This window comes from Haliotis cracherodii, unplaced genomic scaffold (assembly GCF_022045235.1).
Source record: "Haliotis cracherodii isolate W230 unplaced genomic scaffold, xgHalCrac1.p SCAF_6, whole genome shotgun sequence".
Taxonomy (NCBI): domain Eukaryota; kingdom Metazoa; phylum Mollusca; class Gastropoda; order Lepetellida; family Haliotidae; genus Haliotis; species Haliotis cracherodii.
The window spans coordinates 11,306,151-11,378,239 of record NW_027266319.1 but is presented as its reverse complement, the minus strand read 5'-3'; the positions used below and the strand labels follow the sequence as shown (position 1 = coordinate 11,378,239).

At 40.2% G+C, this 72,089-nt stretch overlaps 4 protein-coding genes across 4 annotated transcripts; 3 read left to right on the top strand and 1 right to left on the bottom strand.

Moving 5' to 3' along the window:
- The first annotated feature begins 17,755 nt into the window (after positions 1-17,755).
- LOC139446233 (uncharacterized) lies at positions 17,756-18,220 on the top strand. Its single transcript, XM_071227585.1, has one exon. It carries the CDS (start codon positions 17,756-17,758, stop codon positions 18,218-18,220), a length of 465 nt encoding a protein of 154 aa, XP_071083686.1.
- A 36-nt stretch (positions 18,221-18,256) lies between these two features.
- Positions 18,257-19,057, top strand: LOC139446232 (uncharacterized). The gene has a single exon (XM_071227584.1). The coding sequence runs from the start codon at positions 18,257-18,259 to the stop codon at positions 19,055-19,057; it is 801 nt and encodes a 266-aa protein (XP_071083685.1).
- A 342-nt stretch (positions 19,058-19,399) lies between these two features.
- LOC139446231 (merozoite surface protein CMZ-8-like) lies at positions 19,400-20,035 on the top strand. Its single transcript, XM_071227583.1, has one exon. It carries the CDS (start codon positions 19,400-19,402, stop codon positions 20,033-20,035), a length of 636 nt encoding a protein of 211 aa, XP_071083684.1.
- A 25,625-nt stretch (positions 20,036-45,660) lies between these two features.
- Positions 45,661-63,247, bottom strand: LOC139445574 (uncharacterized). Its single transcript, XM_071226731.1, has 16 exons — positions 63,209-63,247; positions 60,629-60,710; positions 58,130-58,885; positions 57,593-57,731; positions 57,084-57,220; positions 55,827-56,199; positions 54,591-54,659; positions 54,287-54,340; positions 53,820-54,004; positions 51,992-52,271; positions 51,380-51,480; positions 50,954-51,003; positions 49,483-49,576; positions 47,729-47,793; positions 47,202-47,282; positions 45,661-45,955 (listed from the first exon to the last, which is right to left on the bottom strand). Exons 2-16 carry the CDS (start codon positions 60,683-60,685, stop codon positions 45,784-45,786), a joined length of 2,613 nt encoding a protein of 870 aa, XP_071082832.1. The 5' UTR covers positions 60,686-60,710; positions 63,209-63,247; the 3' UTR covers positions 45,661-45,783.
- Positions 63,248-72,089: the final 8,842 nt, after the last annotated feature.

Below are 72,089 nucleotides of genomic sequence, written 5' to 3'. Positions count from 1 at the left end.
CACGGTCAAATTAGGGAATTGCATCGGACATCCACTGATGCGTCAACGTTTGAAACGTTCTCCACATGTCTTCCGTAAACCGTTTTGAAAGCTTTACTGAGACATTGTATATTTAAACTTGATCAAACAACTTTTCAGCAAGAGTCCTATGACGCTCTTTAAATCTTGTGAACAGATCCATATTATTAAATTAATGAAATGTATGCTAAATGCATGACATTGGTGGACACAGGGACGTTCATCGCGAGTCCGCAAAGCAGCACTAGGCAGTTCAATATTCACATTTATTTAGTAGACAGTCACGTCTCCTGCCAATGATGACGTGTTTGTCTTCAATTCCTCTGAGGACAGGTGTCAGACAGTCATCAACTGTATTGTCGCACAAGAGTAAGGTCACATGACTGGCAAGGGACGGCGCGGTAAGGTAAGGTCTCTACGCCAAGCGGTCTGGAGGGGAAGTGTGTTTGACAAAGACCGACGTACGTTCATTGGTCTGACTCGCTTGAGTAAACTCAAATTATTTAGAATACATATTTTATTTGGACCATTAAGAACGTTTTAAGTTCCACCTGAAGAGGACAAAGGATCGCTTTACAACTTTACTAGCCTTACAACCGAAGCTAATTGAAATACTAGTAAATCGATGTTGAGCGGTTCTTCTGGTTCTAGGTAGCGGTTGGGATTAATCCATTGGCCGCCTTCCGATCCTTTCAATTTGATTAAAAGCAACAAAACCATTTCTAAAATCATAAGAAATCTCTTTGTCCAATGCACTATTCCGACTATATTAATAGTATGTGGTTATGACTGACTCTTCAGATAGTGATATTGCCAGGTGTTCGCGAAAAGGTGAGTGTATCCTGTCCCACCGCTGGCATGATTCATAAACACATGCAAAGACAAGTCAAGTGTTCACTTTAACAAACACGGATTATATATACATATATGGCACAAGTTAAAATAGGAACTTGCATCGGACATCGTTTTGATCACTGATGCGTTAGATGTCCTCCACATGTCTAACATAAAACGCTTTGAAATCTTTTTTCGAACAACCTTCAAGCAAGAGCTGTATAACGCTCTGTTGAGCAAATACTTTATGTAGGATAAATGAAAATGTCAGTCAAAGAATTGATATGTATGACAACACGAATCAGAAAACATAGCATCATTGTGTGAGACACAGCGTTTAGATTTTAACACTGGATTATTTCAGTTTCGGTGAATCTAAAGCTCAGATCTCAGCTGTGGATTAGAGAGACTACGTGAGTTGGGATTAACGCCGCTATGAATAAAGTAATATTTCAGTTATACCATGTGAGAGGAAAGCCTCTCGATATCTAGGTCACGTTTATCCGTTGGCTGAATCCCACGAGCACAGTAATGGTGTTGTCAAACCAAGAATCATAATCAGCGCGAAATATGGGATTTGTACCCAGTATCATGGGATTCCGGCATGCCTAGTTGTAAAACACGAGGCAAAGTTGTTTTTCCAGATATTCCAAAGTCAATCCCTAGAATATAAAATGGACTGTCCCTACCTATATCAGTAAAAAGTGATAAAATCCTTTCCATAATCTTAAATATAATCGACAAAAGCCTTTTTATAATCTTAAATATAATCGACAAAACCCTTTCAATAATCTTAAATATAATCAACAAAACCCATTCAATAATCTTAAATATAATCGAAAAAACCCTTTCCATAATCTTAAATATAATCGACAAAGCCCTTTCCATAATCTTAAATATAATCGACAAAACCCTTTCCATAATCTTAAATATAATCTACAAAACCCTTTCCATAATCTTAAATATAATCGACAAAACCTTTCCATGATCTTAAATATAATCTACAAAACGCTTTCAATAATCTTAAATATAATATACAAAACCCTTTCAATAATCTTAAATATAATCAACAAAACCAATTCAATATCTTCAATATAATCGACAAAACCCTCTTTATAATCTTAACTATAATCGAAAAAACCCTTTTTATAAATAATATAATAAATCATAAATATAATCTACAAACCCCTTTCAATAATCTTAAATATAATCGACAAAACGCTTTCAATAATCTTAAATATAATCAACAAAACCCTTTCCATAATCTTAGCTATAATCGACAAAACCTATTCTATAATCTTAGATATATTCAACAAAACCCATTTTATAATCTTAAATATGATCTACAAAACCCATTCTATAATCTTAAATATAATCTACAAAACCCTTTCCAAAATCTTAAATATAATCTACAAAACCCTTTCCATAATCTTAAATATAATCGACAAAACCCATTCAATAATCTTAAATATAATCGACAAAATCCTTTCCATGATCTTAAATATAATCGACAATACCCATTCAATAATCTTAAATATAATCGACAAAACCCATACAATAATCTTTAATATAATCGACAAAACCCTTTCCATAATCTTAAATATAATCGACAAAACCCATTCAATAATCTTAAATATAATCGACAAAACCCTTTCAATAATCTTAGATATAATCGACAAAACCCATTCAATAATCCTAAATATAATCTACAAAACCCTTTCCATAATCTTAGATATAATCGACAAAACCCATTCAATAATCTTAAATATAATCGACAAAACCCTTTCAATAATCTTAAATATAATCGACAAAACCCATTCAATAATCTTAAATATAATCTACAAAACCCATTCAATAATCTTAAATATAATCGACAAAACCCTTTCCATAATCTTAAATATAATCGACAAAACCCATTCAATAATCTTAAATATAATCGACAAAACCCTTTCCATAATCTTAGATATAATCGACAAAACCCATTCAATAATCCTAAATATAATCTACAAAACCCTTTCCATAATCTTAGATATAATCGACAAAACCCATTCAATAATATTAAATATAATCGACAAAACCCTTTCAATAATCTTACATATAATCGACAAAACCCATTCAATAATCTTAAATATAATCTACAAAACCCATTCAATAATCTTAAATATAATCGACAAAACCCTTTCAATAATCTTAAATATAATCTACAAAACCCATTCAATAATCTTAAACATAATCTACAAAACCCTAACAAAATATCTGCCATAAACAGAGGCCATAGTACGATTCCGACTATATCACAAGCTTGTGCTGATGAATCACTATCCAACCGGAAAATGTACTTTGGCAGTACAGAAGATGTTAATGTGCAAGTAGAAATGTGAACATGATTGACAGTGCTTCTTTACTTCTTTACTACAATAAACGTTTTGATGTGGAATCTAACAGCGTTATCACAGCATTTTACCAGTCACGATTATCAATCACAGATGCATAATGTATTCAAATACAAACAGGGAGACTTGATTCTCCAAATGCCATTCACCAAAGCACGGGCACTACGTGTTCGTGTAAATACCAAACAGCGATGACAAAGAATGTCCCAGTGAAGTCAAAACCTTGGAGCCTTTGACATGAAGCGGCGCGTGACAGCACACAAAAGACGGATTTGAACAAGAATCAGTTCCACACATTGTTCATTCACAGGATCGTTATCGTTGGGTTTTTTCACCAATACAGGACAAACAAATCTGTGAAAATCACCCTGAAAAAAATTGTAAAAGAGTATTAATGTCTGTCAAGTAATTTATTTCGTCCATTTCAAATTTTCTTCTTTCCAAGTTTCCGAACGTCACGTTGTTGGCGTCTCCTGGTTGAACGATCTTCCTTTTCCGGTAATTGTTGATTTATTGGTTTGTTTGTCCAGTGTGGTTGGACATGTTATTGTTTTTCCAGGGTGTTTTTACTATTTGTTTGATGGTTTTCCTCTTTTCGGTTTTGTGAAGGAAATTAAAGAGAGCTCCTGTTATGTAGTCTTTATCCATCATGTCCAAATCACATGAAATCGAAGGCTGTTTTTTTTTAACTGTTTCTGCCCTGACACTTCACATTGCACGTGCACCTCCTCGAAATTAAGGGTCTTGGTTAACATTGTAAAGAACTTGTTTATCATGACATTAAAAGTGCACGGAACAAATTAAATATTTCCTTAACGAAAAGATCTTCCCACGGATAGCCATGAAGTGTTGGAATGTCATCTCAGACTGCATTAAACCGGTCAATAATCTGATGAACTGTTTCCAACTCTGACCCGTCCTGAGAATCATGCAATTCAACACAAAACAAAAAGTCGTATTTGACGACAAGAATTGTCAGTCCTGGCCAGAAAAGTAATTAGACCCAGCCGAGAATTCGGGCCCAGGCACAGAGTGATGGACAGCTGCCGACAGAGGGCGCATCCTTGCAGTGCCCCCAAGCAGTGACCTTTATTGTGTCCGCGGGGCAAGGACTTGCTGCATGTTGGCTAATAATTTCAAGCAAGTGTCCTCCAGAAGACGTGACATGTCGGAGGAAGGAAGAGCAAAGGGACTTGTGTCTCCGTTGTGAGGGTCTGAACCTGTCGATTTTTATCTTGGGGTTTGGGGCAAGATAGCAAGAAGTCGACAGTTGGAGAATGCTTTGAATAAAACAGCGATGACTAATGATAACCAAAAAAACTTGTGGATGTAAAGTGATCAATAATTCATTATGTTAACATGTTTTTGATTTTTAACAAGATACGGAAATAGAAGATGGAGACCGGAAGCTGTTCAAACGTCCTCAGCAAGTTATCATCAAAATCGGGGTTATGATCGGCGCCCCCCACCCCAAAAAACAAAAAAAATTTCTCTCTACGCAATAGATCTTAGATCTTTAGCGTCATCTTCACTACAGGGTCGTTTTCAATCATAAAACAATCTAAAATCAGTCGAATTTCTACTTTTTCGGCCTGCAATTGCAATTATGGAAAACGTTTTTATACTCACCGATTGGTTCAAGAATAATTGTTGACAGTTTCTCAGTGGCAAAATCCGATGTTAGGACAAGTTTAAGTCACACACACTTCTTAATATCTCCAAAGATAAATTAAAATAAAAACCTTGACAATTTATGAGACAATTATTTCAAAAAGGTAAAATCCTCAATACTTAACAGGTAGTGGGGTAGCTTAGTGGTTGAAGCGTTGGCTCGTCATGCAGAAGACCGTGGTTCAAACCCCAATATTGGATGAATGTGAGGTGACCTTATGGTATCTGGAACAATGCTATTCTCTCTACTCAATCGATCACTCCCTGATCTACCTGACTTACGACTGGATATGTATTTTCTAATCATGTTGTCGTGGCCATTCCTTCTAAATATTCTATCTTTAACTGCAATCCCTTACGGCACTGAATCCATTCCTTCCAACTTACTGCAGAGTGATTAAAACACTCCCTGTTTCACCATTGACTCCCTGTTCGAGTTTTGCGTTCTATACAAATTATTTAGGGCGTCAAGTCCAAACACTTGCATTTTCCTTTCACTGACCAGGACTGACAGAAAACTAATTTGCCATCCATTTTTTATGAAGAATCCCAGTGTACAACCGGGAATTATTTGTTTGATAAAAAAGCAACCATTTTCTTTTTTTTGAAGAATCGAGGATAGTGCGCAAGTACAATGCAGCGTGAGTGAGTGAGTGAGTGAGTATGGTTTTACGCCGCTTTTAGCAATATTCCAGCAATATCACGGCGGGTACAACGCAGAAATCGCGCTCTACAAACTTCGCTGACTCTAACTGTCTTTGGGTGTGATGACATGAATGCTTATGTTGTATCTACCCACTTGTAGATTCGAACCTGGGTTTTATTGTCAGTGTGCTTGGGCGGATACAGAGGCTGGGGGGGTGGGGTGGGGGGTTGGGGGGGGGGGGGGGGGGGGGGGTGGAATGCGCACCCCCCGCCCCTTTTTTTATTTCGAAAAAAATCTTTATTTCTGTATAAATTACCACCAAAGATAATAAATAGATCTTAATTGTGCACCCCACCTTTTCAAAAAAGCTGTATCCGCCCATGGTGTGGATGCGTTTGGTTTTACGCCGGTTTGAACAGTATTTTAATTTCATATCACTGCGTGTCAGTTTGGCGTGATGCATGTCTCAGAATTTTGCAACTTGGATAAACCCAAGTATATGGTTCCGTCAAACCTAGAAACATAATCCGAGCGAATCTCAAATTCACACCCACCGTTATAGCTTTGTGAAAGACGTAACCCTGCACGTCGAAAAGACAACTTGAACACCGGGTTAGACTATCCTTGTCGTAAGAGGCGACTAACGGGATCGGGTGGTCAGGAATATTGCTGAGTGCGGCGTTAAACAACAACAACATAATAAATAGACAACTGGGACACCCGTGACCCGTTTTTGGTGGGATCATCTACCATTAAACTGTCCAAACACTAGCCAAATGCGTTGACATATTGAGATTTATGCGTGTATCATCAAAAAATTATCGAACACTGTAAACCGAAACAACCGCAGAATGAGAAGACTTTGGTCAGGATTCGTAATAAGGGTCCAACGTCTAGTTAGCATCATCCAACATATTTCAAGTTGCATTAATATGTCGCCTTGTAATCAAGGGGGATGAATTAAATGCCCCACACGCCCGGGAATGTCCAATGAACCCATGTGACACATACGTTACCGTCCAAATTCCACTGTAGATGCTCTTTGGGTTGACAATGAGGAACATGAATCATTTCCAACCTTTATAATCAAAATCTAGATTGATTATCATCCTCGATAATCCTCTGGAAATATTTCATTGTCTTAAACAGCCTCGCGTGACGCTGATAATGGAAGACCAGTGTATGTGCGTGCCAGAGGGATGGATTCCTGGCAGTCAAAGACAATGGCGGCTATCGCGTATAATGGAACCAAACATTTATTACATCTCTCAGCCGACATAACCAGTACCAAGGGAAGGAAATTATTTTATTTTCTGGAAAATAAAAATACACACACCTCTCTCGTTTTGACAACTGTTGGTTATTGATTCAATTAATTTACAAGAACATTAAAAAATGTGTTGTAGTATTGACATCTTGGTTAGAAGCAGTTTAATGAAATGTGTGAAAACATGTAACATTTATACCGATGATAGAAAAGGTTCCTTAATGGTATTACCGTGAGACAGGTTGCTTGGCTAACCAACGTGAATGTAGCAAAGACAATGACCAGATATACAGGGGACGGCTTGGCGACTTAATTCGAAAAACGAATTGTTGATTGGTGTTTAAGGGAGATTAGGCTCTGTTTCCCATGTACTTCCAGTTTTTAGACAACTATGGACTAGATCCATGTGTGGAACGTGGACATTGTTTCATTGTGGACACAAGATCAATGCGTAGTTAACAAATTATATTCAAAAACAAAGGTTTAGGTTCATAATCACAAAGGCAATACAACGGGTCAAATAAGTGACAGCAGCAAGACGTAACAGGCCGATTAATGTACAGTAAACTACAGTTATAACGAACACGTTTATAACGAACTGACGGATATAGCGAACTTACGTTTTTGTCCCGACTATTTGCTGTAGTTATGCTGTATATATGCATATAACGAACCACGGCTACAACGAACTAAAATTAGTGGTCCCTTTGAGTTCGTTATAACCGTAGTTTACTGTAAGTGCTATCGTGAAGGTTTAGACTTTGCCACTGTCGAATATCTTGAAACAGACCTGTCTCTGGTCATGGCTCCAGAATAGTGTTGGAAGCTGGCGTCGCTTCGGTGTTTTCAGATACGTATATCATCCGCACTTGGCAAGTAGATAAGGCGCACGCTGGGTCGAAACTGCCTATCTCATCACGAAACTTCTCGAACGATCAAGGCTCTAATGTTTACGATAATCAGGGGAGGTAACTCTAATCAAACTTCCTGATAAAATCTGGCCTAACAGTACTCGACATTTTTCAAGCTCTTCAATCATTTGCTACCACTAACACCACAAATAAACTTCCGACTATCTCCACTGCCATAACACTGTAAATATAAAACGCCAAAGCCGCAAGAGAACAATAAGTCTCGATTATCTGATGAAACAGAACATTTGGACGCAAAGGGCAAAACGGCGGTGAAAATTATATGAATGGATCACATAAAATCTATGATGACACCAGGTGTTCGCGAAAGGGTAAGCATGTCCTGCCCTACCGGTAGCACTCGCCACCGTGAAAAGGCATAAACTGGCAGATTGCAATATACAGGAAACTACGGTTATAACGAACTCAAAGGGACCACTAATTTTAGTTCGTAATAACCGTAGTTCGTTATAAGCATATATACATCAAATGACCGGGACTAAAACATAAGTTCGTTATATCCATCAGTTCGTTATAAGCGTGTTCGTTATAAACGAAGGTTACTGTATATCATAAAATTGCACCGGCAGACAAACAATGTGTTATTCAAGGAATCAAATTTGCTGGGAATGCCATCACCCTTCCCCCCCCCCCCCCCCCCCCCCCCTTTTAAATATATTAATAGAGCATCGCATAACCGGTGTTGTTTCGTTTGCTACAGTAAATCGTACAGTATAAGACAAATTATTACAGCTATTAAGAAGAATGGTTGAGCTTTACACTGTGGTATAAATACATCTACTCGTCTAATAATAAGGAACAACTGAGGCAAACAGTAGGTTGATTAAAACCGCTAATGCCTCATCCACATTTTTTTAACAGGATTCTTTTCTGTAAAGTTACCCGCACCATCATCACATGCTTCTTAGAGGATGTGTAACAGCACTTAAACGTCACATTGAAGAGAAAACTGTAGTTGAAATCAATAACTCAAATCTTCATTGATACCACAGCTTCTAGTTCAACTTAAAGAGTGAGTGAGTTGGGTTTAACGCCGCTTTTAACAGTATTCCAGTTATATCACGGATATATGGGAGGAAAGCCCGAAGTGATGCAGGTCACAGACGTTTACCACTTCGAAGAAACATACAAACCTGACAAACCTAGAAACATAATTGGGGCGAACCGGGAATCGAACCCACAATCATAGGTTTCTGGCGTGCCCAAGGGACGCTACTCTGCACAGCGAATCGCGGCGCCTTACACGACTGGGCCACCCGTGCCCCCCTCATTTTAAGATGTAAACATATTACAAAGTAACTCTGACTGATAATTAGCACATAGCTATGTTCACTAATGGGCTCTACCTAAAGCGCTTTTACCGCTTTCCTCGGTACCATTAGAAGATTGTTTCGTCTAAAATCTCAAATCAAAATCACGCGGTTTTTTCAGCAGAAAATCAATTATGTGATCAGACACAACTGACAAATCTTTAGCACTCGAAACCCCACGATCAACGTGAAGATAAAGCCGTCTGCAATCTTTCATCTTCCAGTAATTTCGATTTGTACAAGATGTTAGTTGTAAGTCAGCTTCTCGCCAGACGCAAGTCATGCTGAATGACACACCCTGTACATCATCGTGGCTATGCAGTCTGATTCATAAGCCCTAAATGAGCATATCTATGTTCATGTCCTTGGTGGCTTGTGTCAGTGTAACCATTGGAATGGTAAGGCAAAGAAAACCCGGCATCTGTCGCATATAATTACCCATTTTGTGTACATTGTATGCGTGCAACCTGTTTGTCAGTGTTGGTTTTCCACATAAACATATCTTTCATAGGTTTTAATAAACAGTCTGGTCAAGACTCGATTGTTTACGTCGCATAACAGGAATACGCCTGTGCGGCGTCAGGCAACATACGCTTACTTTTTCATGGAATTTGTGTGACGGGTGCTACCTGTCGGGCAGGACATGTTGACCCTTTTCGCGAATATCTGGTGTCATTACTGTTTTCAGTGATCCATTCATATAATTTTCAACACTTATTTTGCCTTTTGTGCCCATTTGAATCGGTTTCGGCAGATAATCGAGACTGGTTATTGTCTGGCATTGACGTTTTATATTTTCATATACGTGTAACCTCTTAGGTTCTGTGACAGAGAACACCCCAGAGAAGCGTCGGCTAATTTGGGGATCGGATGGTCAATTTGTATACTGTTAATGACCAGGGCCCGCTTGCACAAAGCGGTCTTAGCGCTAAGATGATCGTAACTCCAATACATTTACATAGGCTTACAATAGTCTTAGCGCTAAGATCGCTTTGTGCAAGTGGGCCCAGGAGATGAAAGTATCAAAATGTAATGTTACACTAATTTGTCACTAAACAGTAATTATCTCAATCTTTTTATGACAAAATACGTACATAAACGGGCCAATAACTAAATGGAGGGTCGAGATACGATTAATCTTTCATTAAAAGACAAGCCTAATAATATTGGCTAATACGTTGATAAAATGTAGGGATCCGATAAAACACTTTGTGTGTTGAATTGAAACGTTCAAAACAAGTAACTTGCATCACAAAGAGTAGGACAGAGCGATGCATTTGGAAATGATGGCTGACCATCCTTTCAGTCGAGAGAACAGATACCACGACCGGCAGATGACAGGAAGGGGAAAGTGCTTGCTGGCGATAACGGAATTGTGGGAAAATTATAGGGGAATACCCTAATTTAATGAGACGTTTGATGGTTGTGTTACACTTAAAGTAGTATTAGTTAATGATAGTAAAATGAAAACTTTGCACAAACTACTTTAATGCCGTCATTAACTAATGAATCATTGAGAATGTAATTAACCACTAGGGTTAAATAAACTGATACAACCGGTCCAGAACTTTAATAATGAAACATTAAACATTTTTAATAAAATAATGGATCATGAACATAATTTTTTAATAAAAAGTTGTGAGATACTTGGGCGCACCCACTTGAGCAGGACAAACTTACCCCCATTCCCGAACAGCTGATGTCATCACCCATTTACAGTGATTCGTTCATTACTATTTTACATTTTACACCCAATGGTTCGTTTGTTTGTTTGTTGTTTAACACCGCACTCAGCAATATTCCAGCTAAATAACGGTGGTCTGTAAATGATCGAGTCCGGACCAGACAATCCAGTGATTGATATCATGAGCATCCATCCACGCAATTGGGATCGATGACATGCATCAACCAAGTCAGCGAGCCTGACCACCCGATCCCGTTAGTCGCCTTATACGACAAGCATAGTCGCCTTTTACGGCAAGCATGGGTTGCTGAAGACCCATTCTACCCCGGAATCTTCACGGGTCTTGCACTCAATGGAATCTGTGTCGGTATATATTCGAGACTGATTATTTTCTAACGATTATGTTTTAAATTCGGTTGGTAATCACCGACATTTTTAAGATGACCTGGTGAATTGTTTATATCGAAAACCTATGCTCATGCACTCGACCTCTAGTTGGTCGGGTCCAAGATCAATCTCCTTAAGTAGGGAGTGAGTGACTATGGTTTTACGCCGCTTTTAACAATATTCCAGCAAAATCACGGCGGGGAATACAAGAAATGAGCTTCACACATTGTACCTATGTCGGGAATCAAACCCGGGTCTTCGGCGTGACGAGCGAACGCTTGAAATACTAGGCACCCGACCACCCCATATCCTTAACTAAGTGTGATATAGCCGAATATCAGTCTAAACAACACAAACTCACTCATGATCAATATTTCCAGCGTCCGAATGAGAGCATTCCTATTGTTGTTTCCCAGTAGGGACAAATTAACGAAAGAATGGCAAAAAGCCACATTCAGTGCAGAAACCACGACATGTGTAAATATCTAAGTGGTCTCAGTTATCGAAGCGACCGCACACAGACGAACCTTATTACAACAGCGAAGAATATTGCCAATGGTTGACTTGAATTCCTTCTAAACTGCACTGAACAGATGTTTCTGTGAAACTAAATGTTTAACAAATAGAACATTGTAAGGTCATTCCTTCATTTACGTCTCGACACGTCCGTATAATTTTGTCAAATCGACCTCATCTCAAATAAATTATAGTATCTTCCGATTTCATGCTGCCGTTCCTAAACGCATTGAGGTTCAACATTCTGTAATATCACGTTACGTGCATTTCAATTTTGTAAAACATACACCGCGGAAGATTCCTGAATCATTTTGCTCAATAATTAGAATCGATTTCCACCACCACTGAAGTAAAACCATGGGTCCTTCTGATTTTTTAAATCCTTTTTGGACCAACTGATTTAGAAAAGGACGTTAATACCCCGTCATCAGCCTTAAAACAAGTATGTCACATCCTTCCTCTCTGTTATCGGAATTTCGTTAATCAATGACCCTAGTCTTAGTCTTGGTCTAGACCCTAACCAAAAATCAAATAAACTGGTTTCGCTTCACCAGCTCGCGTGATGTTTAACATGGGGATAATTCCCCCGTACGACAAAAGCGGAAACAGAAAGGATTCGGGGGATTTATTCGTCGATCTAATTGAACAGACAACCGTTCGTCATTATCCCTATCAAGTCAAAAGTCTATGCGTTGGGAAGAAAAATGCTCCACTCTCACGCAAAATGGCGATTGAAAGGTGGCGTTCTGCCTCAAGGGGATTGGCTGTTTTCGCGTCACGTGACAGGACACGGGCCGATTTACGGCAGGCTGTAAACAGTATTTTGTTGTCAAATCTGAACAATTATTGCCTTTATGGATGTGATAAACAGCAGCGAGAACATGAACCAGGCTTTATGATATGATCTCCTCGCTGTATAGTGCGGCTGTTAACGCCTCTCATGTAATCTCATTTATAGCTTCTGATCCCACTTACGGCTTCTGCTCTTTAGCAAAGATAACTATTCTTCCGAAGCAGGAATTTCCTTTACAAACATCGTTCGTTACATCGCCATTTATGAGCAAAGTAGCTACACTTGTAGCGACAATAACTGAATTTACTGAAATTGGATTCACGTATTGCATATGTGTATACATTGTTAGGAATAATTGGTTCTTTCTGACAATGGTGATCCCTGCTCTGGTGAGGTTATCAGCGATGCGAGTAAGGGCAATGAGAATGGTCAACGATGATATAATAGAGCCATTTCGGGTTGAGAGTGATGAAGAATAATCAAGATGGCATGGTTACATCTCTTTATCAGTGTTATGGATGGATTCGAAGGAACTAATTTTGTGATAGTTTAGTCGAAAACGTCTAATGTTGGAAATGGGGATGTCAATGGACACTGTCCATGACGCAGATACTCTAAATTTGATTGGCTTAGCTGCAAGAATTGCTGTTCTAAATTTGCTTGGCTTCGATGCAAGCATTGGTGTCCAAACACTGCTATGTTTAGATGCAAGAATCGGTGTCCAAACACTGCTATGTTTAGATGCAAGAATCGGTGTCCAAACACTGCTATGTTTAGATGCAAGAATCGGTGTCCAAACACTGCTATGTTTAGATGCAAGAATCGGTGTCCAAACACTGCTATGTTTAGATGCAAGAATCGGTGTCCAAACACTGCTGTGTTTAGATGCAAGAATCGGTGTCCAAATACTGCTATGTTTAGATGCAAGAATCGGTGTCCAAACACTGCTATGTTTAGATGCAAGAATCAGTGTCCAAATACTGCTATGTTTAGATGCAAGAATCGGTGTCCAAATACTGCTATGTTTAGATGCAAGAATCAGTGTCCAAATACTGCTATGTTTAGATGCAAGAATCGGTGTCCAAATACTGCTATGTGTAGATGCAAGAATCGGTGTCGAAACACTGCTATGTTTAGATGCAAGAATCAGTGTCCAAATACTGCTATGTTTAGATGCAAGAATCGGTGTCCAAATACTGCTATGTTTAGATGCAAGAATCGGTGTCCAAACACTGCTATGTTTAGATGCAAGAATCAATGTCCAAACACTGCTATGTTTAGATGCAAGAATCAGTGTCCAAATACTGCTATGTTTAGATGCAAGAATCGGTGTCCAAACACTGCTAGGATAGGATGCAAGAATTGGTGTTTCAAGACTGCTAGGATAAGATGCAAGAAATTGTGTCTCACGACTGCTAGGATAGGATGAAAGAATTGGTGTCTCACGACTGCTAGGCTCAGATACAAGAATCGGTATCCTAACCCTACTAAGCTTAAATACACGTCTTGGTGTACTAGTGCTCGAGGGTTTCATCGAAGTGGTAAACGTCTGAAACCTGCATCACTTCGGGCTTTTCTCCCACATGACACACCGCGATATAACTGGAATACTGTTAAAAGGGGCGTTAAACCCAACTCACTCACTCACTTGGTGTACTACCTGTGCTAGGATCAGTGACATAAGGTGGCATCTGCATGCTGCTTTGTAATGGCGTGACTCTGTGACCAGAGACTGCATGGCATCAAAAGTGAAACCCAAAGCTCAGCTGTCCCTGAATTTCTTTCATGTGCAATACATCTTTGTCAGATCCAATGAATCTCCTATTTTCCCTGGAGAGCCCCATGAAAAACAATTACATCTTAAATAACAGAGATAAGAGGGAAGAATCCCATAAAATAACAACACAACGTGGCACCATGACAGCACACACGGATCCGACGTGAGTAATATTGTGTCATTTATTCAGCAAATTGATAAACACGACACCCGTGAAAATACAAGCAAAATAAATGTATTCTTGTGACAAAAGCCGTTTTAGTCAAACAGGCTGTCACAGAAAAACATCCCATTTCAACTCCGGCATCCATCAGCCTCCGTCCCTGCTGTGTTCCTCAGAGAGGCAGGCCGACTGAGATGAGAAGTTCATTACAAAACGTATTATACTCGCAATGCATCAGTCCGCATCAGCGTGTTCCGGAAACAAAATAGATTACAACATGTTACGATTTACACAACAACAGATTGCAAAATGGGAAAGAAAATAAATAACAAACTGCAGTATATCATGCTTCAAGTGTTTAAGGCTCCCAATAATTAATTAGTTCCGCCGCGTAATCGGTTTTTCGGGATGTAATGTCATGTGATCGATTTTAACTGAGGTTTTTTGGGACCCCTGGTGTTTAAGGAAATGCTGTTTCCTGCCTTAGTAAGTAGGCCTTAACAATGAGATGCTGTAGATACTTTTTCTTTCCCAAGATGCTGATCCCAAAGGAAATCATCGAGAAGAAGGATTTTTCTCTCTTCAAAGGTAAGGGTAACCAGAGAGTATTTTCGTTCCGCCTAAAAACTCACGTACCCTTTCTCATGGCTTGAGATCCCCCATGGGATTTCTAAGTGATATCTAGTTTGGGGTTTTCATTTTGTGTAAAAACTGAAGACCATCTGAATAGTGTGTCATGTATCTGATTGTATATTTCCTTATATTGCGCTTACATATTTATGGTAGGTAAGTATATTTTGTGTATGATCTTGCGGCCGGGTCGGTGGCCAGTGACGAGGGGAGTGAGTGAGTGAGTATGGTTTTACGCCGCTTTTAGCAATATTCCACAATATCACGGCGGGTGACGCCAGAAATGGGCTTCACACATTGTACCCATGTCGGGAATCAAACCCGGGTCTTCGGCGTGACGATGACGGGAAGTCGCTCGTCTTCCATGGGTAGACTGTATGGAGCCTTTTCCTGATTACCTCCGCAGTAAAGTGATTAAAATATTGCTAAAAGCGGCGTCATTCCATACTCCTCTACGGCTCCAATACCATGAAATTGTGTGAGAATGTGATTTATTTTTAAAATCCAAATGGTCTCCCTAAGGTAGAAATCTGTGCCTCATCAAGTGCCTGTCAGACTGCCTTGTTGAATATGAATGTATATGTGCCTCCCATGCATCAACTTTCAGAGGAGTATTTCGTGTTTTCATAAAAGCCAATCATGGAAATTCCCGTCTCGTTGAAAGCGAAAATCATCGCGATGAAAGATACAAGAGGTCTGTCTGGCTCTGTATGCGGACATACATCAGTCAGTGGAAACTGTGTGCTCAATTGAAGCGAAGATGAATGCCTGCACGCGCGAAAATGGTACCCTGTCATCCTCCAACAGGTTTTCCGTGCATCGGCCACGACAAGACATAAATACTATGGAATTAGTGACTGGACGAGTAAAGACGTAGTTTTAAAGGGGATAGGCGGGTTTGTGTGGAGAGCGAGAATTTATAACTTTATGAGATATATGAGGCAAATGTCCTCGTGAACCCCTGGTGACATTTCTACCAACACCACTTTTTCAAACGTCACCTCCTACCAACGCTGGTGCAATATTCAAATCACACCACCACACCTTCATTTTCTAAACCATCGTGTCACCTTCATCTCCTGTCACCCCTTCTGTCACCTTCATCTCCTGTCACCCCTCGTGTCACCTTCATCTCCTACCTCCCCTCGTGTCACCTTCATCTCCTGTCACCCCTTGTGTCACCTTCATCTCCTGTCACCCTTCGTGTCGCCTTCATCTTCTGTCACCTCTCGTGTCACCTTCATCTCCTGACACCCCTCATGTCACCTTCATCTCCTACCTCCCCTCGCGTCACCTTCATCTCCTACCACCCCTCCAGCCACCTTCATCTCCTGTCACCCCTCGTGTCACCTTCATCTCCTGTCACCCCTCGTGTCACCTTCGTCTCCTACACCCCTTCTGTCACCTTCATCTCCTGCCACCCCTCGTGTCAGCTTCATCTCCTACCTACCCTCGTGTCACCTTCATCTCCTACCACCCCTCATGTCACCTTCATCTTCTGACACCCCTCGTGTCACCTTCATCTTCTGACACCCCTCGTGTCACCTTCATCTCCTACCTACCCTCGTGTCACCTTCATCTCCTGTCATCCCTCGTGTCACCTTCATCTCCTGTCACCCCTCGTGTCACCTTCGTCTCCTGCACCCCTTCTGTCACCTTCATCTCCTACCACCCCTCGTGTCAGCTTCATCTCCTGTCACCCCTCGTGTCAGCTTCATCTCCTACCTACCCTCGTGTCACCTTATCTCCTACCACCCCTCATGTCACCTTCATCTCCTGTCACCCCTCGTGTCAGCTTCATCTCCTACCTACCCTCGTGTCACCTTCATCTCCTACCACCCCTCGTGTCACCTTCATCTCCTACCTACCCTCGTGTCACCTCCATCTCCTGTCACCCCTCGTGTCACCTTCATCTCCTACCTCCCTCCAGCCACCTTCATCTTCTGTCACCCCTCGTGTCACCTTCACCTCCAACCATCCCTCGTGTCACATTCATCTCCTACCACCCTTCGTGTCACCTTCATCTCCTATCTCCCCTCGTGGTTACCTTCTTCTCTTACCACCCCTCCTGTCACCTTCATCTCCTGTCACCCCTCGTGTCAGCTTCATCTCCTACCTACCCTCGTGTCACCTTATCTCCTACCACCCCTCATGTCACCTTCATCTCCTGTCACCCCTCGTGTCAGCTTCATCTCCTACCTACCCTCGTGACACCTTATCTCCTACCACCCCTCATGTCACCTTCATCTCCTGTCACCCCTCGTGTCAGCTTCATCTCCTACCTACCCTCGTGTCACCTTCATCTTCTGTCACCCCTCGTGTCACCTTCACCTCCAACCATCCCTCATGTCACCTTCATCTCCTGACACCCCTCGTGTCACCTTCACCTCCAACCATCCCTCATGTCACCTTCATCTCCTAACACCCCTCGTGTCACCTTCACCTCCAACCATCCCTCCTGTCACCTTCATCTCCTGTCACCCCTCGTGTCAGCTTCATCTGCTACCTACCCTCGTGTCACCTTATCTCCTACCACCCCTCATGTCACCTTCATCTCCTGTCACCCCTCGTGTCAGCTTCATCTCCTACCTACCCTCGTGTCACCTTCATCTCCTACCACCCGTGTCACCTTCCTCTCCTGCCTACTCTCGTGTTACCTTCATTTCCTACCTCCCCTCGTGCCACCTTCATCTCCTACCACCCCTCGTGCCACCTTCATCTCCTGACACCCCTCATGTCACCTTCATCTCCTACCACCCCTCGTGTCACCTTCATCTCCTGTCACCCCTCGTGTCAGCTTCATCTCCTACCTACCCTCGTGTCACCTTATCTCCTACCACCCCTCGTGTCACCTTCATCTCCTGTCACCCCTCGTGTCAGCTTCATCTCCTACCACCCCTCATGTCACCTTCATCTCCTACACCCCTTCTGTCACCTTCATCTCCTGCCACCCCTCATGTCACCTTCATCTCCTACCTCCCCTCGTGCCACCTTCATCTCCTACCACCCCTCGTGCCACCTTCATCTCCTACCACCCCTTGTGTCACCTTCATCTCCTACCTACCCTCGTGTCACCTTCATCTCCTGTCACCCCTCGTGTCACCTTCATCTCCTACCTCCCTCCAGCCACCTTCATCTTCTGTCACCCCTCGTGTCACCTTCACCTCCAACCATCCCTCATGTCACCTTCATCTCCTGACACCCCTCGTGTCACCTTCACCTCCAACCATCCCTCATGTCACCTTCATCTCCTAACACCCCTCGTGTCACCTTCACCTCCAACCATCCCTCGTGTCACATTCATCTCCTACCACCCTTCGTGTCACCTTCATCTCCTATCTCCCCTCGTGGTTACCTTCTTCTCTTACCACCCCTCCTGTCACCTTCATCTCCTGTCACCCCTCGTGTCAGCTTCATCTCCTACCTACCCTCGTGTCACCTTATCTCCTACCACCCCTCATGTCACCTTCATCTCCTGTCACCCCTCGTGTCAGCTTCATCTCCTACCTACCCTCGTGACACCTTATCTCCTACCACCCCTCATGTCACCTTCATCTCCTGTCACCCCTCGTGTCAGCTTCATCTCCTACCTACCCTCGTGTCACCTTCATCTCCTACCACCCCTCGTGTCACCTTCATCTCCTACCTACCCTCGTGTCACTTTCATCTCCTGTCACCCCTCGTGTCACCTTCATCTCCTACCACCCCTCATGTCACCTTCATCTCCTACACCCTTTCTGTCACCTTCATCTCCTGCCACCCCTCATGTCACCTTCATCTCCTACCTCCCCTCGTGCCACCTTCATCTCCTACCACCCCTCGTGCCACCTTCATCTCCTACCACCCCTTGTGTCACCTTCATCTCCTGTCACCCCTCGTGTCACCTTCATCTCCTACCTCCCTCCAGCCACCTTCATCTTCTGTCACCCCTCGTGTCACCTTCACCTCCAACCATCCCTCATGTCACCTTCATCTCCTGACACCCCTCGTGTCACCTTCACCTCCAACCATCCCTCATGTCACCTTCATCTCCTAACACCCCTCGTGTCACCTTCACCTCCAACCATCCCTCGTGTCACATTCATCTCCTACCACCCTTCGTGTCACCTTCATCTCCTATCTCCCCTCGTGGTTACCTTCTTCTCTTACCACCCCTCCTGTCACCTTCATCTCCTACCTCCCCTCATATCACCTTCATCTCCTACCTCCCCTCGTGCCACCTTCATCTCCTAACACCCTGCGTGTCACCTTCATCTCCTAACACCCCTCGTGCCACCTTCATCTCCTGTCACCCCTCGTGTCACCTTCATCTCCTGTCACCCTTCGTGTCACCATCTCCAACCTCCCCTCGTGTCACCTTCATCTCCTACCACCCCTCATGTCACCTTCATCTCTAACCACCCCTCGTGTCACCTTCATCTCCTACAACCCCTCGTGTCACCTTCATGTCCTACCATCCCTCGTGTCACCTTCATCTTCTGCCACCCCTCGTGTCATCTTCATCTCCTGTCACCCCTCGTGTCACCTTCATCTCCTACCACCCCTCGTGCCACCTTCATCTCCTACCTCCCCTCGTGTCACCTTCATCTCCTACCTGCCCTCATGTCACCTTCATCTCCTACCTCCCTTCGTGTCACCTTCATCTCCTACCACCCCTCCTGTCACCTTCATCTCCTACCACTCCTCATGTCACCTTCATCTCCTACCACCCCTCGTGCCACCTTCATCTCCTACCACCCCTCCTGTCACCTTCATCTCCTACCACCCCTCGTGCCACCTTCATCTCCTACCACCCGTCGTGCCACCTTCATCTCCTACCTCCCTTCGTGTCACCTTCATCTCCTACCTCCCTTCGTGTCACCTTCATCTCCTACCACCCCTCATGTCACCTTCATCTCCTACCACCCCTCATGTCACCTTCATCTCCTACCACCCTTCGTGGCACCTTCATCTCCTGACACCCCTCATGTCACCTTCATCTCCTGACGCCCCTCATGTCACCTTCATCTCCTAACACCCCTCGTGTCACCTTCATCTCCTACCACCCCTCGTGTCACCTTCATCTCCTAACACCCCTCGTGTCACCTTCATCTCCTGACAACCCTCATGTCACCTTCATCTCCTAACACCCCTCGTGTCACCTTCATCTCCTGACACCCCCATGTCGCCTTCATCTCCTGTCACCCCTCGTGTCACCTTCATCTCCTACCACCCCTCATGTGACCTTCATCTCCTGCCATCCACGTGTCACATTCAACTCGTTTATATAACCACGTGCCAAGTCGATAGTGCAGTATTGGGAACACATGTATAACGTTCCCTGCCTAAACGATGGTTTCTGCTTCAATGACAAATTGAAATTGTGTGTATAAATGAAAGTCTCTTTTTGATTGAATTGTTCTCGTAAAGCAAAGAACCGTGTAAAGCACGTCTGTTCACAACTCAACTGACACCGTGCAACTGTTATATCACTGCTGGAGTTTAACGAACTTCGGGTTACGGGTTTAGAAAGAAATACAATTTTCTGGCATTTTCGTTTGGAATTACGGAATGTGACCGGGAAGTACTTGCGTGTTTACGAACAGCTGAGTCTGTCATTAGTTCTGCCAGGGGATTCGAGGAAGTATCAACTCTTTAGATTACAGTCACATCAACGACGGTGCCTTTGGAGTAACGTTGTTGTATTAAGTCCATTCTTGGTGTCTGGAATCGTGCTAAAAGCGGCGTAAAACCAAATGACTCGCGTATTTCGGAGGTTCAAATATAACCAAGGAGGTGGAAACTTGATGGTGGCCCCACCGGTATCACAGATAAGCGCAAACTGTCACGACAATATACCCAGACACATAACGAGTTGGGTGTGACAGACACAAACTATCCCAAGACACAATACGCGTCGGGCGTTACAGACACAAATGGGTAAAGTTACCGCAATATACCCAGACACAATACGAGTTGGGCGTGACAGACACGCCTCTGTGGTCTAGTGGTAGAGCATCCGCCCGGAAGCGGAAGTAAGAGGCTAAAACAAGGACTGGTCGGCTCTGAGTCAGTACACTGTGTCTGAGTGGGGTATTCATGTTAAACTGCGGCATGGTGTCTCAGTGGGCTAGCAGTATAAATCGACATCAGTCCGGACTACTACAAGCAAACACACACACACACACACACACACACACGCACGCACGCACACACACACACACACACAACACACACACAAAAACACACACACACACACACACACAAAACAAAAAAACAGTACGTCCTCGTTGACTCTATTTGACATTTGTATTAATAATGTGCATATTTATAATGCTCCAATCCACCCCCGAAAGCATCTCAAAGCGCTTCATTATTACTCCGGTCAGAGTGTATTCTATTTCTTTCTCAACTCCATTGGGAGTATACAACCCAAGCTGCCTATGAGGCGCTAGTAGATTAACATTCTCGTTACTATCTGATCCTACCGGATACCAATTCACTGCTGATGAACAGAGGCATATTTCGAACAATGTCAAGCCTTATGAGACACAATACAACCCAAGCTGTCTATGAGGCGCTAGTAGATTAACAGTCTCGTTACTATCTGATCCTACCGGATACCCATTCACTGCTGATGAACAGAGGCATATTTCGAACAATGTCAAGCCTTATGAGACACAATATGTGCTACGTGTGCCTAGCTGCCGAACGCGATCACCCACCACGTGCTTAACCTCCCCTGATTTGTGACCTGTGCGTTGAAGACAAGAACACTGCCACCACATAGTGAATATCATATGCGATAAGGCAAACAACCTGCGGATATCCTAAAAAATTAGTAAAAAACATATCGATTCCAAATAAGCCGTGTATATCAACAAAACGTCCATAAACATGTTTAATTCTCTTTGCTTTACATATTTTTATATATTTTTATGCTTTCAATTAAAGTCGAGGTAAACATAAGACTGTGTTTACCCGGTAAGCACATACCATTCAGAACTCCAAATCGGACCTTTCCTCCTCGACAGCATTGATTGACTGCATATCAAAAGGCGCGAATCAATCATCCAACTCAATCGGGCAACATCGTATCAGTTTACAAGTAATGCTTTAATGTCGAAAGTAAACAAAGTTTCTCACGACCGACACACAGGACTCGTTCGAGTGAAAAATTGGTCTTTAAGTATTAATTACGTTCGTGTACCGGCTTTCTACATGCGAGAATTAAGGCTCTTCACCGCCACCCGCCTCTGGCAATTAGAGCCTTTTTCCAGATCAATACATATTTGCATGTATTCCCCCAAGGGCAAATCTATTAGGGGCAGCATACATGTTGCGGGAGGCTCATTCTATGAAACACGGGGGACAGAGGGGTTAATTTGCTTGGCTCATCAGGAGGGTAAAGAAACAGGACATTTTCATTTTGCTGCATTTCTTTTGGATCCGCCAGGTTAAAGGGAAGACGTCGACCTCATTAGCCTGGTAGCTAATAGTTGATACATGTACGATAGACGCATTGGGCTGTCTCGTTCATCATAATTGCTTCGTATTTGGACATGGATCCTCTCCTAATGGTGGCAAAATCTGAGAGCTTGGGGTCGCGAATGATTTGTCGTCTGATTCTATCTAACTTTTGTTTCACCAGTAAAGTTTCAGACACAAATTAATATTGGGGAGAGGGCCATTACGCCGATTTGAACAGTATTTTAATCATACCACCTGCGCGTCAGCTTAATGTGGGAGGAAAGCCCGAAGTGATCACGATTAAACACAAGTACTGGTTTGGCGTTGACAAACCAAGGATAATATTGACGATGAATCTGAGATTGTAACCCACGGTCAGCGGATCCTGCCATGCCTAAGGGATACAACTCTGCACAGCGTATTGCTGTCCCTTGGATTACTGGGACGCCCATGCTCCAAAGCACAAAATAGCATGGGGAGGTTATGACAATGATAACCATATCTTCAAGCTTATAATCTTCTGGGTAATAAGAATAATTTTTCTCTGTGATGGAATTATATTGGCATTTACGATTTAAAACTTATGGCAGGCCCATAGGCGACATAGTACCCATATTTTGAGTTTTCGAACCATTTTTTTCACTTTTCTTCCTTAGAGTGTCCCCATGAAAACAACATGTTGAATTTGCTAAATCCTTCTGACGAGACTGGCCAAAGCACGCAGTGTTATGGACAAATGGGTTTCCATAATTAAAATTGGACGTGTTTTAAAATCCGACACTTCTTTATGTAGTAATTACGGTACTCATCTATTGAGGTTGAAAGAACAAAAAAAATTATTATTTCTTGAATCAATCGAAATAAAAATTGATGATAACTTCAGTAATGTCGAATGACATTAGTTCCTTCGGAAAACATCTTCGACGGTTTTGACCTTCAGAAGAAGCATTACCTAACCTTGTTTGTTTGTTGTTAACGCCGAACTCAGCAACATCCAAGCTATATAACGGCGGTCTGTAAATAATCGAGTATGAACCAGATAATCCAGTGATTGCATCACTGCTTCGGGATACGATGACATGCTTCAACCTAGTCATCGAGTCTGACCACCCGATCCAAATTTTGTTTACCTTACGACGAACATTACCTAACTACCATATACAAGACCCGTGAAGATCCGGGATAGAATAGGTCTTCAGCAACCATGCTTCTCCCAAAAGGCGACAATGCTTGTCATAAGAGGCGACTAACGGGATCGGGTGGTCAGGCTCGCTGACTTGGTTGATGCATGTTATCGATCCAAATTGCATGGATCGATGCGCATGATGTCATTCACTGGATTGTCTGGTCCATACTTGATTATTTACAGACCGCCTACTCACAGATCAGCCTGGTTCCCTGGGTATGCTGCGACGGCGCTACAGTGTAGCGCCACCGCAGCATACCCAGAGAACCAGGCTGGTAGCAGAGTTTTCCTCTGATTATGAATTTTTTTGTTGTTGCTAAATTAATTTCCGAAATCATGTACATGTCGGCCCCTTTTGAATAGCCTACCTGCATGCATATATCAATTTACAGCGGACAAAAACGAAGTATGCAGGATCAAAGAGGCCCAGGACGTACATCATCCTCAACAAGGTCTTCCATTAGGAAATTATAAAAGAAGGAGAATGTTGCCGTTCAGGAATGTTTTATGTGTGTTTGCGGGCAATGCATCAGTCAGATGGGAGCGAAAACATAACTACACATGGATACTAATCGATATATTGTCTGTAGCTGACTAAAAACTCATTTGTTTTCTTTTCATGATGAATGTGTTCTATATCTATGTAACCAAGCATGAATCATGGTGCACGAAGCATGCCACACAATGGAAATACTCCGGGCAAACTGATAGGTTGTTTTTCTATTAATCCTGACTTGAGTTTACCTCAGACTGGATTGTTTGGATGTGTGCACAATTATGGATGTTGAAACTTTGAAGAACGTGGGGTTGTAAGTAGAAAACAAACCTTGACAATAAAGATGTCCTACAATTCCCTTTATGACTTGTACCACTGTTCCCATGTTTCTTCAGGTAAAGAATTGACTTGCCTTTGCATGCGTTTGTTACGGGTGCCACCTGTGGGGCAGGATACCTTTTCACGGACACCTGCCGCGTTATCACTATTTGGTTGTGATTAATAAACATCTGCTCTTGATAGAGTCGGAATCTTACAATGGACTCTCCTTTCGGGTAAGATTTCTTATAAAAACGGATTGAATTTTTTCATATTTATTGAAAACATGAAATAATATCAATGAAGGGACAAGAGGTAGAACTGAAACATCGTAACAAACAAGAAAAAAAGACAAATTTCCTCGTGAGGTTTTCACTCATTTGCTATCTCAATAGCTTTTGATAGTACCTTTAATTGTAGACTAGCATCTAGTCTAGAAATGAACATAATTTACAGAAAAAAACAGTTCTTAAAATATAGCTCTAAAATATAATTGCAAAAGAAACTTTCTTCACTTTCTGTTACTGTATTAAACTAGACTTGCGAAATATTATAGACTTGCGTGGGCTGTATTGGGTATATTTGTTTCAGTGTCTGTATGACAGACTATAGTAACTGTACCGTACAGTCACCATGAAAGAATAAAGGAGGTTGATCAATGTCACTTAAAGATGTAGATTTAAAGTTGTTACGTGTCTATTCCGAAATTGAAACAATATGTTAACCCAGCAATCTGAACCTAGTGTGAAACCAACAAACAACCAACAGGCGGTATACAATCAATACATGTGTTACTAAAATTAACTAGGTTCATCACAAATCAATACAAATTACTGCACATCTATTACAGTGTCAGTACACAGTAGAGTAGTAGTACATTATCCAATTGGAATAAATAATATGACGGCAGTGTTCAGTATCAAATTCAAAAATACAGTTGTGATAGGAAAAGTCAGTGATAATAATATATATTCACCCAGCGGCGACAGTAGTCAAGCTTTCATTATGGGATTAGGCAGGGAATCGAGGATGATGAGTGATCCTCACATGAAAGCTGGTCTTGACGTGATGAAATTGTGTGTGAGTGTCAGTTACACACGTTATTGTCCTCTTATATTGTCAAACCAGATACTGGAAAGTTCCATATAATACCATCAAAACATAGAACATTCTCCATGTTTCTATAACATACTATCACCGTCCGCGGTATCCGGACCGGACGTTTACACACCACACTAGCATCTTAACATAGTAACTTCCTGACGACTGCTTACATTGCCCAAATACAATGCAATGGGCGTCTACCGAATCTCAACAGAAACAATGTAACACCGTTACAACCATTATCAAACAATAAGATACACCACGATATAACAGTCAATAATCGTAAACAAAACGTCAACGCCAGAGACTTACCAGTCCCGATTATCTGCCGAAACAGATTCTAATGGGTGTGAAAGGCCAAAGAGTGGTGAAAATTATATGAATGGATCACAATCAGTGATGACACCAGGTGTTCGCGAAAAGGGTAAGCATGTCTTGTTCAAGCCTTTCTCCCACACCCGAGAGAATAAATAAATAAAGAAGTCCAACTCAAGTCTAGAATGAGTCATGAAATTAAGGGTGGTTCTGGGATCCTTTTGGATTTTATTGTTTATTGACATATATGTTTAAATAAGAACTTTATTTCTGAGACTAAATTTCAGTCTAGGCCTGTCCTTCTGGTCGCAGCCGCTCACACAATTTGCTTGAAAAAGTGTTTGTTTGTTGCCTGGGCGACGCACAGCAGTTCTGCCATACCGCGACAGACTGTAAACATTCAAGTTTTGACCAGACAGTCAAGTGATGGACCAGACAATCCAGTTACCACCTTGTTCTAATTTACACCTGCCTTAAGCGCCGGTATGAATTCTTACACAAAGTAAGTGAGTGGGTTAGGTTTCTTTACTGCGGATCAATTTGATGACAGAATAATGAGTGATTCCAGATTACAGCATAGTCCCTCCACATGTATTCTTTTGTGTTACAAAAAAATTATGTCTAAAAATATGCAAGGAACCAACAACAGAACTGAAGAGAAAGAATTAAAATTAATTATTCCATTCGAGTAGAAAACGAAACAATTGACTGTTATTCATACTGATGCAGTATGGGCAATATCCTGCGGGAGAAGTCCCCCTTACACGCCGGGCATCAACTCGTCTCCATTAGGAGACTACATAATTGACATAAACGCGTTTCTTGCATATCCTTAATAGCCGAATGTTCCAAAGTTCTGGGGGGGGAGGGGGGGGGGAGAGGGGTCGGGTAGCCTAGTGGTTAAAGCGTTCGCTCGTCACGCCGAAGACCCGGGTTCTATTCCCGACATGGATACAATGTGTGAAGCCCATTTCTGGTGTCCCCCGTCGTGATATTGCTGGAATATTGCTAAAACCGGCGTAAAACCATACTCACTCACTCCTTTTACGGTACCCTGCACATTATTTAGGGCTGGAGACCGGCAGAAACCTTAGGTGTGAATCAACTTCTCCACTGTGACATCAGATATTCAGAATCCTTTGATAGTGGGTTCGAATCATGATTCGCTCTGACTGTTTGTTTGTCGGCGCCGTCCTAGTGTGTTTACCAACGTGGTGTATCATTTGGGTTTTATCTCACATTGCAGTTCACATCACTGAAATACTTCTCAACACTGCGAACAATCACTCACTCAACTCACAAAACAACAAACAAACAAACAATGTGTGAAGCCCAGTGATTGCAAGTCCGTCACTCTCCTGACCAAACACACTCTAACCTTCATGTCTTCCCTGAACTCAAATAACCCCTGCTTGGTAGAGATTTCACCAGTAATGACGATCGCAGCAGTCGAGGCCTTTTGGGGTGAGTGAGTGAGTGAGTGAGTTGGGTTTTAACGCCGCTTTTAACAGTATTCCAGTTATATCACGGCGTGTCAGCTTGTCAGGTGAAACCCACGATCACGGGTATGGTGCTGACAAACCTAGAAACATAATTGGGGCGAACCGGGATTCGAACCCACAATCATAGGCTTCTGGCGTGCCCAAGGGACGCAACTCTGCATAACGAATCGCGGCGCCGTAAACGACTGGGCCACCCGTGCCCCCCGAGGCCTTTTGGAGTACCCACAATGAAGACATTTGTAGGCAGGGATAACAAAGCTGCTGTATAGCTGGACAGAGGAGATTATATAGAAATATTGTGTGTGAACAATTTTGATTCAGATCAATTTGCTATTTGAGGCTAAGACTGTGATATCACTGGACTATTGCTAAAATAGTGTTATACCACACTCACTCACTCACTCACTCACTCACTCACTCACTCAAGGAAGGTGAAGGTGATGTATTGCATACGGAGTTGTGTTTTGGACCTTTTTTTGCAGGGATACAATGACGAATTTCATCCAAGTAACATTTTCATCACATTTGTATTTTTTTGTCAATTGTTTACTTTTTTTGGTCCGGGAGGCCCATATTTCTTGTGAAACGGATACATTGATACGTTGGAAAGAAATAATATGCTTTAAACATTTAAGAGTATTTTGTTGACGTAAAAACAATTGAAACAATATTCGCCCGAACAAAGCCTTGCGTATTATTACAAAATATTACTCAATAAATCCTGAAGGTATCTGTATACTATTTCACGTAACCGTTGTGTTTGAAAATGTATAAAATGCGTTCCCAAGTTATTATTAAGAATTTGATTTAGTTTCTAAGCGCGGAATAAATTTACTTAGTTACGCACAATGCGCCAGCTTCAAAGGCACACAAAAGTGTTGTTCAACAAACAAAAGCCTTTTCTGACAACGTTCTACCAAAATTGTCATAATTAAAAACACGCTTCCTTGATCACACAGATTTAAGATCAGCTGTTGGTCTCAAGGGCCCTCCAACCCTTCAGCGTTCTGGACTAACGTGATTTGTCCCCCCCCAAAATACTCCCTAAACACTATCCAGCGTTAAATGACAGGATATCTTTAATTCATTATTTAAAATAGCTCGTTTGTGTCCTCTGATTGAAATAAATGGCTTGCGACCAAGTCGCGAAGGCCATGTGCGTCTTGTCAGAAACGTGACGTCACAAAGGAAACATTGCGAGACGTTGTTTAACGCTTGAAGGTCACGTGTCGACTTTGACAAATGACACGAGCCTTCTCGCTGACAAATCACTGAATCGTGGCCCATGGTGAGTGAACCATAAGGGATACTGTTATATGTTACAAACCGCCTCCATGGCCCAGTGGATAGAGCATCTGCCAGGAGAGCAGAGGTTCGATCCCGGGCCGCGTCATTCCAAAAGACGTTTAAAAAGGGTACTTGTTGTTACTCTGCCTGGCACTCGTCTTTAAAGGGATAAAAGGACTGGTCGGCTCGGAGTCAGTATTCTGTATCTGACTTGGGTGTCCATGTTAAACCGCAGTACGGTATCTCAATGGCACATGTTTACACTATAAACCGGCACTAGTCCGGACTACTACAAGCACGCGCACGCATGCACGCACGCACGCACGCACGCACGAACCCATACACCTCACTATATAAGTGCAATAATTTTGAACCCTGCGTTAAACCCTATTTCACCTTATACCTCACCTGTTAATGTCATATCGTAACAGAATCACAACAGACAGGAACGAGACTTACTGCTAAATAGTGGCGAGGTCGGTGCGCCAAGAATCGAGTACGTGCTATGTAGTATTAAAGAGGTCGAGAAACGAGTAGACCCGTGGGGATTCCGGGTTGGAATTGGTCCCCAGTCGCCTATGCTTGTCATGTGACGCGACATAATGGATCGGGTGGTCAGGCTCGGTACTCTGGTCTGTCGGTGGGGTAGCCTAGTGGATATAGCGTTCGCTCGTCACGCCGAAGACCCGGGTTCGATTTCCGAAATGGGTTAAGCCCATTTATGATGTCCCCCGCTGTAATATTGCGGGAATATTGCTAATAGCGGCCTAAAACCATTCTCACTAACGAACTCACTCACTCACTCATATAGCTGGGATGGTAGCGAGTTCGCGTTACAGCAACAAGCAAGAAATGAGAACGTCCAAAACATATAAAAACGCCATCATGCTACTGACAGTACAAGTCCGGAATATATCACCAATGATTTGTTTCTCTAATGACGTACTACCTGGAGAGGAAAAGTCGAAAATTAGGTTCGTTATGTCTGAATTCTTAATCAACGTCAATGGTAAAGCTATTAACAGATATAAGGGCGAATTATTTTCTTCATTCTACTGTTTCTATAGATACTGCTGGATCAAGAACACAAAATTACTTCAATTCCTTGTTAAAAAGCTTTAATATTATCTTCTCTTTCTGATCGAATTCTTATTTTAAGGATAACGTGAAAAGCAAAAGGAAATAAATGTAATTTAAAATTTAATCAATCATAATATCATACAATGATGAATTCAAATTTGACACAAGGAAAGATTCAAAACAACGAAGCCAACTTTAAACACAACAAGTGAATTTTAATGTAATGGTTCAAATGCGTCCTAGATAAAGAGGACATTTCAAAGTTTCCTTAAGGAATCATTATGACTGGGGTTGTTTGTTTTATGCACAGTCAAATAAAAACATATATTGTTGGAGTCTAAATGAATCTTTAACATCTATTACAGCTGTCAGATTGCTTTTGAGACTTCAAAGAGCAGATCAATAAGTATATTAATGTTGGAACTTCAATGCTTAATGCTAAATGCTTTTGTATTTAGATGGAAATGTGTTTTGTAATTAAACTCTTTCACGTTCAAAGTACTCTTATATATGATGACCGCCTCCGTGGTCTAATGGTAGAGCGACCGCCCGAAGAGCGGAAGGTCCAGGGTTCGATCCCCAGCCGCGTCATACCAAAAGACGTTAAAAGATGGTACTTGTTGTTACCCTGTCTGGAGCTCGGCATTAAGGGGCTAAAAGAAGAACTGGTCAGCTCGGAGTCAGTATACTGTGTCTGAGTAGGGTATTCATGTTAAACTGCGGCATGGTATTTCAGTGTGCTAGCACTATAAATCGGCATCAGTCCGGACTAGTACAAGCAGCCACACACACACATACACGTGCATGCACGTCGCTATATAAGTGCAATAATCTTCGACGGGACGTTAAACCCCATTTCACATCACCTCACCTTATATATGACATCAACAAGGTAATTAATTCCCCAACAGAAATGTTTCCCATTGGCAATCTGACTCCTCTCGCATTTCTCATGATAATGCTCCTTGGTCGCGACTACCGATGTCTGCGAAGCTACTCGACTATTTCTGCAAGACTGAATAAACCCCGAATTTTGTTTGTTTGTTTTCCAGCTACGCGGCGGTGGTCTGCAAATGAGCGAGTCTGGACCAGACAATCAAGTGATTGACATTATGGGAATCGATCTATGTAACTGACATGGCATCAACCAAGTCAGGAGCCTGACCACTCGATCTCGTTTGTCGCTGCTTACGACAAGCATGGGTTGCTGACGACCAAATCTAACCCGGATCTTCACGGGTCCCCAAAGGATGTACATGTTTTGTATCAATTCGTTAACTTTTGTTGAAGTGATCCTATGGTATATTCTGCTATAATGCTCTCTGTACCTTAAGAATTATTGACAACATTAATTCATGTTTAGTGAGTGAATCTGGTTTAACGCCGCTTTGAACAGTATTTTACCCCATCCGGGTCAAGAATATTCAAAATTTCAGCAATCTTTGGAGTATACACATGTCAACCACTTTTATTTGTCACTCCAAAACGGGGGCACGGATGGCCCAGTCGTCTAAGGCGCCGCGATTCGCTGTGCAGAGTTGCGTCCCTTGGGCACGCTAGAAACCTATGCTTGTGGTTTCGAATCCCGGTTCGCCCCGATTCCGTTTCTAGGTTTGTCAGCACCATACCCATGCTCTTGGGTTTAACCAAAGTGGTAAACGTCTGAGACCTCACTTCGGGCTTTCCTCCCACATTAAGCTGACAAGCCGCGATATAACCTGAATACTGTTAAAAGTGGCGTTAATCCCAATTCACTCATTCACTCACTCCAAAACACACCCTCTATCCTAAAACTGGTAATATCATGAAACATTGACAGGTGCCATCTGTTTACCTAATAATGAAAGAATAGATTATTAACTAAACATTGACAACATGTCTTTGAGATTCTGACTGGCAAATCAGTCTTCACTCTCTCAAAGAGGTGGCATGAAATTCCTCGCCCTGATCTACCACTTATGCCGAAAACAAAACGACCCGATAATCAGGTCCAACCGGACTGTCGATTGTCTGCGTGCTTCCACGTTGACAGAATCTCTTTACTCCCATCAGCTTCACGCCTCCGCCACCAAAACCGCCAGTTCCACGACATCCTGCAAGTCTTTGATCTACCAAAGACTTCTCTTCTTTGATGCATGAAGCTAAAGAGTCTTTGTAGCGGTTTGATGGTTGCCCATCCTTGCTCTTAGAATGGAAGTCATGTTATTGATAATTGCTTGTGGAACAAATGCCAAGAATTGTCTATGAAATAGTCGGGACGTTTGTTCGATCGGAGGATGGTTTTGGTGCTACGGGGTTAAACCTTTTAGCGGACCTTGACTTTTTGTGATTACATGAAATGGGAATAGCCTTCTTTGATTTCCTGATTGAAAGCCATTACATAAATTGAAGGCTGTGTTGCTGTTTCCACAAACAGTTAGCCATGAATTATGTCTGCTAACCTTTCTACGTACCGTCGCATCACATCAAAATAGCCACGAGTATCTGACTAAGTAGAATTGCATATCGTAATACTCAAATCCATGCACACATTTGCTTAATACATTTTATGCGTATTTTTTCCCGAAGGGCTTCTGAAAAAAATCGGGAGTAATATTTCGGGTGACATGTTTTCGGGGGGTCAATGATATAATTCTAATATTACTCGAAATATAGTAGTGGTTGGTTTGCAAATGAAGAATGGCTTTTTTTATGTTGATTGTTTAATTTCTGAAAGTGGCCTTTTTCGTTGGGATATGGTGGTAGTTTTTTTTAATAAACACACTTAGGAGTGAGTCAGTGAGTGAGTTGGGTTTAACGCCGCTTTTAACATTATTCCAGTTATATCACGGCGTGTCAGCTTAATGTGGGAGGAAAGCCCGAAGTGATGCAGGTCTCAGACGTTTACCGCTTCGGTTAAACCGACGAGTACGGATATGGTGCTGACAAACCTAGAAACATAATCAAGGCGAACCGGGATTCGAACCCAAAATCATAGGTTTCTGGCGTGTCCAAGGGACGCAACTCTGCACAGCGACTCGCGGCGCCTTAGACTACTGGGCCACCCGTGCCCCTACACACTTAGGAGGGCGATTTAGGAACCGCGAACGGTTGGATATAGAACAGGATAGAGGTTGGATAGAGAACAGGATAGAGGGTGGATAGGGTATTTCGCGAGGATGAGGAAGTGATTGCTTTCGGACACGTTTGCTGACGACTGGACCTTAAATGCCCATTAGGACTAAGTCATGAAGCTCAAGTCGCTTGTTAAACATGTTAAATAATTCTGGAAGGGGCTTATCTTTATTCGGTCAATTTAAGGGATCCTGACTGTGCCTTGCACTCGTCTTTAAAGGGATAAAAGGACTGGTCGGCTCGGAGTCAGCATTCTGTATCTGACTTGGGTGTCCATGTTGAACCGCAGTGCGGTATCTCAACGGCACTTGTATACACTATAAACCGGCATTATTCCGGACTACTACAAGCACACGCACGCACGCACGCACGCACGCACGCACGCACGCATACACACCACTACGTAAGTGAAATAAGCAGTTTGTTGACGACTGGGCCTAAAATGACCATCAGGGCTGAGTCATGAAGCTGAAGTCGCTTGCTGAACGTGTTAAATAATTCTGGAAGGGGTTTGTATCTTTATTCGGTCAATTTAAAGGATCCTGACTGCACGGTGTTTCCGCATGGCATTCTAACGATCCAGGTCATTTCTCTATCATGTCAACCCCTTATTATTATTCTCGAGGCATCATCCAGACGTTCCTACTCATTGCAATGTGATCGGGTATAGACGTGCCAATTCCATTCACAATTAGCCTAATGTCGATCAAAGTAGAATCGGCGATTCACAGCAACTTACTTTAGCGAATCTGTATAAATTTACAATGATGGTACCAGGTGTCATCGATACCAGTGAGCATGTCCTGCTCTACCGTCATCACCGAACCTGGACATATTCTCCGAATGGCCAGCAAATATTTTTCTGCGTTTAACTGATTTAGGTTAAATTGGCATGTTATTCATGGACCTTGGGGCACACTGAGTGAGTGGGTGAGTATAATTTTACGCCGCTTTTAGCAATAATCCAGCAATATCACGCGGGGGACACCAGAAATTGGCTTCACACATTGTACCCATGTGAGGAATCGATCCCGGGCTCTCGGCGTGACGAGCAAACGCTTTAACCACTAGGCTTACCCATCGCCACCTTGGTGCACAGAAGGTAGATCTTTAGCCGAGTTTGTTTCATTCTTTGTTTGTTGTTCAGCGTCGCCCACAGCAATTGTCCACCTATGCGGCAAGTTAATAATCGAGTGTGGACCAGACAATCTGGTGATTGATATTATGAGTATTTTCACACGCCGGACCTATACTAACCCGGAAAACGCATGGGTCTTATATAAGTTAAAAATCAGGAAGATCGCCGACATTTACTGCCGCTTTGAACAGTTATATCACAGCGCATCAGCTTAATACAGAAAGAAATCCAATAGTGTAGGTGCAGCAGTACGAACACGTTGACGGCCTTACTGAAACCATTGAGCATGGGTATTGTGCAGACAAACCATGGATCATAATCAGGACCATTTCGGAACTCGATCTCCGGATCCAAGGGACGCAACTCTACACGGCGAATCGGGGCAACTTTGACACTGGGGCCCCTAATTCGGATTTAAGCTTAACGTTGTACTCAATAGAGTCATGGGAATGCAAAAAGGATATAGACTGTACAGTCACTCAACTGTGTGCATGTGTACTATAGTCCATAGCCTTTACCTTACATGTATTATTAAATAAGCAATATTTGTATTCCATGGAAAAATGTGCGAAATAAGTGTGAGCTGAACTGTAGGCTGCAAAGGTTGGTTGGTTGGTTGTGTGTTTAGCCCCTTAATGCCGAGCGCCTGACAGGGTAACAACAAGTACCATCTTTTAACGTCTTTTGGTATGACGCGGCCGGGGATAGAACCCAGGACCTTCCGCCTTCCGGGCGGACGCTCTACCACTAGACCACGGAGGCGGACGTGTAAACACCGAACACAAATGCACCTTGGCTGTACACACTTTGGGCAATAGACGTATGTTGTGCCCTTAAACCTACAATGGTCTTAAGTCTACAATATTCATGAGTGGGCGTGGCTTGTGTATGCACACGACACTTATTTCGTACGCACTGCTTCTCAACTGAACCCGGAAGTGCATCGAACTTCTGCCGTGTTGTGACAACACACAGCGTGCAGTGAGACTGCATTGTTTGCGGTACAGCAGAACCTGAAGAAACTTTCCTTTTTATCAATCTGTAAACTATCATTATTTTATGCAAAACTAAGAGGAAATAAATCAAAATGTTTGTAAAAAACGTTCGTGTATTTTGTAAGCAAGTGGGGAATTTTAAGGAATTTTCTTCCCAGTATCACCTTCCACTTTGCCATTGTCTCATGGAAAATAAACACTGGGAAATGGGCATTAAAATAGGAAATATTCCTTCTCGTTAGCAGTGTGTCATAACTCCCGTATAGCAACGTATATATCAAGTTCCATACCAACTACTTCTCGTGCACTCCCTGTTTCCTTCAGCGTTTTCAGATGTGGTGTATTTGGATGGGCTAAATATGGACACGATAACTTTCTAAATATCCAGTATAACATTAAATTCAAAATTCAAATTCTAATCCAGGCTGGTAGTGTTCATATTCATTACATATATATGGTTAAATGTCAGTGGTTTTCATTCCCCATCAGATAGTTTGAAGAGGACCAGAAAGTGATGTGTCACCCCCACACAAGATGATTGATCAATATCAGTATTGTATATTCATAAAAATTATATTGAATTCGTTTTTGTTTTGTTTGCAGGTTTTACCAGTTGGAACTGGTGTTTATATTGGTGTTCATGTTAGGGTCAGATAAAGCATATTTTTTTTAATCAATAAACTGGAATTTAGTTTTGCATTTTTGGTATGCATTAGAAGTATTGTATACAGGCTACTAGTATGGCTCCTTGTAATTCTATACTCATTGTGGGCAAGTCTAGATGAATCCAACGTCAAAATGTTCTTTCTCTTTACATAATCTAGAAATTATTATTTAAAACTAATACGTTTTGCCTTCGAGACTTGTGCAAATGTAACAGGCTACCCATTGTACAGGTTAGGCAAATTAAACAGTACAAATGTCTCAGTTGGTTTATAAGACATCATTAGTTAATGTAAGTGTTTGGGACGTCCCGTGAAAACATAAAGTAAAGTGTGGCAGCAGTGAGGTAGTTTGTTTTAATGCTGCTATAAGCATAATGCCAGTCACATCACTGTAGAGGGCACCAAGTGTACACATTTGCATGTGGGTGGGGTGAAGTCACATACCAGTCAGCAGGACCTGTGCCCTACATCTGTGTATATTATTAGTTTTACACTCACATCTATACATAGGATGTGAAGCACGTGTGTTACCATGAATAGAACACCTTCTTTACATCAACTTATACATGCATTTTGTCTGCTGTTAAATTGTGTGTTCAAATCTGAAGAAAGAAGAGGATACTCCTATGTAGGAACTAAATAATGTTTGTGTAATTAGAGATGGTGTAAGCTTCACATTGGCTTTTAGTTTGTTACACACGATTGGACATTCATGCAATGATAACTTAATACCAGAAAAAAGTGTATGTAGCTGAACATAGATGAGCTGTTCAAGGTACATTTGTCAAGGTTGACATTGTGTGAGAAGTCAGATTGTAGACATCCATCACCTCCTGGGGTTAGTTGTTGGTGTATTCACTTCACATGACAAAAGAAATGAAGTTCATTGAAGGTGTTTTATTACAAAAATACAAAACACCCTATGTATATTATTGATGACAAATCTGAGGCACATAAGAAACAAACAAACAAACATATAACAAATTGTTAGCTAACAACAACATATGCAAACTACATGATCATATATTTTTGATATTTTTTTCACTCTTGTTTATTGCTATATTCAGCCATGTTCCAGCCACCTGTATGCAAATTCAGACCAGACAAATCAGTCATTCCTATTATGAGCAACGATCCACACCATCGGGGTACGATGACACACAATCAATAAAGTCACCAAATCTAACAACCAGATCTATTTAGTCGCCTGTTATGACAAGAATAGATTGCTGGGGTCCTGGTCTAAACCATATTGCAACAAGGTAGACTAAATGATTATTATGTTAAATATAATCATATGTGGTATTCAAGCGCTTAATTTGGTAGACACAAATATATTTTTATGGCTGTTGAAATAAGTCAGCCAAATATTCTAACACACAAGAAATGCCAGATGAATAATGATAGCCATTGGCTCCTTAACATCAAATGAACATAAACCTGGAGGTTACATAAATATGACAAAGACCATTATACACATCATTTTCATGGGAATTAAATGTTTTCAGAATGCAAACCAATGTAACTAGCAAATGTTTAAAAATACTTGCAAAATCAGAAACATTTCCATTTACTCAAAATGTCTTAAAAAAACTACCATGTATTTCAAGTCCAAACCATCACACAATTTCTTCGTCCAAATATAACCCAGTCTCTGCATTACACAAGTAATACAGTTAATACAACCATGTGTCCCAATAACCTCAAATGTCACCTTGAACATTGACATATATAGCACTAACATTTAATGTGGCAGTATTTGTAAAGATGTACATATATAGTTTCATGTCTACAGAGAAAACCATGCCTCATACAATAATTAAAATGTGTTTTGCAAATATCAGAACACAGACCTTAACCTTTAATAATTTTAACCAAAGCCTAAACAAAGCAAGTACACATAATAAAGAAGGCATATACAATTTTGATAAATGCATGAATACCCATAGCATTCACATTCTGCTCTCAACTTAGAAATATGGCTTACTATCAGTAGTCAAAACAAAATCTTAAGATTCCTTTATTTGTCGAGTTTATAGGCGTTATCCCATTTCTGGTCGAGGGGACATGAGTAATAATATAGTCAAAAATCTCTTAAAATTAGAAATATTGACCCATAGCATTCATATTCTGCTCTCAACTTAGAAATGGCATTTACTATCAGTAGTCAAAACAAAATCTTCAGATTCCATTATTTGTCGAGTTTATAGGTGTTATCCCATTTATCGTCGAGGGGACATGAGTAATGATATGGTCAAAAATCTCTTAAACATTATAAATATTGACCCATAGCATTCAGGCTTTGCTGACAGGTTTGAAATGTTATTTACTATAAGTAGCCAAAACAAAATCTTCAGATTCCATTATATGTCAAGTTTATAGGCGTTATCCCATTTCTGGTCGATGGGACATGAGTGATAACATAGTCAAAAATCTCTTAAAATTAGAAATATTGTCCCATAGCATTCATATTCTGCTCTCAAGTAACAAATGGTATATACTATCAGTAGTCAAAACAAAATCTCCAGATTCCATTATATGTCAAGTTTATAGGCGTTATCCCATTTCTGGTCGAGGGGACATGAGTAATAATATGGTCAAAAATCTCTTAAAATTAGAAATATTGACCCATAGCATTCATATTCTGCTCTCTACTTAGAAATGGGACTTATTATCAGTAGTCAAAACAAAATCTTAAGATTCCATTATTTGTCGAGTTTATAGGTGTTATCCCATTTATGGTCGAGGGGACTTGAGTGATAACATAGTCAAAAATCTCTTAAAATTAGAAATATTGCCCCATAGCATTCATATTCTGCTCTCAAGTAACAAATGGCATATACTATAAGTAGTCAAAACAAAATCTCCAGATTCCATTATATGTCAAGTTTATAGGCGTTATCCCATTTCTGGTCGAGGGGACATGAGTAATAATATAGTCAAAAATCTCTTAAAATTAGAAATATTGTCCCATAGCATTCATATTCTGCTCTCAAGTAACAAATGGGATTTACTATCAGTAGTCAAAACAAAATCTTAAGATTCCATAATGTGTCAAGTTTATAGGCGTTATCCCATTTCTGGTCGAGGGGACATGAGTAATAATATGGTCAAAAATCTCTTAAAATTAGAAATATTGACCCATACCATTCAGGCTTTGCTGACAGGTTTAAAATGTTATTTATTATAAGTAGTCAAAACAAAATCTCCAGATTCCATTATATGTCAAGTTTATAGGCGTTATCCCATTTCTGGTCGAGGGGACATGAGTAATAATATAGTCAAAAATCCCTTAAAATTAGAAATACTGACCCATAGCATTCATATTCTGCTCTCAACTTAGAAATGGGACTTACTATCAGTAGTCAAAACAAAATCTTAAGATTCCATTATTTGTCGAGTTTATAGGTGTTATCCCATTTCTGGTCGAGGGGACATGAGTAATGATATGGTCAGAAATCTCTTAAAATTAGAAATATTGCCCCATAGCATTCATATTCTGCTCTCAAGTAACAAATGGTATATACTATAAGTAGTCAAAACAAAATCTTCAGATTCCATTATATGTCAAGTTTATAGACGTTATCCCATTTCTGGTCGAGGGGACATGAGTAATGATATGGTCAAAACTCTCTTAAACATTATAAATATTGACCCTTGGCATTCAGGCTTTGCTGACAGGTTTGAAATGTTATTTACTATAAGTAGCCAAAACAAAATCTTCAAAACAAAATCTTCAGATTCCATTATTTGTCGAGTTTATAGGCGTTATCCCATTTCTGGTCGAGAGGACATGAGTAATAATATAGTCAAAAATCTCTTAAAATTAGAAATATTGACCCATAGCATTCATATTCTGCTCTCAAGTTAGAAATGGCATTTACTATCAGTAGTCAGAACAAAATCTTCAGATTCCATTATATGTCGAGTTTATAGGCGTTATCCCATTTCTGGTCGATGGGACATGAGTAATAATATGGTCAAAAATCTCTTAAAATTATAAATATTGTCCCATAGCATTCATTTTCTGCTCTCAAGTAACAAATGGTATATACTATAAGTAGCCAAAAGAAAATCTTCAGATTCCATTATATGTCAAGTTTATAGGCGTTATCCCATTTCTGATCGATGGGACATGAGTGATAACATAGTCAAAAATCTCTTAAAATTAGAAATATTGTCCCATAGCATTCATATTCTGCTCTCAAGTAACAAATGGTATATATTATAAGTAGTCAAAACAAAATCTTAAGATTCCATTATATGTCAAGTTTATAGGCATCATCCCATTTCTGGTCGATGGGACATGAGTGATAACATAGTCAAAAATCTCTTAAAATTAGAAATATTGCCCCATAGCATTCATATTCTGCTCTCAAGTAACAAATGGTATATACTATAAGTAGTCAAAAAAAAATCTTAAGATTCCATTATATGTCAAGTTTATAGACGTTATCCCATTTCTGGTCGAGGGGACATGAGTAATAATATAGTCAAAAATCTCTTAAAATTAGAAATATTGACCCATAGCATTCATATTCTGTTCTCAACTTAGAAATGGGACTTACTATCAGTAGTCAAAACAAAATCTTCAGATTCCATTGTTTGTCGAGTTTATAGGCGTTATCCCATTTCTGGTCGAGGGGACTTGAGTGATAACATAGTCAAAAATCTCTTAAAATTAGAAATATTGACCCATAGCATTCATATTCTGCTCTCAAGTAACAAATGGTATATACTATAAGTAGTCAAAACAAAATCTTAAGATTCCATTATATGTCAAGTTTATAGACGTTATCCCATTTCTGGTCGAGGGGACATGAGTGATAATATAGTAAAAAATCTCTTAAAATTAGAAATATTGACCCATAGCATTCATATTCTGCTCTCAACTTAGAAATGGGACTTACTATCAGTAGTCAAAACAAAATCTCCAGATTCCATTATATGTCAAGTTTATAGCCGTTATCCCATTTCTGGTCGAGGGGACTTGAGTGATAACATAGTCAAAAATCTCTTAAAATTAGAAATATTGACCCATAGCATTCATATTCTGCTCTCAAGTAACAAATGGTATATACTATAAGTAGTCAAAACAAAATCTTAAGATTCCATTATATGTCAAGTTTATAGACGTTATCCCATTTCTGGTCGAGGGGACATGAGTGATAATATGGTCAGAAATCTCTTAAAATTAGAAATATTGACCCATAGCATTCATATTCTGCTCTCAACTTAGAAATGGGACTTACTATCAGTAGTCAAAACAAAATCTTCAGATTCCATTATTTGTCGAGTTTATAGGCGTTATCCCATTTCTGGTCGAGGGGACATGAGTTATAATATAGTCAAAAATCTCTTAAAATTAGAAATATTGACCCATAGCATTCATATTCAGCTCACAAGTAACAAATGGTATTTACTATCAGTAGTCAAAACAAAATCTTAAGATTCCATTATATGTCAAGTTTATAGCCGTTATCCCATTTCTGGTCGAGGGGACTTGAGTGATAACATAGTCAAAAATCTCTTAAAATTAGAAATATTGCCCCATAGCATTCATATTCTGCTCTCAAGTAATAAATGGTATATACTATAAGTAGTCAAAACAAAATCTCCAGATTCCATTATTTGTCAAGTTTATAGACGTTATCCCATTTCTGGTCGAGGGGACATGAGTGATAACATAGTCAAAAATCTCTTAAAATTAGAAATATTGACCCATAGCATTCATATTCTGTTCTCAACTTAGAAATGGGACTTACTATCAGTAGTCAAAACAAAATCTTCAGATTCCATTGTTTGTCGAGTTTATAGGCATTATCCCATTTCTGGTCGAGGGGACTTGAGTGATAACATAGTCAAAAATCTCTTAAAATTAGAAATATTGACCCATAGCATTCATATTCTGCTCTCAAGTAATAAATGGTATATACTATAAGTAGTCAAAACAAAATCTTAAGATTCCATTATATGTCAAGTTTATAGACGTTATCCCATTTCTGGTCGAGGGGACATGAGTGATAACATAGTCAAAAATCTCTTAAAATTAGAAATATTGACCCATAGCATTCATATTCTGCTCTCAACTTAGAAATGGGACTTACTATCAGTAGTCAAAACAAAATCTTCAGATTCCATTATTTGTCGAGTTTATAGGCGTTATCCCATTTCTGGTCGAGGGGACATGAGTTATAATATAGTCAAAAATCTCTTAAAATTAGAAATATTGACCCATAGCATTCATATTCAGCTCACAAGTAACAAATGGTATTTACTATCAGTAGTCAAAACAAAATCTTAAGATTCCATTATATGTCAAGTTTATAGGCGTTATCCCATTTCTGGTCGAGGGGACATGAGTAATAATATGGTCAGAAATCTCTTAAAATTAGAAATATTGTCCCATAGCATTCAGGCTTTGCTGACAGGTTTAAAATGTTATTTATTATAAGTAGTCAAAACAAAATCTCCAGATTCCATTATATGTCAAGTTTATAGGCATTATCCCATTTCTGGTCGAGGGGACATGAGTAATAATATAGTCAAAAATCTCTTAAAATTAGATATACTGACCCATAGCATTCATATTCTGCTCTCAACTTAGAAATGGGACTTACTATCAGTAGTCAAAACAAAATCTTAAGATTCCATTATTTGTCGAGTTTATAGGTGTTATCCCATTTCTGGTCGAGGGGACATGAGTAATGATATGGTCAGAAATCTCTTAAAATTAGAAATATTGCCCCATAGCATTCATATTCTGCTCTCAAGTAACAAATGGTATATACTATAAGTAGTCAAAACAAAATCTTCAGATTCCATTATATGTCAAGTTTATAGACGTTATCCCATTTCTGGTCGAGGGGACATGAGTGATAACATAGTCAAAAATCTCTTACAATTAGAAATATTGACCCATAGCATTCATATTATGCTCTCAACTTAGAAATGGGACTTACTATCAGTAGTCAAAACAAAATCTTCAGATTCCATTATTTGTCGAGTTTATAGGTGTTATCCCATTTCTGGTCGAGGGGACATGAGTAATGATATGGTCAAAACTCTCTTAAACATTATAAATATTGACCCTTGGCATTCAGGCTTTGCTGACAGGTTTGAAATGTTATTTACTATAAGTAGCCAAAACAAAATCTTCAGATTCCATTATTTGTCGAGTTTATAGGTGTTATCCCATTTATGGTCGAGGGGACTTGAGTGATAACATAGTCAAAAATCTCTTAAAATTAGAAATATTGACCCATAGCATTCATATTCTGCTCTCAAGTAACAAATGGTATATACTATAAGTAGTCAAAACAAAATCTCCAGATTCCATTATATGTCAAGTTTATAGGCGTTATCCCATTTCTGGTCGAGGGGACATGAGTAATAATATAGTCAAAAATCTCTTAAAATTAGAAATATTGACCCATAGCATTCATATTCTGCTCTCAACTTAGAAATGGGACTTACTATCAGTAGTCAAAACAAAATCTCCAGATTCCATTATATGTCAAGTTTATAGCCGTTATCCCATTTCTGGTCGAGGGGACTTGAGTGATAACATAGTCAAAAATCTCTTAAAATTAGAAATATTGACCCATAGCATTCATATTCTGCTCTCAACTTAGAAATGGGACTTACTATCAGTAGTCAAAACAAAATCTCCAGATTCCATTATATGTCAAGTTTATAGGCGTTATCCCATTTCTGGTCGAGGGGACATGAGTAATAATATAGTAAAAAATCTCTTAAAATTAGAAATATTGACCCATAGCATTCATATTCTGCTCTCAACTTAGAAATGGGACTTACTATCAGTAGTCAAAACAAAATCTCCAGATTCCATTATATGTCAAGTTTATAGCCGTTATCCCATTTCTGGTCGAGGGGACTTGAGTGATAACATAGTCAAAAATCTCTTAAAATTAGAAATATTGACCCATAGCATTCATATTCTGCTCTCAAGTAACAAATGGTATATACTATAAGTAGTCAAAACAAAATCTTAAGATTCCATTATATGTCAAGTTTATAGACGTTATCCCATTTCTGGTCGAGGGGACATGAGTTATAATATGGTCAGAAATCTCTTAAAATTAGAAATATTGACCCATAGCATTCATATTCTGCTCTCAACTTAGAAATGGGACTTACTATCAGTAGTCAAAACAAAATCTCCAGATTCCATTATATGTCAAGTTTATAGACGTTATCCCATTTCTGGTCGAGGGGACATGAGTGATAACATAGTCAAAAATCTCTTAAAATTAGAAATATTGACCCATAGCATTCATATTCTGTTCTCAACTTAGAAATGGGACTTACTATCAGTAGTCAAAACAAAATCTTCAGATTCCATTGTTTGTCGAGTTTATAGGCGTTATCCCATTTCTGGTCGAGGGGACTTGAGTGATAACATAGTCAAAAATCTCTTAAAATTAGAAATATTGACCCATAGCATTCATATTCTGCTCTCAACTTAGAAATGGGACTTACTATCAGTAGTCAAAACAAAATCTCCAGATTCCATTATATGTCAAGTTTATAGGCGTTATCCCATTTCTGGTCGAGGGGACATGAGTAATAATATAGTCAAAAATCTCTTAAAATTAGAAATATTGACCCATAGCATTCATATTCTGCTCTCAACTTAGAAATGGGACTTACTATCAGTAGTCAAAACAAAATCTCCAGATTCCATTATATGTCAAGTTTATAGCCGTTATCCCATTTCTGGTCGAGGGGACATGAGTGATAACATAGTCAAAAATCTCTTAAAATTAGAAATATTGACCCATAGCATTCATATTCTGCTCTCAACTTAGAAATGGGACTTACTATCAGTAGTCAAAACAAAATCTTAAGATTCCATTATTTGTCGAGTTTATAGGCATTATCCCATTTCTGGTCGAGGGGACATGAGTGATAACATAGTCAAAAATCTCTTAAAATTAGAAATATTGTCCCATAGCATTCATATTCTGCTCTCAAGTAACAAATGGTATATACTATAAGTAGTCAAAACAAAATCTTAAGATTCCATTATATGTCAAGTTTATAGGCATTATCCCATTTCTGGTCGATGGGACATGAATGATAACATAGTCAAAAATCTCTTAAAATTAGAAATATTGTCCCATAGCATTCATATTCTGCTCTCAAGTAACAAATGGTATATGCTATAAGTAGTCAAAACAAAATCTCCAGATTCCATTATATGTCAAGTTTATAGGCGTTATTCCATTTCTGGTCGAGGGGACATGAGTAATAATATAGTCAAAAATCTCTTAAAATTAGAAATATTGACCCATAGCATTCATATTCTGCTCTCAACTTAGAAATGGGACTTACTATCAGTAGTCAAAACAAAATCTTCAGATTCCATTATTTGTCGAGTTTATAGGTGTTATCCCATTTATGGTCGATGGGACATGAGTGATAACATAGTCAAAAATCTTTTAAAATTAGAAATATTGACCCATAGCATTCATATTCTGCTCTCAACTTAGAAATGGGACTTACTATCAGTAGTCAAAACAAAATCTTCAGATTCCATTATTTGTCGAGTTTATAGGTGTTATCCCATTTATGGTCGAGGGGACATGAGTGATAACATAGTCAAAAATCTCTTAAAATTAGAAATATTGACCCATAGCATTCATATTCTGCTCTCAACTTAGAAATGGGATTTACTGTCAGTTGCCAAAAGAAGAGCCTAAGTCAGAAGGAATGGGTGCATAGTCAGAAAGAAATGTGAACTTTTAGTGTAAGCATAGAGTTCGCGATAATTTTTGTCATTAAACAATATATCACATGACTAACCATGAATCCAGGCAGTCATGTGGGTACTCAGTACCCACCCGACCCAGGTACCCGAGTTACCCGTTGCAGCCCTAATAAATTCACACATTGTCATACAAAGAAATACTAATGTTACAAAATGACATGTCACTGTGGTTCATGTACATCAAATTACTTTTCTTGTAAAGATAATATATGTTGGTGTTGATATCAGTGTGCAAGCACAATCATCACAACACATCCAGCAAGTCAGTCATCCTGTATAACAGTGGCATTTTAATCCTCCCTCTGTGAACCAAGCCATCATTATTCGTCATCCACAGTGATGTGGACACCCCTCCCTGGAACTTGACTGGCATCAAATTCTGTTGATTTACATTCATAGTTGACTTCTTCATAGGGTTTATTCAGCACATCCATCAGAATATGAATTATAGCTTCCTGTACCCCAACATACATCAGGTAATCTGTGGCAGCTCTGAAGTGTGAAAAAACATATGTTTATGTAAAAACAATTGACTAAGCACTGCAGCTCACAAAGACATCAACACATGTAGGCAACAGTTTGAAATATCAACAAAGCCAGTCATCTAACAGGATTTGTTGTAAGCATTGTCATTCATTCATTTTCATAGAACTATTTAAAGAAAACGCAATGAATATATCCAGAAATTGCAGCCTTACTGAAATATTTGGTTAACACGTTACATCATTGGAACAAGTATGTGATGTTTCAGTGTCATTGTTTATGTGGTTTCTAAGGAGAAGAGAGACATCAGAAAGGGGCTTCGCACATTGTACCCATGTGGGGAATCGAATCCGGGTCTTCAGCTTGATGGGTGAATGCTTAACCAGTAGGCTGCCCTAGGAGAAGATGTTTACTCAGATGACAGATAACCAGTCCATGACATTAACTGGGTACAATGACAGGCAAAAATATTTGACCATTTCATACTGACTTTTGTTATTTGAACATGACAGTCACTGGAACTGTGTACCCCATGAGCAACATTCTATTCTTTTACCTGTCAGTGCCAATTTATTGTTAAGTGTTGGCTTCCATTTTTTCTTTGCTAATCACCTATCAGCACCAATTATCAGTTGGCTTCCCCTATCAGCACCAATTATCAGTTGGCTTCCCCTATCAGCACCAATTATCAGTTGGCTTCCCCTATCAGCACCAATTATCAGTTGGCTACCCTTGTTACGTTACCACTTTTGTTATCTTATTACTTTTGTTGTTCTAACAGGTAGATACATACATACATACATAAATTCTCTTCCTCATGTGTATTGTTGAAAGACATTATAACATTACATATTATGACAGTTTATGTTCCTTATCAATACCTTAATAAGGTTTTTGGAGAGTAAAAGAAAAAAAGCTGATCACCTCCATTAACTATAGGAAGATTGTCTGCCCTGAGAGCAGGAACATTAGGGTTTGATCTCCGGCTGCGTCATACCAAAAGACGTTAAAAGATTGCTAACGCAAATTGTGTAACCTTTAATACAGTTTGCTGACTCTGACCCAACTAGTACTTGTTTTAGCCCCTTATTGTCGAGCACCAGACAGGGTAGGAACAAGTACAACCTTTTATCGTCTTTTGGTATGACGTGGCTGAGGGTCGAACCCACGACCCTCTTCTCTCCAGGTGGATGCTCTATCCACTAGACCACGGTGGCGTAAATCATGTGTTTTTTCAACATAAAGGTATTCTTACATCATGTGCTTTTGCGTTAAAAGTTCCAGCTTCTTTTCAACCTTGCACTTGAACAGTCGCATACTCCCCGAGTATATCCTCCTGTATCAACAAAGAAATCCATCATTTCATCATAGTCAACTGTTGGGTAAGTACCCAATGGGACAGAACATAGGTCCATAACAACATATGCTAACCTAATTTATCTGATGGTCAGGTTCGATGACTTGGTTTATTACATGTCAAGTGGAAGTGTCTATATGTCAGTGTGTCTGGCAGTTAACTACCTGCATTGTTGCTTATTTGATGGCAATATGTGTCATGTGTAGAGTACTTCATCAGGAATTACATGACATTCCATTAATGAAAACGAAAGCCAATCCTACAATACATTTTTAGTAAATGCAAATAAATGTAACATTAAGCCAATCATGGTATCTATCTCATTCCTCTGGTATAACCTCAAAACTTAAATATAATGTATGTTATCAGGAATTATTTGAAACAACCTGTTTCACAAAGTGTCACAAAATATTAATATTTAATACCGTGTATCTTTCAGTCTTGTAAATGTCAAAGCTGATATCAAGTACTGAAGCATTTTTTGCTGCATCTGAAACAATAATAAAAGTATGCAAAATATATAGGGAATACACGTCTTGTTATGTAATGAAGTAAGTAGTTAAGCAAATATAAGCAGATATAGCAACTTTAATAACATTTTGTTTTAGTTAAAAGCACAAGTTAATTTGGAACGTGTTTAAATTGTACTTGTGACAACAGGGGCACCGCAATGTCCTCATGACTTACCACCATGCACTTTCAGATAAAAATACTGTGTGTGGGAATAAAAGTGGAAAAAACATTTTCATAAACATAAAAAAATAAAAGCAACAAATCCCTTTCTATTATCATGTGAAATTTCTGCTTAAAGGGAAGTCTTTTTACGAGTTTCACCATATCACAAGCATGTTTTTATGAACAACTGTCAATACAGGGTGTTCAAAGAAAGGTGATGGTGTCGTTTCCCACTTATGACACCAATCACAAACACATGCAAGACTCGTGACACCTAAATAAATATGGGAACATATGGTACAAGTCAAAAAAAAAGAATTGCATGGGACATCATTTTGGTCATTAATGCATTAAAGTTGGAAATGGCTTCCACATGTCTACCATGAAATGTTTTGAAAGCTTGCTGAGGCTTTGAATATTGTAGCCTTGATCAAACAAGTTTGAAGCAAGAGTTGTATGGCACTCTTTGAAAAACTTTGTAGAAAGAGCACGCTCAATTGTACCTTAAAAGGCTGTAGCTGTTTGAAAATTGTCAGACATAAAAGCATAGTCGAGTACTAGAAAGTTGACATCATCCTATTTGTTCTAGTCTTGTGTATACTTTACTGTCACTCTGAATCCTTATGCATAGACCAAAATATAAAACAGATGTACTAGTCACTTTTATTTCCAGTTCAGTGGAAGGGTACGGCTACTTACATTATTGAACAATTTCAGATCATTGATATACAAGAATCTAAAGTCAAAATTCTTGACTGAATTCCTGTGTTTTTTATTTTGCCAATCCGAGCAGGAGTTCTGATTCATATGCATAAAGAAACAGATGGGCAAGGACCTGAGCACATGGCTACTACAGGAACAGATCCAACAAGAAGGTCCAATTATTCCAATTAACCTAGTAATTGCATGAACTAAACTATCTAAATAAAATGGTACAGACGTTACTAGAAGTCAGACAAAACATATACTTAATGCAGTATGCAGTATGACTTCCATGCTCTCACACTGGTTGATTACTTCCTTCTATGTCTACAGTGTTATTTATAGGAAAACAATTCTTATTATGCCACAGTTTCCAAACCTGAATGTACTAAAGTACCTATAATGAATTATTCACTCTTAAAACTATCTGACAGGTTATCTCAATGCATTGTCATAGTATCTTCTTACCTACATGAAATGTCATGTTATTGTAGGTTACCAAGTCTCATTTGGTGATGGAAGTAGTAATGCTTTCTCAGTAGGTGTAACCAAAAACCTTCAGGTGGGTATTTGTTCAATAATCTGTGCACTGTTCTCAACAGAATACAATGACAGATTGAACCCATTTTTATACATCAAAAGAATGGACAGCTTGACTGATGTATCATGTACACAATCCTTAAAGCATGGTCTTGCATTGAAATAGCTCACAAATTTTCATGTAACGTTTTCATGAGCAATGATTGGAAGGATGTTTGTTAAAAATATATGAGGCAACTGTCACATTTGAGAAGGTACATACATATTGAGACAGATATCCCTCTGCAAAATTGACTCTTCGGTCTGGTGTTGGGAAGCCGCTGACAAACTCATCATGCCTTTGAAGTTGTTCCTCACTGAAAAACATATCTAAAATGAGTGTTTGTTGTTCAGTGCCCCACTCAGAAATATCAATACTATATTGTGTCTCAACAAGACAAAATAGTGTTTTGATATTATGAGCAAAGTTCTCACAGTCATAATGTATGATGTCATAAATTCATCCAGGGTCACAGAGATTTACCACCTGATCCATTAAGTCTCTGGTGTGACAAGCATAGGTTGCTAGGGACTATTTCTAACACAATATCCATTAAGTATCCTGGTGTGACAAGCATAGGTTGCTAGGGACTAGTTCTAACACAGTATCCATTAAGTCTCCTGGTGTGACAAGCATAGGTTGCTAGGGACTAGTTCTAACACAATATCCATTAAGTATCCTGGTGTGACAAGCATAGGTTGCTAGGGACTAGTTCTAACACAGTATCCATTAAGTCTCCTGGTGTGACAAGCATAGGTTGCTAGGGACTAGTTCTAACCCAGCATCCATTAAGTATCCTGGTGTGACAAGCATAGGTTGCTAGGGACTAGTTCTAACCCAGCATCCATTATGTATCCTGGTGTGACAAGCATAGGTTGCTAGGGACTAGTTCTAACCCAGCATCCATTAAGTATCCTGGTGTGACAAGCATAGGTTGCTAGGGACTAGTTCTAACCCAGCATCCATTAAGTATCCTGGTGTGACAAGCATAGGTTGCTAGGGACTAGTTCTAACACACGATCCATTAAGTATCCTGGTGTGACAAGCATAGGTTGCTAGGGACTAGTTCTAACACAGTATCCATTAAGTCTCCTGGTGTGACAAGCATAGGTTGCTAGGGACTAGTTCTAACACAGTATCCATTAAGTCTCCTGGTGTGACAAGCATAGGTTGCTAGGGACTAGTTCTAACACAGTATCCATTAAGTCTCCTGGTGTGACAAGCATAGGTTGCTAGGGACTAGTTCTAACACAGTATCCATTAAGTCTCCTGGTGTGACAAGCATAGGTTGCTAGGGACTAGTTCTAACACAGTATCCATTAAGTCTCCTGGTGTGACAAGCATAGGTTGCTAGGGACTAGTTCTAACACAGCATCCATTGAGTCTCCAAGTGTGACAAGCATAGGTTGCTAGGGACTAGTTCTAACACAGCATCCATTGAGTCTCCTGGTTTGATAAGCATAGGTTGCTAGGGACTAGTTCTAACACAGTATCCATTCAGGACTTCAATTAGTGCTTCGTGTTTTAATGGTACTTCAATAATTCATTGTTTTAGCTTGTTTCGTTTTGGTAAAACCCACAAACACAGGTTAGGAGTAAATCAAACACTATGAGAAAGCAACTGGAATAAAAACCCAGTTATTACTATATCTGGATTGAAAGTCATTCCAAGTTATCTGCCAACAAAACTCACGGTGCATCTCTTGCAGCAATTCTCTGCAGGTGTGCCACTACATTTTCTTTCTGTATAAATTTTAGTAAAGAGAAACATCATTAACACAAGTTTAAGAAAACATCTTACTGAGAGTGAATAATACCTTCTTATCAGGTATCTAATCGCAGCAACTGACATGTGCCTCTTACAATTGTTAAGCTAAACTTTCAAATAATGTATTGTGAAATATGAAGGCACCATGGCAAAAACATTTATGAAGGTAATACAAGAGTACTGTTTACTCAGATAGAATTTTTAGAATTTTTTTTATTAAAACAAAAGTACATCTGAAATCATCTTTGGTTAATATTTCATACTGAAAACATTAATGGATCTATCATTAAGCAACTGACACAATAATAAGGAAATGTCTTGTTGTTGGTGTTGCAATGGGTTTAGACATGCCTTGTGTTCCCATACAGCAGTGTTGATTGGATACTTTGAATCTGAATCTGATTCATCTTCTGTGTCCATTTTGGTGTCATTAGCTGCTTCCGTCTCTTTCTCTTAAAATGAAACATGATTGTATGTGAGATGTGGAACCAGTATGCGTAATCCTTGTACAAGTAACAAGCATATGAATGAACACAAGAATGTTTTTTCTGTGTATGATAAGTATGAAATGGTTAATGTCAGAAGTATAATTATATTAGCTCTCTATCCTTAATTTCCAATGAGTCTGTGAATATATGAAATGTTCAGTACCAATATAGTAATATACTGATATCTCTGTGGTCAGAGATGTCATAAATTTATATCTGATAATAGGTACATGCCACGGTCTCAATGTGATGATCCAAGAGTAATTTAGTTCTTAACTTAAAGAACATGCACATGCTGGCACTTGCACAATGCTAAGCATTATTGGGCTTTGTTTCAGCGTGAAGACAGAGTCAACTGTTTTGAGTAATATGTAATGTTATAGGTATATATTGCAAAAACCTACACAAGTTCTGAATGCTTTGACATGGTGACCTGCCATAATTATTTGAACTGTACCATCAATAAAGCACAAACCTCCTTCTGTGGACATTGGTATGAGCGTCACATAATGCAGCTCCCACAAGTGGCCTATGCTTAGTACTGGCATGTCTCCTCGGTATTCAGCTGGACGAATGAATGTAGGCTCATTTGCAATTGTTGTAATGATCCTGATGGTCACCTTATAGAGGTCAGCTGTTGCCTGCAGAATGATGTTGTCTCCCCATTCCCCCAACATCTTCATCTTGATGATATAGTCTCTGAATGTTGGATAATGGTTTTTATCCACGAAGTCCTTAAACAGACGCCGCTTGCCCTAAAACATGTTCAGTTAGTGTGAGACTGAGAAATGTTACTGTTCTTCTTTCTTCTTATACTACATGTAATACACATAAAATGAAAAAAAACAAAAACAAAAAAAAACATGACTCAATGTTGTGTTGTATAGTCATCTAAGTTCAAAGCTAAAATGGTACAAAATCTCTACAAGTGACAAACCTCACATTGTCAGAAGATACCATTTTGCATGACCCCCATGGGGACGTATTGGTACTTGCATCTTTATGTTAAATGCAACATGCATAGATAATGAATTGAAATTGTGCAATTCATCAGGTTCCATGAATTTGGTCAAGTGTTTTTATGTTTGCCCAAAACTGGAAAAAGTGAAAATTCAAGATGAGCTAATGAAAAAACAGATTTCACTGGCTTGCTGTATAAGTGCATTTACCTTAAATGCAAAGTTTAGTCCCATTTCACCTCATCCCAATCTATATGCCTTTCAAAATTTACTTGAACCTATTCATTGGGGTAAACATAAAGTATCAGAAATTATTCATACAGCCGAACTGAATATAAAGTCAGTGGTTTATACTGTAACCTAAAAGAGCCAATTTGCATAATGATTTTAGACTTGCTCATTCAGAAATGTGTATACAGCCTTTCAGTACAAAATTTCAGCCATCACATTTTTTAAATGCCTTTTAAGGTCCTGATAACACTTTATGAGGTCAAAAGTAAAACAAATTTTATAATGTAATATAAATCAGCTGCAGAAGTATGAAACCTATTATAACTGTAGCTAACATGTACATATGTGGCAGATAAAAGTGAATATTCAGCTTATTTTACACACCTTATCTGACAACTGTCATGCAATTTTGAAACTTAAATTCTCAATATTAAGAGGTGTCTCATAATATATCCAAAACATTTGAAAGTAATATACCCTCCTAAACAGGCTGACCTGAGGGATGTTTCCTTCATTGGGACAACCATTCGTTTATCTTGTTTTAAATAAAGAAGTTTAATCAATGTCAAGGGCATCACCAACAGAGCCCCATGACTCTCTAGCTCACATAACGTAAGAAGAATTAATGAAAATATATTTGATGGAAAGGTTGAGAGCAAATTGTCATTGACATATTTAACATAAGATCCAAAATATGTGAGTACTTTTCAGAGACAATAATAACTAATACCATTCAGGCAAACCTTTGCTGCATAAGCTTTGAGGTTTCGTCCTGTAAGCCAAAATTTCAGTAACACAAAAAAAGATATGTGGAATTCATTACTGGATAAAAATTGAAATTCACCAAATCAAATGTACTGCCGTTATTGTAAAAAACATTCTTACTGCATATCAATGTTCATAATAACAAATATAAACTTTTTTAATCCATTGAGGTGTAAAAATCTGAACAAACTTGTATGCCAGATTTTCAGCTGGTCCACTGATTTCTAAGAATAACATGATTCCAAACAAATAGGACATGGCTTCAGCCCAATTAGGCTTTCACATTTTATTCACTATATCAAATTCCTACCCTAAGAAAATTGAAAGTATGCATTATTGTTTACTTACCTGTACATATTGCACAACCTTTTCTCGCAGATGTTTATGGCTGATTATGTCAATGTCATGTATTTGAAGCTGTTGAGCCAATGCAATAAACATGCAGTTACCAGCCCCTTCATTGTCCACAATGTCAAGGTCATAGAATGAGGCCTCCATCTCCAGTTCTTTCATAGTTGGAGTCTTCTTGTGTCCTGCATAGACACATTATATAAGTCACACAAATTGACCTGTAATATATCTCTTAGTATATTGTTTTTATGGAAACAACTGTAATGTTCTGCAATACATGTACTGATGTAGTATTTTTCAGCTGAGACAATGAGCCATTTAAGATGTGCATGATATACAAGAAGACATATGAGCAACTGACACAACATCATATGGAGAATTTGTGTACTCCTTCCAACAGATATAATTATGCATCTAGGATTGATCAGTCTTGTTGATCGTACCCATCTGTATTCAGATATTACCTTTTGTTACTGCATTGTCTCTCCTCTTGGTTTGAGCCTGTTGTTCTCCCTCTCCTTAAGAGTATAAACATACATCACCAAGTGCAAGCATATACCTTCAGGATAAAGTAATGCTTTACATTAATTTTATTTTGAAAACATTTATTCCGTTGAAGTGTTCAATATGTGTAAATGTACTCTGAAAGGTGGAAAATTTGTACAAGTATTGATTACCCTTCTTATTGTGCATGCATGCATGCAAGTATTCATGCATATGCCTAATGTTTTCGAGAAGATTCCTATGAGGTGTCTCAAATTGTAATACCTTTTTCATCCTGTGTTTTTCCCTTTTTGAGTGGCTTTCTACCCTCTTCTCTTGCATCTGGCAGAGCATCTGTTAGAAAAATATATGAAAATTATCACATTTATCCCTTCTTCTGCACATACCAACATATCACAGAGCGACCAATTTAACTGGTTAAGGAACTGAACTGAACTGAAAATCAACAAATGCTTCAACCATTGACTGCAGTTTGATTCCAGACCCTTGATCAGTTGTGTTTTGTATACCACCTAACCTCCTGTGTCAATGTTAGCTTTCGTTCCAAGAAGACAAACCAATGAATGTCCCTTGTAAGTAATGTATAATATCACAGGAAGTATCATATACCACATTAATCCTAAGATTTGAGTACAAATGACAAAACAATTAATGACTACACCAAATTATTTCAATACCTTGCAAAGTCGTGAATTAGTAATGGCATGTAATTACATTTGCTATGATCCATATAATACTTTCAAAATTCTGAACCATAATTCCACAACAGCAAAAACATTAATTGACATATGTTCCTGATTTTAATTATGATACTGTTCCTTCTCTTTTAATTAACACTGCAGTATTAGCAACATCCACACTGTCTGGGTACCATGTCATAGAATAAACCAAGCTACCCAATCACCTGGTCAAATTAGTCACCTCAAGCATGTATTGCTGGAGACCTTTTTCAACCTGAAGTAGCAACATGAGTTGTATCATCTTTGATAACTGTTCTGCTTAGCTGTCCAACTTGGTATTTTCTTAGAAATGCAAAATATAAAAGTCTACCAAAGAAACTGAATAGCAGAATAACAGAACCTGCCTGATGTGTATATAAAGTTTCATGAAGAAATACGCAATGGTTTATGAATTGTGCTCTGGAAACAAACCCCACCCTCATTTGAACCAACTTGTTGCCATGAAAATGCAAATGAAATATTATAAACATTCCAGCATGGGAAAAGGCACCAATTGTGAGGGTCCATGAAGAAATATTGAATGCTCTTGATACAAAATGTGACAGATGGACACACTGATCTCGTTTCTGTATCTCGAACTGCACTTACTTTGGGTGGAGGAAATGATCAAAACAGCAAATACATTACAAACATCATGTCTTTGCAGTCCATCAAGATAGATGATGTCATCTATTCTGTAAGAACTATTTCATTTAAAATACATTATTAAACATACTTGCTAATTACATACTATTCATAAACTACTACTGGAAATATGTACCTTCATATATCCTCATTCTTCTCCTCTTCTCTTCTTTTCTTGTCTGAGAAGTAATGTCACACACCTGCTCCCACTGTACATGCTTGTTCGGATAGACAACCTTGAATTGGGAGTTCTGGGAATCTATTTCGACAATAGTTCCTTCCTTGCATTTTTTCATCCCTTTTTTGGGCCCACCTCGTTTGACTCTGGTATCTTTTCCATGAACCCTCACCAGAACTTCATCCCCTATCTTGTACACTGATGTGTCCTTGTTTTTGTGGTGTTTTTTTATCATTTCTGATGATTTGGTCAGTGACGCCTGCAGCACAGTTTTCCTGAGGTTTGTGATTGCTTCTATTCTCTCATTAATGCCATGTTCGTCTCCAGTATCCTAAAGAATAATAAAGTATTACATTTACCATGTTTTTATATCCACATATCTAACATAAACGTCAAATAATATCACTTCCACTTCACATGTAGTTTTACCTAAACATATCATTACTTCTAATATCTTGCAATTGAAATAGTTCTATGTACATGTCTCTACTTGTCACATCTACTGTCATTATTGCACAGGTTTACAGGACCCGATGACAGTTATTATCCCCTGCACCTACAAATTTTTCTTTTTATTTTGTATAAAGTTTTGAAATTTTGACTTAGTCTCTGAACTGAATGGAAGCAGTGGGGTTTACCAGAGCAGAACCCGAAAACTGTTCAAGATATCTTCATGAAACTTTGTACAATATAAGTCTATGGCTATTATAGAGTCTTTTTTCTTTAAAAAACTTCAAAATATGATTTATTTTCTTATTCTAATTAAATGACACACCAGTAGACACTGCAACAAAATCCATAAAAGCATTCATTGTAGATGTATTAGAAATTCACCAGGTTTTGAGGTGTCAGCATGCTTACAACTTTTGTACCTTATCTGTACCATGTACCTTACTCTGGTAACTACTTGTACCTATAAAGGGCTGCAACAATACCTGCCTGAAAACAATGCTCTACAATACCATGCATGATATCTAAATATTCTTAGCTTACACAAACTTGAAGATGATTATAACCTTTGTTTAGATGTACAAAGTTTATGGAGATGTTATATTAGCTCTTGTATTCAACCTCTTCTACAAGGAGGTGAGACAAACTGATAATTTACAATGTCACATTTGATTGCACATATCATTGTATTTAAAACTAGACAATGGGCGGGGTATATAGATGAGTTTGTCTCTTGTTATGCGTAATGACATAAATCCTCCATACCTCATCACTCTCTGCAGATAGTTCGCACAGCTCATCTTCTTCAGAGCAAGAGTATGCATCAACTGTACTCCCAGCTCTCAACAAATTCTTGAAGTGTACTGGAGGGCAGCCCAACATGGCCTTGTATGGTGAACAACCTGTTAACATAGGAATTACGTTTAAATACAAGCCTGTGTTTCTCATGTCTTCTTCAACAATAAATGTCACAACTGCACTGTGGCAATATTGATATTTCCAGAGTTCTATAAATTTGCAGTAGCCTGAAGGGTGCAGGCAACTATATTTTGGTCAATACCTGGTCAACTATGAAACTGTTGTACCTTCTGTAATGAGCCATCATCATTTAACTGTGTCAAAATGGTTATTTGTTGGTCAGTGCGTAAAATAAATTCAATGTCACACATCCACATTTACCATGCTTACAGTCTGAAAAGTATAGCTTACATTATGTGCTTCACACTTTGTGACATATGCCCGCATTAAATTAAAGCTATATATTCAAACTTTACCAAGTGCAGAATGAATGCTTTCATTGTGTATTCTAGCATATGCTGGCAACTTTTCCACCCAGTTGAAGCTTTCTCCATCACCATGTTTGCTGTGATCAAATTCCAGATGGCTTTTCCAATCCCGGTGTGATCGTTCACTCTGAAATAAATTAACATCTAAATAGTAAACAGATTAGGCAGGCACAAAAAGTGTGCACAAGTGTAATACCATGTATATGAAATATATGAAATATATAACAAAAACAGTTTCCATAATCATAAGAAGTCTCTTCTAAAAGCTGGGTCCACTGAATGATTCCATCAATATCATAAGCATGTGTTATGAATCAACATAAAATAGTGATAGTAGAAGGTGTTCACGAAGGTTAGTGTATCCTGCCCCACCGGTGTCATCTGTCACACACATGCAAGTGTGGCTCTGCCCTAAAGATGACATGTTCCAAATAACATCAACATTAATGTTCTTACTATTAAGTATCTACATCTATTACCTCAACGTTTATAGTGTGCATGTTTTGATTGAAATTTGTCACCCACCTTTCCCTGAGATTGGGGATGGTGAGCCCGACTTCGGACAATCTTCGTTCCCATTTCAATGCAGAGTTGGTTGACTGCTCCCTTAAACTCAGAGCCTTGATCGCACTGTAAGATTCTTGGATTTCCCCATCCATACTCAAAGTAGATTTTGTGGAGTTCCAATGCCACTGAACTGGCTCTTTTGTTGGAAAGAGGCCGAAGCCACAAGAATCTTGTGAAAACATCAATAACAGACAAGATGTAAATGAATGTTTCACCATCATTTTCTGCAGGCATTCCAGTTAGTTCCACAAGGTCAACCTGATGTCGCCCCATTGGTGTTCTTGAGATCACCGGTTTTAGTTTGGCAGCATTAACAAATTTAGGATGTAACAGTTGCCTGTCATCTTGCCTGTCTATAAAGTCTTGTATGGCTTCCTGAGAAATGCCAGCATAATACTGGTTTATCAATGTTCTTATTTTCTTTGCTCCAGAACCCCGCAACTCATTGTAAAATTTGCAGATGACATTATCAAGTTCTGACTTTGATATCACTATTTTTCTGTCCCCATCAATAATCTCCAGTCTATATTCTCCTTGGACAGGGTTGTGAATTTCTGTCAAAGATAAATTGAACTTCCGTATTTTCTGGCAGACATGGTAAAACTTGACAGTCTTGCTATCCTTGGGAATGTCACCTCCTTCAAGTTTTAATCTAAGGCAGTCGTAATTCTCCTTTGAAATCACACCAATACTTCTTTTTCTTGAACATTTTACCTGAAATGCATTAAAAGCAAACCTATTACATCATGTTCAACTGTATGACATACATGATGTCCATAATCATATTTACCAGGCTTTTCTTTCATATTACTAAATTTATTGACTATGTGCATTAGTCATCCTACAAAAACACATTACCAAAGATACAGAAACTCACCCTCATTGGGCAATGTACATGTCACATGTTAGGCTGAGCCAGAGAAGAGAAATAGTACATGATTTGTTCAAAACACATACTGTAATTCCCAATAAGTACTCGAGTGTTCATTGAAATTTTGTGATAACATTCTTCTACATGTCCTCATATTTGGTTGCTGATGCTGACAAAAGAATGATGACTAACAATCTATTTTCCACAATCATATTTCTAGGATTTAAGGAAAATTTAAATAAACAGACACTCAGAACTATTTCTTTCTTATTGATTGTGAATGTGGTACTTGGTGCTAGTCTTAAAATAAACTGCACATAGAGTAACTGTTTTCATAATGACTGCCATATCAGCCTTTCAAATCACAAGATTCACTGAAATGTGTTCATATTGTAATATATATGGTAAATAAAGCCAAAGACAATCAGGCAATGTAAACACGTAACCCTTAATTCTATGCAGTATTTCAGTTTTTCAGAATACCAGGTTATCCTAATGATTGTAAAGAAAGAAAGGAAAACCTTCCCATAATCACATCTTGGAAAAGAACTTTTCAAAATGTTTACTACTTGCAGAAATGGCCCCTATTTTAGTGTCAAGTATTCATACTTAAAACACTAGATTATGATATACAGAACTGTAATGGAATGTCATGCTCACTATAAAAAGTACACATCATAGGCTCATGGTAATGGGAAAATCATAAAAATTAACAAGTTATTTAGCATATGTTGTAGAAGTAGAAGGACCCTCAATATACAAGAACAGATTGTCATGCAGGGAAATGTCTGAGTAGGGAAATGTCTGAGTAGGGAAATGTCAGTGTTGGGAACTGTCTGTGTGGGGAAATGTCCATGTGGTTTGTAGCTAATTACATGCAGAATGCGTTATATAGATCAGTAGCAGACACACAGCCTAACCCCAGGGTGAGCTAATGATTATCTTATAAGATTCCTCTTTAGTTTGTGTCTTGTTTTGGGTGTACATACTCACAGTATGGTATAATGGACAGATTGTCACACCATGAAAGTTATCACCACATCATACAAAGGCTAAGCAATATTACTTCAGAAAAATAGATGAACATGAGATGTATGAGTACCTGTTCTGTTCTAATGATTATTGAACATACAAATTATACCATTCTTAACAAACATATCAAGATGTCATCATGACACAATAGTTCAGCTATTGCCGAATTTTAAATATTGCTGTGTGCGAAGTAGTTACATGAAACAATTAAGTTATCACTTTTCTTCAGACTAAGAAATAAAGGCCCGGTTCCACCATGCACTTTGCATGACTTGTTTTAGTTACATTGCATGTCAGTTCTAATAATATTGAACTTACAAACTGGTGGGAACTGAAGTAAATAATGTACTGACAGTAATCTTTACAAGGCCTTACAAAATGGAAAGGAATATATTTTATTCTGGACCTACAAATCCTATCTTACAATAATGACCAAAACATTAGATATCTAATGTAAGTAGAACTTGTAAACATAAGTACCTAATCAAATTAACTTTGATCTAAACATAGAGTTAAAAAAAGTAACATATACATATCATAGTGTTGGTACTTACTCTTGCCATTGGTTGGGATGTACTGGACTGTGTCTGTTTCCTCAAATCATCTGACATTCTGACAGATATTCAGGAATCTCATCTGCAAACAAATGATACTACATGAAACTAGTTTTCCTAAATTGTTGACAATTGTTGAATATGTGTGCTTTGTGTTTTCGCCATTTATCAGTTTCTGGGGTCCCCATCCTGCCATTGTCTCTGGCAGTACCTCTCTTCAGTGTGGAAATATCAGTATGAAGTATACAAGTCTTATGAATATTGGTTTTTACAATCTGCCAGCTCTCTGTATTAATGAGGTAGAGGACATTAATTATCAACCTTAGGTATGGGTAATTTAAAATGGGATTGAGGTTAGGACCATATTTAGATGAGACCCTCACCCCCCTCACCCCCCCCCCCCCCCCCCCCCCCCCACACACACACACACACACACACTTTATGTGCATTTATTATAATCCCAATATATACAGATTGCATTTTCAGTCGCAAGGTTAAGAATTTTTGGATGAACAACTTCTTTATTACAATTAAGAGCGACCTTTCAGTGTAGGTTCTAACACCGTTATCAATCAAATGATATCACTTGCTGGATACAACAATAAAAAGTAAAGAACCCCTTAATCCACAGATCATATCGAAAAGAAATTTGGACTAGTATTTGAACAGTTTCATTTTCATTACTAATTTTTTACAATTATTTCTCTACATAATGTGACCCCCTAAATTGTTCTACAAATCTTTCAAATAGAAACAATTTGAAACATTGGAAAATATGATACTTTCATATTTTTTTAACAAATGAAGAATACAGGTCCAAATTGCAAAACCGCATTTTATTTCTATCCCATGAACATGGTGCTGCAAATACTCAGGTTTGGAGGTCTTCTCTTTAAGACTTTTAAAATATCTATTATTACCAAAACAAGAATTATTTGATATGAGGAAGTTAGTATCATACATGGCAATTAACACTGCTAATTACCTGAGATATGTCAATCATTAAAGATATGCTGAAACGTATGTGCCTAAAGCAATGATATTACTAACCTGCAATATTTAACTGTCATGAGGACAGATAATTGTAGCGCCAATCCAACAGAGAAATATAACAAGGAGATATGATTCAATGTTACACACATGGATTGTTGATACAGACTAGTACTTGGCACAGTTGAAAAGTCATTCACATTCCATAAACAACCACATACAACAATCTTATATTCTTAGCTACTAACTTCAGGAAGCGATGGTCATTGGCCTTTTCAATGAAACAAGTGTTTTCATTGGCTAATTCATCATGATTGACAGAAACGAGGAATGAACAGTACCAGATCAGTGACCATAAACCATGGTACTGAGGATTGCATAATATTGCATCCTACATACACCAACATGCCAGCTCTCTGTATTAATTAGATCAAAAGCATGTTGTGTATTGAATGAAAGAACACATTGCCCCCATGTGAGAGCACCATACAAACATAAAGGGGTGGAAATATACAGGTATCTGTGTGAGAAGGAGGTAGAGGACCTTAATTATCAACCTGGTTAGGACCATATTTAGATGAGACCCTCCCCCCCACCCCACCCCCCCACCCCCACCCACCCCCAACCACACACACACATTTTATGTGCATTAATTATGTCCCCAATATATACAGATTGCATTTTCATTGACATTTATAACATATAACAAATGAAATATTTAACCTTTTTATTGAAAATAATACAGAACAATGTCATTTATGTTGTACGTAGACACTCCCCCAAATATACTTGTGATAAAGTTTGGTGACCCCCTACATGTTGTCATTAAAACGGCCCTCCCCAACCCGTTCCATTATTTGCTGTGTAATTTCTTTATGATCACCCCCCAATAAATATATAAATTACCAGTCCTTATGATATTCTACAATATTTCTGCAATGGCATGCAAGATATAAAGTCGTGTTTTTAATTACATTTTTAAATCTAAATATATTTGAACCAAGTCTGTCAGGATTTGACAAAATTGGTAAATAGTGAAAAGGATGTAACTTTTTCATGTGTCATATTCACAAATGCATTTATAATGGCATTTATTTATTTTTCAAATTTAAAGTTTATTTCTATTTCTACATTTACCCTGTAGTTTTGAATATAAGAATTTAGAGAAACCACACGAAATAAGGCATAATATATTCATATAAAGATAAAAAGATACTTTCCACAATAATTAACATGAAAAAGTTATTTCATAATTTCTAGTTCTGAGTGAGTAATTAGCATGTAATGTTATACTTAATGTTAACTGCCTAACAATTAAGTTCTCTTCTAGGAAGTCATTCTTGGTGCACACACTTAGCATACTACTACACAATGTGTTTCATCCAATACTGACAGAACATAATAGCACAGGAAACAGGTATTCCATGTTGGGTATCAAGCAGGCTATGCTGGTCATGTAACTTTATTTCTGTAACTGTCTTTCCTGTAACATTTTTTCCTACAATCAGGGTAAGATCTAATAATACCTCAACTGACAAATACAGGTAGTGATAGGGTGGGGGGTGTACATGAAGGACGAAATCAGACTACCAGTTGTTGGACTTTCATTTTGTGGAAGACTCAGTGGGTTACATCGCTGACTCTGTGCTTGCGATAAGGTGGCTCACTCTGGGTGTAATACTCTGCAAAATTTTTCACCAGAATACATGCATAAAAGATGTACATGCACAATTAATAAAAAATCAATCTGTCGGAGAAATTGGGACAAAGAAACATCATACACAAGAGAATTGACCCCCCCTCTGTCTAAACCAGTGGATGGATTGTAAAAGAGTAGGGGATCCATTCTAATATGTGGTTGATGTCAGCCTCTGCTACACTGCCAACTTTGATATTAATAGAGCCAAGGTTCAACCACACAGATAAAGCAAATGGAGCATGTCTTTCAGATATAAAGGTTGCTCTATCCTCATATACAGTTTAATAAAGTATAGTTTAACCTGAACCATTATAAGGCACAAGGACAATTGTGTTTAATATCCATTCAGTCTGCAGTAAATCCATAATCAAACACAGAAATAACTAACATTAAAACTTTTAGTTTTAATATTAATCACATCACATGGAGAACTAAACATAGACATGTACAATAACTGTCCAGCTTGATGCTGCCCATTTTTTTTCTCTCGCCCATTTTTTCTGACATGGGAGAGAGAGTGAATAAAATTTTTCAGCCTAGATGGGGTTTTGCATGGTCAAAGGGATCAGGAGGGGCCTATGCAACAGCCCATGACTGCCTGGGGGGTCCAGGGAGGGACCACCCCATCATTGTAGACTTAAGACTTTCAGCAGCTTTAAGGGCTCCTATAGCTGCCCTTAAACCTGCTGAAAGTCTTAAGTCTACACAAGCTCTTTAAAAAAAGACAGAGAGCAAAAGAAGGTGGATTTGATTTTTGACCAGTTTCCTAGGGTGCCTTGGGCTGTTTGAAGCTCACCTGGCAAGCTGGAAGAACCTCTGAGGTGTACACTGGCTGTTGCCTTGACGCGTCGAGGAAGCCGCCCATTCTTTCTGAAATGGGAGAGAGAGTGAATGAAATTTTTCAGCCAAGATGGGGTTTTGCATGGTCAAAGGGATCAGGAGGGGCCTATGCAACAGCCCATGACTGCCAGGGGGGTCCAGGAAGGGACCACCCCATCATTGTAGACTTAAGACTTTCAGCAGCTTTAAGGGCTCCTATAGCTGCCCTTAAACCTGCTGAAAGTCTTAAGTCTACACAAGCTCTTTAAAAAAAGACAGAGAGCAAAAGAAGGTGGATTTGATTTTTGACCAGTTTCCTAGGGTGCCTTGGGCTGTTTGAAGCTCACCTGGCAAGCTGGAAGAACCTCTGAGGTGCACACTGGCTGTTGCCTTGACGCGTCGAGGAAGCCGCCCATTTTTTCTGAAATGGGAGAGAGAGTGAATGAAATTTTTCAGCCAAGATGGGGTTTTGCATGGTCAAAGGGATCAGGAGGGGCCTATGCAACAGCCCATGACTGCCAGGGGGGTCCAGGAAGGGACCACCCCATCATTGTAGACTTAAGACTTTCAGCAGCTTTAAGGGCTCCTATAGCTGCCCTTAAACCTGCTGAAAGTCTTAAGTCTACACAAGCTCTTTAAAAAAAGACAGAGAGAAAAAGAAGGTGGATTTGATTTTTGACCAGTTTCCTAGGGTGCCTTGGGCTGTTTGAAGCTCACCTGGCAAGCTGGAAGAACCTCTGAGGTGCACACTGGCTGTCGCCTTGACGCGTCGAGGAAGCCGCCCATTTTTTCTGAAATGGGAGAGAGAGTGAATGAAATTTTTCAGTCTAGATGGGGTTTTGCATGGTCAAAGGGATCAGGAGGGGCCTATGCAACAGCCCATGACTGCCTGGGGGGTCCAGGAAGGGACCACCCCATCATTGTAGACTTAAGACTTTCAGCAGCTTTAAGGGCTCCTATAGCTGCCCTTAAACCTGCTGAAAGTCTTAAGTCTACACAAGCTCTTTAAAAAAAGACAGAGAGCAAAAGAAGATGGATTTGATTTTTGACCAGTTTCCTAGGTTGCCTTGGGCTGTTTGAAGCTCACCTGGCAAGCTGGAAGAACCTCTGAGGTGCACACTGGCTGTTGCCTTGACGCGTCGAGGAAGCCGCCCATTTTTTCTGAAATGGGAGAGAGAGTGAATGAAATTTTTCAGCCAAGATGGGGTTTTGCATGGTCAAAGGGATCAGGAGGGGCCTATGCAACAGCCCATGACTGCCAGGGGGGTCCAGGAAGGGGCCACCCCATCATTGTAGACTTAAGACTTTCTGCAGCTTTAAGGGCTCCTATAGCTGCCCTTAAACCTGCTGAAAGTCTTAAGTCTACACAAGCTCTTTAAAAAAAGACAGAGAGAAAAAGAAGGTGGATTTGATTTTTGACCAGTTTCCTAGGGTGCCTTGGGCTGTTTGAAGCTCACCTGGCAAGCTGGAAGAACCTCTGAGGTGTTCACTGGCTGTTGCCTTGACGCGTCGAGGAAGCCGCCCATTCTTTCTGAAATGGGAGAGAGAGTGAATGAAATTTTTCAGCCAAGATGGGGTTTTGCATGGTCAAAGGGATCAGGAGGGGCCTATGCAACAGCCCATGACTGCCTGGGGGGTCCAGGAAGGGACCACCCCATCATTGTAGACTTAAGACTTTCAGCAGCTTTAAGGGCTCCTATAGCTGCCCTTAAACCTGCTGAAAGTCTTAAGTCTACACAAGCTCTTTAAAAAAAGACAGAGAGCAAAAGAAGGTGGATTTGATTTTTGACCAGTTTCCTAGGTTGCCTTGGGCTGTTTGAAGCTCACCTGGCAAGCTGGAAGAACCTCTGAGGTGCACACTGGCTGTTGCCTTGACGCGTCGAGGAAGCCGCCCATTTTTTCTGAAATGGGAGAGAGAGTGAATGAAATTTTTCAGCCAAGATGGGGTTTTGCATGGTCAAAGGGATCAGGAGGGGCCTATGCAACAGCCCATGACTGCCTGGGGGGTCCAGGAAGGGGCCACCCCATCATTGTAGACTTAAGACTTTCAGCAGCTTTAAGGGCTCCTATAGCTGCCCTTAAACCTGCTGAAAGTCTTAAGTCTACACAAGCTCTTTAAAAAAAGACAGAGAGCAAAAGAAGGTGGATTTGATTTTTGACCAGTTTCCTAGGGTGCCTTGGGCTGTTTGAAGCTCACCTGGCAAGCTGGAAGAACCTCTGAGGTGCACACTGGCTGTTGCCTTGACGCGTCGAGGAAGCCGCCCATTTTTTCTGAAATGGGAGAGAGAGTGAATGAAATTTTTCAGCCAAGATGGGGTTTTGCATGGTCAAAGGGATCAGGAGATGCCTATGCAACAGCCCATGACTGCCAGGGGGGTCCAGGAAGGGGCCACCCCATCATTGTAGACTTAAGACTTTCAGCAGCTTTAAGGGCTCCTATAGCTGCCCTTAAACCTGCTGAAAGTCTTAAGTCTACACAAGCTCTTTAAAAAAAGACAGAGAGCAAAAGAAGGTGGATTTGATTTTTGACCAGTTTCCTAGGGTGCCTTGGGCTGTTTGAAGCTCACCTGGCAAGCTGGAAGAACCTCTGAGGTGCACACTGACTGTTGCCTTGACGCGTCGAGGAAGCCGCCCATTTTTTCTGAAATGGGAGAGAGAGTGAATGAAATTTTTCAGTCTAGATGGGGTTTTGCATGGTCAAAGGGATCAGGAGGGGCCTATGCAACAGCCCATGACTGCCTGGGGGGTCCAGGAAGGGACCACCCCATCATTGTAGACTTAAGACTTTCAGCAGCTTTAAGGGCTCCTATAGCTGCCCTTAAACCTGCTGAAAGTCTTAAGTCTACACAAGCTCTTTAAAAAAAGACAGAGAGCAAAAGAAGGTGGATTTGATTTTTGACCAGTTTCCTAGGTTGCCTTGGGCTGTTTGAAGCTCACCTGGCAAGCTGGAAGAACCTCTGAGGTGCACACTGGCTGTTGCCTTGACGCGTCGAGGAAGCCGCCCATTTTTTCTGAAATGGGAGAGAGAGTGAATGAAATTTTTCAGCCAAGATGGGGTTTTGCATGGTCAAAGGGATCAGGAGGGGCCTATGCAACAGCCCATGACTGCCAGGGGGGTCCAGGAAGGGACCACCCCATCATTGTAGACTTAAGACTTTCAGCAGCTTTAAGGGCTCCTATAGCTGCCCTTAAACCTGCTGAAAGTCTTAAGTCTACACAAGCTCTTTAAAACAGACAGAGAGCAAAAGAAGGTGGATTTGATTTTTGACCAGTTTCCTAGGGTGCCTTGGGCTGTTTGAAGCTCACCTGGCAAGCTGGAAGAACCTCTGAGGTGCACACTGGCTGTTGCCTTGACGCGTCGAGGAAGCCGCCCATTTTTTCTGAAATGGGAGAGAGAGTGAATGAAATTTTTCAGCCAAGATGGGGTTTTGCATGGTCAAAGGGATCAGGAGATGCCTATGCAACAGCCCATGACTGCCAGGGGGGTCCAGGAAGGGGCCACCCCATCATTGTAGACTTAAGACTTTCAGCAGCTTTAAGGGCTCCTATAGCTGCCCTTAAACCTGCTGAAAGTCTTAAGTCTACACAAGCTCTTTAAAAAAAGACAGAGAGAAAAAGAAGGTGGATTTGATTTTTGACCAGTTTCCTAGGGTGCCTTGGGCTGTTTGAAGCTCACCTGGCAAGCTATAAGAACCTCTGAGGTGTACACTGGCTGTTGCCTTGACGCGTCGAGGAAGCCGCCCATTTTTTCTGAAATGGGAGAGAGAGTGAATGAAATTTTTCAGCCAAGATGGGGTTTTGCATGGTCAAAGGGATCAGGAGGGGCCTATACAACAGCCCATGACTGCCAGGGGGGTCCAGGAAGGGACCACCCCATCATTGTAGACTTAAGACTTTCAGCAGCTTTAAGGGCTCCTATAGCTGCCCTTAAACCTGCTGAAAGTCTTAAGTCTACACAAGCTCTTTAAAAAAAGACAGAGAGAAAAAGAAGGTGGATTTGATTTTTGACCAGTTTCCTAGGTTGCCTTGGGCTGTTTGAAGCTCACCTGGCAAGCTGGAAGAACCTCTGAGGTGTACACTGGCTGTTGCCTTGACGCGTCGAGGAAGCCGCCCATTCTTTCTGAAATGGGAGAGAGAGTGAATGAAATTTTTCAGCCAAGATGGGGTTTTGCATGGTCAAAGGGATCAGGAGGGGCCTATGCAACAGCCCATGACTGCCTGGGGGGTCCAGGAAGGGACCACCCCATCATTGTAGACTTAAGACTTTCAGCAGCTTTAAGGGCTCCTATAGCTGCCCTTAAACCTGCTGAAAGTCTTAAGTCTACACAAGCTCTTTAAAAAAAGACAGAGAGCAAAAGAAGATGGATTTGATTTTTGACCAGTTTCCTAGGTTGCCTTGGGCTGTTTGAAGCTCACCTGGCAAGCTGGAAGAACCTCTGAGGTGCACACTGGCTGTTGCCTTGACGCGTCGAGGAAGCCGCCCATTTTTTCTGAAATGGGAGAGAGAGTGAATGAAATTTTTCAGCCAAGATGGGGTTTTGCATGGTCAAAGGGATCAGGAGGGGCCTATGCAACAGCCCATGACTGCCAGGGGGGTCCAGGAAGGGACCACCCCATCATTGTAGACTTAAGACTTTCAGCAGCTTTAAGGGCTCCTATAGCTGCCCTTAAACCTGCTGAAAGTCTTAAGTCTACACAAGCTCTTTAAAAAAAGACAGAGAGCAAAAGAAGGTGGATTTGATTTTTGACCAGTTTCCTAGGGTGCCTTGGGCTGTTTGAAGCTCACCTGGCAAGCTGGAAGAACCTCTGAGGTGCACACTGGCTGTTGCCTTGACGCGTCGAGGAAGCCGCCCATTTTTTCTGAAATGGGAGAGAGAGTGAATGAAATTTTTCAGCCAAGATGGGGTTTTGCATGGTCAAAGGGATCAGGAGATGCCTATGCAACAGCCCATGACTGCCAGGGGGGTCCAGGAAGGGGCCACCCCATCATTGTAGACTTAAGACTTTCAGCAGCTTTAAGGGCTCCTATAGCTGCCCTTAAACCTGCTGAAAGTCTTAAGTCTACACAAGCTCTTTAAAAAAAGACAGAGAGAAAAAGAAGGTGGATTTGATTTTTGACCAGTTTCCTAGGGTGCCTTGGGCTGTTTGAAGCTCACCTGGCAAGCTGGAAGAACCTCTGAGGTGTACACTGGCTGTTGCCTTGACGCGTCGAGGAAGCCGCCCATTTTTTCTGAAATGGGAGAGAGAGTGAATGAAATTTTTCAGCCAAGATGGGGTTTTGCATGGTCAAAGGGATCAGGAGGGGCCTATGCAACAGCCCATGACTGCCAGGGGGGTCCAGGAAGGGACCACCCCATCATTGTAGACTTAAGACTTTCAGCAGCTTTAAGGGCTCCTATAGCTGCCCTTAAACCTGCTGAAAGTCTTAAGTCTACACAAGCTCTTTAAAAAAAGACAGAGAGCAAAAGAAGGTGGATTTGATTTTTGACCAGTTTCCTAGGGTGCCTTGGGCTGTTTGAAGCTCACCTGGCAAGCTGGAAGAACCTCTGAGGTGTACACTGGCTGTTGCCTTGACGCGTCGAGGAAGCCGCCCATTTTTTCTGAAATGGGAGAGAGAGTGAATGAAATTTTTCAGCCAAGATGGGGTTTTGCATGGTCAAAGGGATCAGGAGGGGCCTATGCAACAGCCCATGACTGCCAGGGGGGTCCAGGAAGGGACCACCCCATCATTGTAGACTTAAGACTTTCAGCAGCTTTAAGGGCTCCTATAGCTGCCCTTAAACCTGCTGAAAGTCTTAAGTCTACACAAGCTCTTTAAAAAAAGACAGAGAGCAAAAGAAGGTGGATTTGATTTTTGACCAGTTTCCTAGGGTGCCTTGGGCTGTTTGAAGCTCACCTGGCAAGCTGGAAGAACCTCTGAGGTGCACACTGACTGTTGCCTTGACGCGTCGAGGAAGCCGCCCATTTTTTCTGAAATGGGAGAGAGAGTGAATGAAATTTTTCAGTCTAGATGGGGTTTTGCATGGTCAAAGGGATCAGGAGGGGCCTATGCAACAGCCCATGACTGCCTGGGGGGTCCAGGAAGGGACCACCCCGACATTGTAGACTTAAGACTTTCAGCAGCTTTAAGGGCTCCTATAGCTGCCCTTAAACCTGCTGAAAGTCTTAAGTCTACACAAGCTCTTTAAAAAAAGACAGAGAGCAAAAGAAGGTGGATTTGATTTTTGACCAGTTTCCTAGGTTGCCTTGGGCTGTTTGAAGCTCACCTGGCAAGCTGGAAGAACCTCTGAGGTGCACACTGGATGTTGCCTTGACGCGTCGAGGAAGCCGCCCATTTTTTCTGAAATGGGAGAGAGAGTGAATGAAATTTTTCAGCCAAGATGGGGTTTTGCATGGTCAAAGGGATCAGGAGGGGCCTATGCAACAGCCCATGACTGCCAGGGGGGTCCAGGAAGGGGCCACCCCATCATTGTAGACTTAAGACTTTCAGCAGCTTTAAGGGCTCCTATAGCTGCCCTTAAACCTGCTGAAAGTCTTAAGTCTACACAAGCTCTTTAAAAAAAGACAGAGAGCAAAAGAAGGTGGATTTGATTTTTGACCAGTTTCCTAGGGTGCCTTGGGCTGTTTGAAGCTCACCTGGCAAGCTGGAAGAACCTCTGAGGTGCACACTGGCTGTTGCCTTGACGCGTCGAGGAAGCCGCCCATTTTTTCTGAAATGGGAGAGAGAGTGAATGAAATTTTTCAGCCAAGATGGGGTTTTGCATGGTCAAAGGGATCAGGAGATGCCTATGCAACAGCCCATGACTGCCAGGGGGGTCCAGGAAGGGGCCACCCCATCATTGTAGACTTAAGACTTTCAGCAGCTTTAAGGGCTCCTATAGCTGCCCTTAAACCTGCTGAAAGTCTTAAGTCTACACAAGCTCTTTAAAAAAAGACAGAGAGCAAAAGAAGGTGGATTTGATTTTTGACCAGTTTCCTAGGGTGCCTTGGGCTGTTTGAAGCTCACCTGGCAAGCTGGAAGAACCTCTGAGGTGCACACTGACTGTTGCCTTGACGCGTCGAGGAAGCCGCCCATTTTTTCTGAAATGGGAGAGAGAGTGAATGAAATTTTTCAGTCTAGATGGGGTTTTGCATGGTCAAAGGGATCAGGAGGGGCCTATGCAACAGCCCATGACTGCCTGGGGGGTCCAGGAAGGGACCACCCCATCATTGTAGACTTAAGACTTTCAGCAGCTTTAAGGGCTCCTATAGCTGCCCTTAAACCTGCTGAAAGTCTTAAGTCTACACAAGCTCTTTAAAAAAAGACAGAGAGCAAAAGAAGGTGGATTTGATTTTTGACCAGTTTCCTAGGTTGCCTTGGGCTGTTTGAAGCTCACCTGGCAAGCTGGAAGAACCTCTGAGGTGCACACTGGCTGTTGCCTTGACGCGTCGAGGAAGCCGCCCATTTTTTCTGAAATGGGAGAGAGAGTGAATGAAATTTTTCAGCCAAGATGGGGTTTTGCATGGTCAAAGGGATCAGGAGGGGCCTATGCAACAGCCCATGACTGCCTGGGGGGTCCAGGAAGGGACCACCCCATCATTGTAGACTTAAGACTTTCAGCAGCTTTAAGGGCTCCTATAGCTGCCCTTAAACCTGCTGAAAGTCTTAAGTCTACACAAGCTCTTTAAAAAAAGACAGAGAGCAAAAGAAGGTGGATTTGATTTTTGACCAGTTTCCTAGGGTGCCTTGGGCTGTTTGAAGCTCACCTGGCAAGCTGGAAGAACCTCTGAGGTGTACACTGGCTGTTGCCTTGACGCGTCGAGGAAGCCGCCCATTTTTTCTGAAATGGGAGAGAGAGTGAATGAAATTTTTCAGCCAAGATGGGGTTTTGCATGGTCAAAGGGATCAGGAGGGGCCTATGCAACAGCCCATGACTGCCAGGGGGGTCCAGGAAGGGACCACCCCATCATTGT

Excerpts from the sequence above, each read along its gene's own strand:
- LOC139446232 (XM_071227584.1), top strand. The coding sequence starts at position 18,257 with ATGTCACCTTCATCTCCTAACACCCCTCGTGTCACCTTCACCTCCAAC.
- LOC139445574 (XM_071226731.1), bottom strand. The coding sequence starts at position 60,685 with ATGTCAGATGATTTGAGGAAACAGACACAGTCCAGTACATCCCAACCA. Across the intron at positions 58,886-60,628 it reads CATCCCAACCAATGGCAAGA|GTAAAATGTTCAAGAAAAAG; the intron begins GTAAGTACCAAC and ends AATGCATTTCAG. Across the intron at positions 49,577-50,953 it reads ATTGCTGCAAGAGATGCACC|TGAGGAACAACTTCAAAGGC; the intron begins GTGAGTTTTGTT and ends TATGTTTTTCAG.
- LOC139446231 (XM_071227583.1), top strand. The coding sequence starts at position 19,400 with ATGTCACCTTCATCTCTAACCACCCCTCGTGTCACCTTCATCTCCTAC.
- LOC139446233 (XM_071227585.1), top strand. The coding sequence starts at position 17,756 with ATGTCACCTTCATCTCCTACCACCCCTCGTGTCACCTTCATCTCCTGT.